At 39.7% G+C, this 72,089-nt stretch overlaps 3 protein-coding genes and 1 long non-coding RNA gene across 5 annotated transcripts in view; 2 read left to right on the top strand and 2 right to left on the bottom strand.

Moving 5' to 3' along the window:
• The window catches only part of ric8a (RIC8 guanine nucleotide exchange factor A), an 18,693-nt gene extending 7,544 nt beyond the window's left edge, over nt 1-11,149 (bottom strand). Inside the window, exons 1-7 of one of the 2 annotated variants that reach the window (XM_039809297.1) lie at nt 10,890-11,149; nt 5,848-5,895; nt 5,131-5,148; nt 2,686-2,899; nt 1,683-1,837; nt 1,059-1,139; nt 64-163 (exon numbers count right to left, since the gene is read on the bottom strand). In XM_039809297.1, coding sequence (XP_039665231.1) covers nt 64-163; nt 1,059-1,139; nt 1,683-1,837; nt 2,686-2,899; nt 5,131-5,148; nt 5,848-5,895; nt 10,890-10,985 — 712 coding nt within the window. In that variant the 5' untranslated portion in view covers nt 10,986-11,149. The remainder of the gene's footprint in view (nt 1-63; nt 164-1,058; nt 1,140-1,682; nt 1,838-2,685; nt 2,900-5,130; nt 5,149-5,847; nt 5,896-10,889) is intronic. The other variant, XM_039809298.1, reaches the window with a different exon arrangement.
• Nucleotides 11,150-14,884: 3,735 nt separating this feature from the next.
• Nucleotides 14,885-43,414, top strand: ppp6r3 (protein phosphatase 6, regulatory subunit 3). Its single transcript, XM_039809164.1, has 26 exons — nt 14,885-15,098; nt 20,246-20,415; nt 20,698-20,931; nt 21,213-21,399; nt 21,622-21,759; nt 24,089-24,154; nt 24,381-24,493; nt 24,782-24,895; nt 25,754-25,880; nt 26,196-26,348; nt 27,011-27,160; nt 27,699-27,717; nt 27,988-28,098; nt 28,390-28,475; nt 29,452-29,538; nt 29,915-30,012; nt 32,681-32,735; nt 33,273-33,403; nt 34,711-34,826; nt 35,131-35,341; nt 35,463-35,560; nt 35,878-36,076; nt 37,267-37,284; nt 39,569-39,676; nt 41,831-41,887; nt 42,471-43,414. Exons 3-26 carry the CDS (start codon nt 20,705-20,707, stop codon nt 42,520-42,522), a joined length of 2,721 nt encoding a protein of 906 aa, XP_039665098.1. The 5' UTR covers nt 14,885-15,098; nt 20,246-20,415; nt 20,698-20,704; the 3' UTR covers nt 42,523-43,414.
• A 7,903-nt stretch (nt 43,415-51,317) lies between these two features.
• Nucleotides 51,318-56,893, top strand: tmem170a (transmembrane protein 170A). Its single transcript, XM_039807710.1, has 3 exons — nt 51,318-51,559; nt 52,418-52,588; nt 55,073-56,893. Exons 1-3 carry the CDS (start codon nt 51,448-51,450, stop codon nt 55,201-55,203), a joined length of 414 nt encoding a protein of 137 aa, XP_039663644.1. The 5' UTR covers nt 51,318-51,447; the 3' UTR covers nt 55,204-56,893.
• A 15,146-nt stretch (nt 56,894-72,039) lies between these two features.
• The window catches only part of LOC120564773, a 3,963-nt gene continuing 3,913 nt past the window's right edge, over nt 72,040-72,089 (bottom strand). The window contains exon 3 of the long non-coding RNA XR_005640143.1: nt 72,040-72,089. This exon is cut by the window's right edge and continues 86 nt beyond it. This is a non-coding gene — a long non-coding RNA (uncharacterized LOC120564773).

Genomic DNA, 72,089 nt, shown 5'->3' with positions numbered 1-72,089 from the left:
GAAAGCTGACGTTGGTTTCCCAGCTCAGTAGTTACACTGATGGTCACACAGGAAACCAGTTACCTAGCAGACTGATGCCGTGAAGCTCCTGAGCCAGCTGTGCCCTGACGTCCACTCTCAGGGCGGTCAGCAGGAAGGTGAGGCGCAGGTCGAAGAATCGCACCTGCACAGGAAGCAGACGCATGGACATTTATTTACGCTCTATCTGCTTTTTCCTCTTCAGAGTACAGCTGGATATCCAAGAGGGGTGTGAATCTTTAGGCACCTCACCATTCGATTCAGATTGAGAAGGCTACGATGCGATTATAAAACAATCATCGATGCATCAAAATGTTGATTTCTATACATGATTTATTTTTACTCACTATGTGACTACTTGCTGCCACGTTTTAAACAGTGTATTTGTAATGATGATCCATAATTAAAATAAACAGATGAGTTTACTTCCATTATCTTATATTACTGCAAGAGTAGTAACAAATGGAAGAGATGTGTCAACTAGAAGGTTACATTTGCCAAAATATTTCCAGAACCAAAATATATATATATATATATATATATATATATATAAAAAATATATATATATATATATATATATATATATATATATACATAGATAGAGGTATTTCCTGTCTGACAGTAGGTCATAATGATAACTTTATTTTTAGGCAAATTGTAGTTCAACTGCTTTGAGTTGACACAGCATTAAACACAAATATATTTCAGATGTTTTGAATGAAAAAAGGTTGTAAAAAAAATAACCAACATGATTACGTCCTTCCACAGCCGAAAGTTATAAAAAAAAATATCTTTTATGTTTTATGTTATGTTTTATGTTTTTTGTACCAAAGCTAACTGAGCTTTGGTAAAAGTATTACCCAATCTTCTTAAACTTATGTTCATATTTAAAACATTTGCATTAACAAAGCTACATGCTGTTTTATGGTTATGTGGTTAAGTGGAACACATGAGACAGAATGTGTTGGCTTAATGAATATGTACACAAAGGTTACCTCTCACACAAGAAATAGAATCCTCTTTCTAACTGATGTCCATACCTCATGGTTCCAGATGGGATCATGACACTGCTTCAGCCTCTCTGCCACGCCCTTTATCAGCTGTAGATCTGCTGCTATCACCTGCCATCCATCCATCCATCCATCCATCCATCCATCCAAACCATACATTTTATTGATTTTTAATTAGAGATGGTCTGATACCATTTTTGCTTCCCGATACCGATCCGATACCAGTGTGTTATTACACATATATTTTACTATGTTTTAACAGCTGTATACTACTATCCCTGTATGGATGTGATATGATTTCTATCTTTGTTGTTAAACTTTTTGTGAAATATGAACAAACACAAACAATGAAATGCCACAGAACTTTCTTTTATTCTCCAGTTTGACAGTCAGTCATAACGGAAAAAGAACTTAAATAAACTACTTTAAAGTAGATTTTCTTCAGGGCTAAATTACGTGGTATCGGATCGGTAGCATAAACTCCAGTACTTTCCTATATACCGAGAACAGCATTTTAGGCAGTAATGGAGGCTTTTTCGATACTTGTTTCGGTATCAGAACATCTCTAATTTAAATTAGCATCAACCAAATGACATGTTATAATCTGAGGACTTCTGTTAAATGTAGGTCTGAGGAGACCCGCAGCAGACTGACCTGTCCCGTCTGGTTGTGTAGCAGGATGTTACAGATGGACTTGAGAGCCTCAGCAATCACTTCCTGGTCAGCGTTTTCTGAAGAAGGGGAGGCTTCCTCCATCTCCTCGCTGGATGCTTCTGCTGCCTCATCCCCCTCTCCTCCCTCACCCTCCACTGGGAAGAGAAAGAATGGCAAGGTCAAGAAGCACATTCAACCTTCATTTAGACCACTTTTAGGATAAACCGAGCTGCTTCTATCTCTATGTCATCTCTTTAGATTTTGCCCTGCGCTGTCATGCACTTAAATGACGCCTTAAATCTTGTCTTGACCAACACACACAGCTCATTAGACATGGTTGAACTTTAGCCCTGTTTACATTTAATATGTGTGTTTCAAATAGTGTTTTCAGATAGTGACATTTCTTCCAATCAATACCTACTTAGTCAAGACTGTAGAATAGAAAAAAATCTATAGATGGACAATCGACACAGAAAAAAGACAAAAGATACTAAATGATAATTCTGGTTTAATGCCACTTAGGTCTTATTTCTGTAGTTTTGTCCATAATTTATCAGCGATAATAAGCAGTATAAGCATAAGCAGTATACTTATCACTACTAATCCCTCACATCTGGCAATAGTATGGTCAACAGGTCAACAAACACAAACCAACAGTTTATTAATATTATAAACACTTTATTTGGAGGTCAAACTGAGGGTGAGCGTGCCTGAATGTTGCTGATAATTCCTCATTGAGCAGGAAAACTGTGAACACAACTCACTGAACTATGATGGATGTTCACAGCAGATGATTTTAGGTATTAGTTTAAAAGAAAAAGAGGCTGAAACTAGTGATTAAGACCATAAACTCATTATGAAAATGTTTATAGAGGTAATAAATCAAGTGAGAAGTAGGGTCATTTTCTTATAGACTAAAGAAAAGGATTAAAGAGGCTGAATGGGTTGAGTGCAATATGTGCAAATAATATATAGTATGTGCATGGGCAGATGTATGATTTACCTTGGCCCTCCCCCGGCTGGCTGTGTGCAGGTGTGGCAGTACTGAACACGGCGATGCCGGCGTAGCGGGCGAGAGTGGACATGGCCGAGCGGCTGAGGAAGGGATCCAGACAATCTTTGTCTCTGGTCAGGATTCGGACCGTTTCTAGACAGGCCAGCTGACAGGACGGCTGCAACTCCCTGTTCAGGAAGCCGAGCACCAGCTCCCCCAGCAGCTACATCACACAACACATCAGACAGGTCAGACCTATGCTCATTCAGATCTGCAAACTGAAGCACCACTAAATACTTAATGTTTAAATTTAAATACCACTGTTCTGAAATGTTTTACTCTAAAAAAAACATTTCTGAATGTATGTGGTCCCTTTGAAATTTTAAATTGTCAGTTTATTTCAGTTGTGAAATTTAAAGTTTTTGTTATATATATATTCACATGTTGACTGTGCCAACAGCAGATGGATTTTACAGATCTAAATTCAGCTAATTGAATTTGAGCCACTTTAATATACATTTTAAATATTGGGTGCTAACATTTTCTGAATTGGTGAATCATAAAATATATTTACTGTAAGTGTTTGAAATTTCAAAACTTAAAACTAAACATTTCAAATAGGGGAATTGAGACCACATACGTATTTATTTCACATAGGTTCATAATAATAGAAATGCAAGGTAATATGAAACATTCAGCAAGATACTGATTGACATATTAACCCTGTCACAACGTACTTTCTATAGTAAATTCTACAGCACAATATTACTACTACACTGCCACAAGTAAGAGAAAGGGAACAGCAACATTTCACACATTTGCGTCAATGTATGAACTGACAACTCCCACTAATAATCATGTTCAGTCTACTCTCCATAAGTACATTATGTTTAGTGTATTTTAATTAACCAGAAGAATAAAACACTCCCGCAAACTCTCCTCTTCACTTTCGGTCATTTAATTATGTTGGTAAAACGTATGTGTGTCTTTGTTCTGCAGTGTCCATCCAATGCTTCTCCTACGCACCTGTCCATCTACAGACCTGTAGGAAAAGGTTCTGTGATGATTAATGTATTTACGTTAAATAGCCCATATGGAAGCAAACATAATGCATGATTCTCACTGTTGGTGCATCTGGCTGACAGTTTCATTGCAACAATATAACGAAAGCTAGATTGAAGCTGCTGGATGCCTATGTCACTGTTTTACATATATTAAGTATTTTACATTGCAAAGATGTTCTTCTTTGAGAGGACACGGGGAAGTTTCACCAAGAACTATGTGTTCTTTCTTTGTGTTTTTGTAAATGGAGTAGCGACCCTAACAGCCAAGAGAGAATTCAAACATTTTCAAAGTCTCCTATGTCTTCTGGCCGATGATGTGACCTGATGCAGGCAGCTAAAACTGGCACTGATAAATACGTCCGCTAAGCTGTCTTGCATAATAATTTCCTACAGTCAGTGCAGGTGTGTGCTCTATGTCTATTGGATAAAGAAGGCACGCAATGGCACATAAGCTGCACCTGAACTCAATGTAACACCATTTCTATCCCACACTGTAAACCTTTGATGTAAATTTACAACTATAACCTCACAGTATCTTACTGTTTTAATGTTATTCAGGATCATACTGTAAATTGCAATGCATTCTGGGAGAAAATCATAATATTACAGCACTATCTGCAAATGTTACAGACTACAGGTTTTTACTGTTAATACCAATGCATCTTGGAAAGAAATAAAGGAAAAGGCAGGAATTACACTACAGCCAGTATATTACTGTAAATTAAAATAATGCAGTATGAAACTGTAGGTCTATTTACAGTAAAATACCTTAACATTTTAAAACAGTATGCTTACTGTAAATAAAGTAGTTTACTGGTGAAGCTGCTGCCAGTATATAACTAATTTACTGTGAAAAGTTTTACAGTGTATGCTGTCTCCCGTACTTCCTCTAGAACTCTTCTTCCACAACAACTATATCGCATTAATTTTTTTTTTTTTAAGATTATGTTTTTGGTAATTTTCTGCCTTTATTTGGATAGGACATCAGAAGACATGAAAGGGGGGAATGACATGCAGCAAAGGGCCAAAGGTCGGAGTCGAACCCTGGCCCGCTGCGTCAAGGAGTAAACCTCCTCTATATATGGGGACCCGCTCTACCAACTGAGCTATCCAGGCACCCAACTATATTGCATTCATGTCAGCTGCTGAGTTCACTGTACACCACGAGTTCACTAATGCTGCACAAGATATTCATCTTTGGACATATAGAAGGGTTGTGAACTTTACAATAGAAGACCAGCTGGGTCATCTACTGACATCTTAATGTTGCTGAGGGATTCCTTATAGGATGCTGGGAATACGCCAAAATATTGAAGATACAAAAATATTTCGGGAAATTGTAGACAAACTGTGGAAGAAGCATAAGACACTGCTCATTGCTTATTCATACCTTCCGTAACTTCTCTTCCTAAAACACGGGGGGCATGCACACACAGGGAGAGACAGATGACACAGAGGAGGTGAGATAGTGTTCTTTCACTGCTGACTTAGAAGTACAGATCTAAATCTACACATCTCAAGATTTATGAATAAGTACAGTATGCGCTTTAAAATATGTCCTAAAACGTTCTTTAAAACCCTCTGAGGATGAAAGACGCAGCGATGTTTGACAAAACTCTTACTCCAAAAGCGATATTACAACATTTCATTTCAGACATTTATTTACTATTTTAATCATATATAACCTAAAGACTTTGGTAAACTAATTTCAAACACCAAAACAATTCTCACAACACATCATAAGTTAAGGTTTGTTTTCAAAAAGAGATTTAAGGAATTTCAAAAAGCCAACATCAATATTTCAGCTTTAGCGCCAAATTATCTCTTTACACATTGCTCTAGAAAAAATGTGGGCATCCCTATACAGCTGAGTTTGTTCTGAGCATTTTGATATGAAACACACAGGGATCAGTTATATGCAAATACCTTAAAAAGGTAAATTTAAGAAGATATGTGAAAATGCCCTTAGACTTCAGAGGGTTGCTGTAGCAAAGAAGTTAAAAATGAGGAATATACTTGAGGAACCTTAAAGAGAAATGCATCCTGACTAAACAGATAGGAGGACTCTGAGCAGGACTCAGTGTAATGATGGGAATGCCAGGAATACCTCTCTGTACTGCTCGTCTTCCTTGCTGAACGTAAAGCAGTGGTTCATCTGAAGGAAGGAGAAGCAGAAGGCACAAATAAAGGTGTGAAAGAAAGAGAAAACATACAGTAAATCTTGAAGATGTGAGAAAAAAAAGAGAGCAAAGTAATCATAAAAGTGATTCAGAAAGTTGGTATGTTAGGCACAACCAGTGAAGCCACAGCATTTATCAGGAAGCAGCAGGATTTTGTTGTCGTGCTGCAGACCTCTAACGTAGGAAATGGAAACGGAAATGATGTGTGTAACTACAGTTAGAATACAGAGCATTCGAAAAAAGTGTGACAAAGTTAGACAAAATGACAAAAACGTCGGAAAAATTGCCAATATGTAGAAAAAAGTGACAAGAAATTTGAGAAAAAAAAACTTCAAAATGGTCGTAAAAATCAGCAAATTTCAAAAAAATAAATAAAGTGAAAATCAATCTCTGTGGTCGACAAAAGTTGTTGGGTGCAAATTATGCAATTCAAAATGTAGAAAAAACTGTGAATCACATTTTATATGGACAATTTCTGTTTAAATATACAATCATACTACTGCTAATACACAGATATTGCTTAGAGTGTACTGCATATTTTGTATACAATTGAGTTGCATATTAAACTGGGCCAAATGGATGAAAATAAATGGTCAATATTTATACATCACGTTTTAACGTTAAACATACGTACATGTGGAAGGCGCAGTTAATCTACAATAGCAGCTACCTTCAACTATGTTGGATTTATACTCATGTATATTCCCCCACGGACCCCCTGTTGAAGACCTCTGCTCTAACGAAGTAGGAGGAGGGGGGATGGTTGGCTGATCTCCTATCAACTGTCAACGTTAGTTTCTTTGAACTATGTTCACCATGTTTCCCAGACAGTGAAAGACAACTCTGACACAGCCAGTAAAGACAACTGGACACAGTAACAATTTGTCTCAATGGATTTCCCCCGGAATATTTACATGAGAATACTGTAAACAAAATATACATACCAGAGGCATTAAACCAGCTTTAAAGCTGCATGCATTCAGAGCTATAAAACATCCACATAAAGATAATTAGTAATAGTGTTTGATTTCAATTCAAACCTGATTTCTTTAGTTTACAGGGTATGATTTAAATGTTGTTTCATGTTTATTCCCATTATCTGCCCAAGATCTTCCTCATTGTCAGTGTTGTGGTTCATTTGTAAAAAGAAAAAAAAAGTTTGATGAAATCCTAAGATCAGAGGTCAAAATGACCATGGTATGGTTCACTTTCCTTTATGGTTCCTTTATCATTTCAAGTGTTAACTCTAATAGTAAATCTAATGTTATGTGGATTTTGTGTTTCCAGCTCTGAATTATATAAAGTTGTATGGTGAATGTGGCAAATACATCCAGCAAAACCAGAGCAACATCAGCATTCATTTGGTGTCTTTGTGTTTTTGTGATGTGATGAATGGCAGTTAGCAGGTAGAGTACAGTGGCTTGATCAGAGCTTTCTCCCTGGAAACAGCTGGTCATGTGACATCGGCTACAGAGCTCCATGACATTGAGCAGCTGATGCTAGCTGTTTCAGCCGCTACGGAGCTTTGTGACGCCAGCTACATACCTCCGTCACAGCTCCTCGCATCAGCGGCAGTTAGTAGATGTGTTTAGCCGCTACAGAGCTCTGCAACACGGCTACGGTGCTCCGTTCAGTTAGCCAAGAATAGGTGACTGTGAGCCGGGTACAGAGCATCGCCAGCCACCGGTCGTTCGGCGGAGATTAGGGTTAAGTTTAGGCAACAAAACAAATAGTTAAGTTTAGGAAAAAGATGGTGGTTTGGATTAAAACACTACTAAGGAACATGCATTTCCTGGGTGAAAGTCTTTTGTTTTCCCCAGGAAGCAAACTCCACTCCCTGGCTTAAAATTCCTGTGTTTTAATCCCCACCCATCACCCCGAACTCCTCCCTACACGGCCAGCCCCATTCTTATACAGCAGCAGTCGATGTGGTGCACATAGCAAAAAAGAAACGTGGAAATCATACAAATTACAGTGCTTACATTTTTCTGAGCTTTTTAAACGTATGGTTCATGAGAACAGGCTGAAGCATAGGCTACCGAGAAAGGTACACACCAGAGACCTTTACCACAGAGTTTACACTAAGCTCTCATCTCTTAAAGGGTTTAGCAGAGTAGGATTTGACTGGGTTGTAGGTGACTGTATTTGTGTATCAGAGAATCTAATCCAATTGCATTCCAGATCAACGCCTACACGGCTAACGAGGCTGAGGGAACCATGCGGCAGTGCTCACCACCTGGGGTTAGCAGACAGCATGTGGTCCAGCTCAGGTGGCATTTAGACAAATGAAGACTGAGTGCTCTATTTCCGCAGTGCAACTAAACACACATGGTCATTTTGTGGCCAAGGCTGTCTGGTGCACCTGTGGTACACTTGCATACAGGGTGGTAAGAGAACACATAGTCCTGTTTTCATCAGAGGAAACTTACTGTTGTCAGGGATGTGCACATGTGAACACAGCAGCTCAAATATACTGCCAACAGCAGAATTTAGTTTGTCTCCATTCGGATATTTCTGAGAGTGCCTATTGTAGAAATATTTTATTAATCAAAATGTGTGTATGTGCTTGTTGCAAAAGTGCTGTGTTAGGCATTGATGAAGTCGTTAAAAGTACTCTGGGTGACCTCTGATGCACAGAAAGTTAAGCTTAAGTCATAAAAATAGTTTAGGCTTTTATGGCATAGAGGTGCATTGTTTGAAGGTTGCGAGAACGGAAGAGGAAGTTGCACCACACGAGGCCCAGACCTTGGCATGTGTGTCTGTGAAGATACCAGAGAGAGAAACAAGAAGCCCTCCACCCCCCATTAGGAATGGATAAAAGCTTGAGGGAGAGAACAGATCAGAACTCATAATTCAGAGGACAACTTGGTGGACCAGCTCTGACTTGATGTCTGATTGCTAGGGAAACTTAGTCTCTGTCTATGAACCCACAGCTGTGTTGTAACCTCTTATGCTGGACTTTGTTTTCTCACTAACTTATGAGTGGTATGTATAAAAAAACTAAATATTACATTTGTACACTTTGTGATTCACCATTTCAATAATAACCGCTGCAGCTTCCTTGCCTGCCACTTTCAGAAGAGCTTCCGCTCTGTAGCAAAGATGGCAGCCGTTGAGTGCGAGTAGCATCCAGCGATCCACATTCAACATTTTGACTGCTTTGAGTGCAGCATTCAGGTACTTGCATGTTGCAACACTATATCAGTGTAAAAGCACTATGTACTCAAAAGAGGAAGTGTAAGTACAGAAGTGTGCGTGATATTGCACGATTTTAAGTTATCCTCACAATGATCCATACAATACCCATCTGCAGATTACTACCACCCTATCGCCATGTAAAATGAAAGTATAATAAATAAAAATATTCTGAGGTTCAGCTAGATTTGACATTTTTACGTGGAAAGATAATTACTCACAATCTGAGAACGAAACTGTTGCCTCTTTTAATCTTCAAACTGCGACATAAACATGATCCTGGTAACGATCCCCCAAAAAATAACAATTAACATTATTACACAAACTATCTCTATCCCATCTCGTTTCAGGAGTTTTTGGAAAATGTCTAGGGATGTAGCGTTTTGGATAGCTGCAGGGAGGGTGTTCCAGAGGGATGGGGCTGCAGCACTAAAGGCTCTGTCTCCAAATGTACAGAATCTGGTGTGGGGAATGAAGGCCAGTAGGGGGTCCCTACTCCTTCTCTCTCTCAGCTAAGGGGTCCCTGGCCTAAAAAACGTTGAAGACCCCTGATTTAAACTGTAAGGCTGTTTGTAGCTGACCTAAAGCTATGTATGTTAGTTTAGTTAGTTTGATTTTATTTCTGTATCATGCCAAACATTTGGCCCATCCCATATGGGATTACAAGACACCACCAGCCTATTTAACAGACATCTTCCAGTCTCGCATATACAAATCATGTGGAGAAATACATAAATAACAGAACACAGAAACAAGAAACAAAAACAAACAATATGTTTATATATATATTAATATATATAATATATATATATATCCATATTATGGCATGCCGTTTAGTAAATTATATATATATATATATATATATATATATATAATTTACTAAACGGCATGCCATAATATTCAAAATATTCTGATTTTCATTCAAAATATTCTGATTTTCATTCAGTATATTCAGACTTTCATTCAATTTATTCAAATTTTACACACACACACACACACACACAAAAATATATATATATATATATATATATATATATATATATATGTGTGTGTGTGTGTGTGTGTATGAAAATACTGAATGAAAATCAGAATATTTTGAATGAAAATCAGAATATTTTGAATGAAAGTCTGAATATATTGAATGAATGTCTGAATATACTGAATAAATGTCTGAATATATTGAATGAAAGTTGAAATGACACACTGGCGAATTCATGTACGGGCCAAAACACTAGTAACGGTAACCGTATCCAGTAGGCTACCGTTCTCCCAATGAAGACGTTTATTCACTTCTACATTGTGGAAGACCGAATGAAAGGAACCTGGCCAGGCAGGTCCCTTTCATCATGCCTTTCATTCAATATATTCAGACTTTCATTCAATATATTCAAACATTCATTCAATATATTCAAACTTCACATATGTATAATAATTTTTATATATATATATATATATATATAAATTAAAACAAAAAAAACAATTATAAAATAAAAAAGACAAATAGTACAAACAAATCATCTCGGTAAAGAGCTTTTTTTTCCTCTTCTCCTAGGCTTTCTCAAGATAACTGGCTATACAGTATGTTTCACATGTAAACAGCCATTTCGGTCTGTGAACATCATCCATACATGATTACAAAATCAGTGTTTTATCTTACTAAACAAAGCATAACGCTGTGGGTATGTATAATAGGCAGCATTTCCAGATAGCTACATGATGTGTATGATAAACGTCATGTTTCAGTGCACAGGCTGCTGCTGCTGCTGCTGTTTACCTCCGTGTTGTAGCTCTGCAGAGCCGTCAGAGCAGCATCTTGCTCTCCCGTCTCCATTTGCTCTATGATGCCTTTTAAATCCATTTTCATCGCCATTGCAGCTTCCTCCTGAATGCACCGCCAGAGAGACACAGACTGTGTGTGTGTGTGTGTGTGTGTGTGTGTGTGTCGCTCAGATTGTATATTGACGCTATAGTTTGTCACCACCCTCGGATGACAGCATGATGTTCGAATCCCTGCGAGCCGGCGAGGACAGATTACTTGACAGGATTTGTGTAAACCAAGTGCTGCGTTCAGGTGTCTCAAGGAAAGACGAAAGGAACTAACTTCTCATGCATGTTGTTGTAGGGTAATGTAACTACATTTGTTGAAATGTAGTTAATCTAAGCTTTACATTTACGAATCTTGATTTATTATTAATAATATTAATATGTTGTAACACATGTTATGTTTTATAATTATTTTTTATTTTTTTATAATGTCATTCTGAGATACATATGCGCTAAACACACTTCATCTTCGGGCTATTTCACAAAACCAGATGGCGGATTAATCTGAAATTTCCCAGTTATCCTGGCTCAATTTAGTCTTGACTCGGTTTCACAAAAGCAGAGGCACCTAAATTACCATGGAGATTTATTCTGTGCAGCTAGCCTGCTCCTGACCAGGCTAACAGCCAGGCTAACAGCTAGCCTGCTCCTGACCAGGCTAACAGCAGGATGTATTAATCCTGGAGCCTTTTCTGTTCACTCAGCAGCGGTTTCACCTTATTGTTATCAGCCCGTATTAAAATAACACATGTACATGTTGCTGTTCAGTTAAATACTGTTATTATTTAAGGTTGTGACCATTCTTTTTCATAGCCTAATTAGTCATTGTTACTGTTATATTGCTGTTCATATTGTTGTTAGAAGTTTGATTAATATATTCTGGCAGTTGTTGAGATAATTAGAGAAGGCTGATAAAGTTGCAAATGTGTTTTAAATGAAGTCACTGATGAAGGGCAGTATATAAAGTGCTACACTACATGTGTGTTTCTATAGTGGTTCTATGGGCAGACTGCTCAGAGACAAATACACTTTTATTTATTTTAGTTGATTTATTTCTTTTTGTATTCTTTAACAATAAAGGATCATGTAAATACTCTAACATGTGCTTTTTATTGGCTTTCTTAACACACAATTTGTGTTCTGTCCAGTAAACTGGGACTATTGTTTCATGAAGACTAAGACTATAATTAGGGAGGATTGTACAATTAGGATACATTTTTATAATTGTACAATCCTCCCAAATTATAGTCTTAGGGCGTTTTCACACATGAAAGTCCGAACCAAGGTCCGGACCAAGGTTCATGTTTTTGTTACATTGTATACATTTGATCTGGTAAGTTTTGGTTTCACACTGCAGTTTTGCAAGCGCATCTAAAGATCTATACGTGACAAAACTACGTCCTGCCGTCATCACATACGTGAGCTGCGTCTCCAGATAATTATAATTGATTGGTTTGTAGGCGGGCATCCCCGTCCCTCTCTCTGTGTCGGAGTTTTTTCAACTGACCGCTGCTCTCCCCTTTTGTTGTGATGTTGAGATGCAAGATACGGGAACTTTCTTTCTGGAGCATTTATTCAGAGACAAACTGAAACCTACACTGTACATTTACTACCACTTAACAAATAAACTGCTGATGTATTCTCTGCTCTGATAGCCGACAGCTGTCTTCTTTGAGCGCATTCACCGTCACTCTCTCTCTCTCACTAAGCACCTGTTCCTTAAGGGAGCTTCCCGGTCTTGTAACACAAGGGGAGCCTGCCAGCTGACAAGAGCTTCTTGTATTTGGTCCGAAAGTCCGAACCATCCAAAAAATGCTTTCACACTACAAACGAACCGGACCATGGTTCAGTTTGGTCCGGACCGAGACCACCTCTTTTTATCGGACCAAAATTTGGTCTTTTGATCCGGACCGTGGTCCGGGGGAGGTTTCACACCTGTAATTTTGGTTCGGATCAAACTAAAAAGTCTGAAAGTCCGGACCAAACGAGGTATGTGTGAAAACGCCCTTAGTCTTCATGAAACACCCCAGAGAGCTACCGAGCTTCTTATTGTGAATTAAAGCAGCAATATTGAGGAATTCGGTTTTGGTGCGCTTTGGCGCCATCTAAAGGCACCAAAAGTACAGCTGCACTGTCGTGAAACATACCGGGTATGGAACTCCATTCAGAAATCTTTCTGTTTTATGTTTACGTACTAATTTATCCATATACGTAATTTTGGAAACCTAGATTAATATTCATCATTAAACGTATGGACTCTGTATTAATTCGGCATATAATTAAGGCATCTAAAGCACGTAATCATAATAAACTTGTAATGTTTTGAAGTTATTAACGCCGCTCGCTCCCGCAGATACACAGCACAGGGAGGTCTTATATTCAGTAATTTCCAAATGGAGGGTTGTATTACGGAACGGACGCGGAAATAAACTGCGACACAATCTGTAGGCCTATTACATGTCTCACTTGAAACACGCTTATAATCAGGGGTGGAAGGAGCAACCACATGTACAAATACTCCAAAACAAGTAAAATGTGCATGGTCTGTCCTCTGCGGGCTGCACGTGCCTTTTTGTGGCATCAGTAAATAAATTGAGACAGTTTCATAACCGGTTAAAAAAGTCTTGTATTCGCGTTAAATAGCAGTCTACTTTCGTGTTTGCTACAGTTGGTTTTCACTGATGTGACCAGTATGGGTGTGGAACTAGTGCACACATCAGGCCCGTAGACAGGGAGGATTCGGGTGGTTCAAAAGACCTCATAATTAAAACTCATAATTAAGGATTTCAACCTCATAATTAAATACAAAATGAGGGAAAACTGCCCCCCCCCCCCCCCACCACATTCCACTAGGCTGGCTACCAGCCTGCAGATGTTGTTCACACTTATCAAACAAACTGTACTTTGGGGTGAAGTGTACTCCAATCAGGACCCAGGACCCTGATGTAAACCCTTACTGCCTTATATTCCATTATATGTTTTGATATTTTAAATTATCACATGTATTTTCCTGTACATAAATAAAGATGTTCCCACCATAAATTGGTAAATAAAAATGTCTCCATTTTCAGTCAGCAAAAAACATGAATTAACACTAGTTCTTTCTGCCCCTCCAGTGAAAGCACTCTAGAACTGCGCCTGCCATAGTAATTCCTTGTCTAAAAAATGGAAACTGTTGTAAACAGGAGTAAAGGCGTAGACAAATGTCACAGTGCACCCAACAAAAAATTGTGATTAAAAAAAAAATGCAGATTTTTAAGTGCTTCAAAAATTCAAATAAGTAGAATCTAAATCAAACAAATATAACTTAAACCAAAGTGTGTGCTATTTCTTGTGTGCTGTTCCTTGATTCTTATTATCAGCTGGGTTCATTGGAATGATCCACCTCTGTGTTAAAATGTTAGCAGGTTCCCATTAAATTATGATTTTGAGTTAACATCAGGACAAGAGATTAAATATTGTTAGGTGTGTTTACTTGGTTACACCTATGTCATTTGTAATTGCTTTCGAGATGAGGCCATAGGTGAAAATCATCTAAAGATATGTCTATTTGTAACCTTCAGTTAATAGGGCGTTTCTCGGCGAGCCAAGGGCGTGTTCGTACTGTTAGGGTATGTTCATTTTGTAATGCAAAGCAAACGTGCGAGCGGGGTTACTGTTTAAACATAACAGAATTCCATGCAAAATTATTTCATAACTCATAACTTGAACTACATTTTTGTTCTTTACTTTTCTGTGACTACATGCGTTTTACTAAACATATAGAGTTAACAAAACTGAATAAACTCCGCTCTTCTTGGCCACAGTGTATATATACTTCGACTGAACGACGCAGTCAAGTGACACGCTCTGTAGCCAATCAAACCTCAAGGCCTGGTTTGAGAGATGGGATAACAACCAATAAGGTTGCTGTGACAGTGTGAGTGACAGACGCTGTAGCTGTAGTGGGGGAAGGGGTCGCCGGCTGAAGTTGACGGAACCGCCATCTTGAAAAGTGCCCTCCGATGATCTACCTTTTCGCGCCTGTCAGAATCAGTTTTAAAAGCTTTATTTTCCTTTACGGAATTTCATGTTTTTTCAGTGTTCGTTTTGTTAAGGCCTGGGGCTAATGGCAAGATAAGCTACATGCTGGAGACTCGCCGTTTACCGCTGTCTATCGGTAGGTACACTTGGCAGCTCGTATGCACTTGGTTGGTGCTGAAGAGACGATTAACGTTAGCCAGCAGTCTTTACATAGCCGGCTAACGTTAGCTGGCTAGCAAGAGGCATACTTGGCCATCTTAACACTATGCTGTCAGACACTCTTGCTGTACCTCTAGATAGGAAAGGTGTAACGTTAACATTCAACCGTGAAACCATAGCGTCAGCCATTTAGCATTAGCAGTTAGTCCCTGATAGCCGCCTAAGATGATAACTGATAAAACCGGTCGACTCGAGGTAACGTTAACGTCAGTTTGTTCCTGATTTTAGGTGGCCAGGTTAGCTAACAATAGCTAACGGTAGCTAGTGACGTTAGCCAGTTTGCCTGAGCCGGTGCGACTCTGTTGCGTCTGTTTTGGGCCCTGGTATGTAAATGCACTGACGTTACTGCAAACGTAGTGTTTCGACAGCAAAACGCAAATAACGTTAATCCGTGGTACTTTAACGTGTTAGCTATATAGTCAGGTAACACCTTGAATGATCAGATTTAGTTTCCCTTGCGTTCAAACCATATTTAGCCGGAATTAAAGCCTTTTCTGACGTTGATCGGTTAAATCACTGTATACAACAGGACCATCCTGTTTTCTGTTTTTTTCAGGAATACAGACTTGGTTTGCGATTGGTGGAAAGCTGGAAAATAGTGTAACTAATGTCATAATTTGCGGTTACTACTGCATTCTGAGTCAAAAACTGCGTCTTCAACTGGTTTAGTCTCTGTTGGTTAATTAGAGACTCTATAACAAGGCTGTAGCAACTCTGTCGATTCAAGTAAGGACAGCGCTGTTGTCTTTCTATTTGGGCATGCGAACATGGCAACTAAACAGTCAAATGTATCTAGCTATACTGTCAGTAACGTTAATTAGCTAGTCAGTGTCTAGGATCGATTTTGTTTGGCTCTGGTGCACAGGGTCATCCCATCAGGCACTGTGTTAAAACTGTAAACGTATGTTTTCCGGACGTTGCCTAGAGTATTTTATTGCTTTTGACCTTTGGTATACGTCTGTTATTTTGTTGTATTCAGGGACTAATGGTAAATGGATACATTTTATTCATTGATTTAACGTTAGAGAGCCCAGAGTTTGTACGATTATGGATGTATTTTACAGTCGCACTACTTTTGCCAGTGGTGGACAGTTGTTGCTAAAGTAATTGACACAGAAAAGAGGCAGAAAATCAGAGACAGCTGGCCAATAATATGATTTTCCTAGTCTCAACCCCAAATTTTTAAACTAAAACTTATTTGATATATGAGGCTGCAGACTGAGTAGATTACTTTTTTCATTTCTTAGTGCATTTGGACTGCTGGCACACTGGGATCAAGTAGTGAGTAGTAGTAGTAGTGAGACCCCAAAAGTTTTTCTTGCAGGGTGAATGTGGGAATTTAATAAAGGCCAGAGTTGGGATTGTAATAATTTTGGAAGAAGCTATGAAGAATAATACATTTTTCATCCTACAGCTTTACATTCCATGTCCTCTTATTTACAAGATTTTACAATTTTAAAAGATCCCCTAAGAAACCTGATAAATATTGCCAAAAAAACAGGTTTTTCTAGTAGAAATCTAGCTGTGTTAACTGGAATTCACTTAATCCCTAGCTCTAATTAAGGAATCTGCTTAGTGTATTGTCTGGAGAAGCTTAAAGGAACCCTATTATGCTTGTTTTCAGGCTCAAACTTGTATTTTGTGTTTCTACTAGAACATGTTTTAAATGTTCAAAAAACGCTTCTGTATATCACCAATAAAGGCTACTTAACCAAAAACTACACAACCGGACAATTTTCCAGCAAGAATGTGAGACGACATTTTGGAGAAATTAACATCTGCAACCAAGATTACAGGTTTCTAGGCCTGTCACGATAGTCAATAAATCAATTAATCGCACGATTAAAAAAAAAAATGAGCTCGATAATTTCCATTTGCATGCTTGTTTGTTTTTCTCGTCTCTCTCTACCAAAGAGACTGGAAGCCCACTCTCGGTTCCTTAGCGTAACGAGGAGTGAACCCTCTTGTCAGTCGCATGGTCTTTGTGGGGGCGGGACTAGAAAACGCTAGTTGAGAGTTGGGGCAGGGTTTGCCGCAGCACTTTGCAGTTAAGGCGCCGTCAAAAAACTAAAAAGTATATGAGCGATATCAACCTGCAGGTGGAGGCGGTGGAGACAGGCTCGGACATACAAGCGGTTTTGTGTGTGTGTGTGTGTGTGTGTGTGTGTGTGTGTGTGTGTGTGTGTGTGTGTGCGTGTGTGCGTGTGCGTGTGTGTGTGTGCGTCCGTCCGAGCTCCGACCTGCAGAAGCCGCACCTTCGCCAAAATGAAGACTGAAAAAACAGAACTATTTTGGTACAAACATTTACTCGCCGTGTGGCAGATAGCCATATAGATAGATTAAATTAATTATATATTATTTAATATTTAGTGTTAAATAATTGTAAAATGTAGTACGGAGTCTGTAGTATATCGCACAAACACTCGAGGAATGCAGCAAACTTTTGACAGCCAGTAGGCTATGAATTGCCTGGGAGAACATGCGTGTCACAAACGGCAATTCCACAACTGTACATCAGCATGAAAGACGACATACTAAAGGAGGTCAAAGACATATTGTGGATATTTAAAATGTTTTCCAGTTCCAGTGTTAAATATTCTTTAGAAATAAAAGTGTATTGATCTTTGAAAAAGTGTACCTGCATTATTATGCCATTATCATTAGATGCAAATTGGTCTCTCAACGACAATATTATCGTTTATCGCAATAATTTCTGGGACAATTTATCGTCCAGCAAAATTTGTTATCGTGACAGGCCTACAGGTTTCCCTGACGTTAGCGTGTAGCTACTGTACATGTAGCGGTCTATGTAATGTAAACACTGCAGTTGCATGCCTGTAGCAGATGACCAGATATAGAAAACCGGGCGCAGTATGACGGTGCTCCGGGCTGAGAGTAGAAAAAACAGTTGAAACCAGAGCAATCAGAACAGTGAAATCTGAAGTTTTGGGTCACAGGGATTCATTTTTAGTATATTTTCCTCATTATTTGAAGCTTTGGCCACATTTTAATATGAAGATTCAATGTTGTAACATAGATATGACAGAAAATACCAAAAAGCAAAATAGGTCTCCTTTAACTGTGATTTAGGGCTGCACAATTCATTTAATATTAATTTTGATCACGGTTTTTGCTTCCTACAATTAAATGAACATGATAGACTGCACAGCCAAAATGATAATCACGATTATTTAACACGATCATTGATTGATTTTAGCAACAACATATTTGTTTTGCACTTTTACATTTAAACAGAGCACTGCTTTCACTTCCAGGTTGTGCTACATTCCTGTTAATCTACAAATCTTTGCATTAAAATAAGAGTGATTCCTATTCTTTGAGCATCTCCAAGGAAGCAAAATGTATAAATAAATTGGGACAAAAAAGTACTAGCGCTTCGCCTTTTTCTCCAGACATTTGATCTTTGTTTTCCCCGTCTGCTCTTCGACTCTGGACTGCATTTTGCTGCTGCTGCAGGGTGGCGTGCAGAGGCATGATATCTCCATCGCCACCTGGTGGCTGGCTGCTAGTTTAGGAAGTGCTTGACTTGCTATGCAGCAGAGGTTTCTATTAACTGAGCATGCATTTTAAACATTGATATTACAGTCGATAATGTTTATTTAATTGTGGGAAGCCAAAATCGCCATCGAGATTAATATTTGATTAATTATGCATCCCTAACTGGAGTGCATTATATTGAAAGGTGTTTCTCATATTGTCCCTCTCATGGATGTAAATGTGGTGGACAAAATATTAGGAACACCTCAATATCATGCAGTCCAGTTAAACACCACTGCAAACTACAACCTCAATAATAAACGTCTAGTAAACTAATACCTCTCTTAGAGTGTCATTAAAACTGGACATTATCTTTTGTAAAGGCAGAATTTATGGCTGAGCTGTTGTACTAAATCACATTAGATTGTACAAGTGTACCTAATGAAGTGGCCAGTGAGTGTACATAGCTGATATTATTTGTCTCTGGACATCCCTAGAAAATAAATTAATAACCAATCTAAGGCACAACTAGTGGTGTGAAATCAGCCTCTCCTTACTGGAGTGTAGAATGTGAAGAAATCTTCTTTTCTGCAATGTTCAAAAAGTGCAGTTACCTCCTATATCCACATGGTGCCATCTTTAATGTTAAAGTGCTCATATTATGCTTTTTGGCTTTTCCCCTTTCCTCTATTGTGTTATGTATCTTTTTGTGCATGTAATCAGTTTACAAAGTGAAAAGCTACTTAGCTACTAGCTACTGTCAGGGCACGCCCTCCTACTCTGCTTCTGACTGGCTAGTAGTCCTTAACCTAGCTACTGTCAGGGCACACCCTCATGCTCTGCTTCTGACTGGCTAGTAGTCCTTACGTAGCTACTGTGCATGTGCGACTCCCAACAAAGATGGAACAGAAGTTGAGAGGTCTCACTCTGTAGCTAAAACAGAGAGCTCAACACACAGGGTGAAACGAGGAGCTGCAGCAATGTGCAGTACAACAAAAATATGTGGTTTTCAACCTAAAACAAGAGGAAATCGTGATATGAAATTTTCACAGCGTTTCGTCTCTAGAAGTTCTTCTTACCCAGTATTTCCATTATAAAAATTAGGAACATTTCTGTATTACACTGTACGAACACTAAACAAAACCTTTCCCAAAAGGTATCAGGTCACAACAGTCTGTAAGACTGAACAGCATCTCTTATGCAATGAAATCAGGTTTTTTCCCCATGCAGGATTCAAGTGGGTTTGAACTCGGCCTTAAGAAGGGATTTTCATTTCCCAGTGCCGTTATTTAAGTCATAAATTGGTCATTGTGTATTGTAACAGTACTAGAAGTTTAGTGTACCTGCATATAAAGGAGCTGCATCTCCTAATGTTCAGTTGATAAGGAGTACTGGTCATTGTTCAACTGTAGAAACAGAAAACTGAACTTAACTACCACTACGGGTGTATGTGAAATTTGTGCCTTTTGAAACTACAAGTAATAATTAAAATACCTATAATATCCACATGGAAAGCAGTGGAAAATTCCTATGACAACACGTCTCCATCTGTTTCTTGCCTCACAGGTGTGTGCTGTTGAACTGCTGTATGTGTGCTGTTTGTCAGTCTGTCCATCACCGCTGTCTGCCTGCCTGTCTGTCCAGCTGGCTAACCTGGAATGGGCCACAACTCCCAAAGACTAGAACACACCTCTTTTTAACCTGAGCTCCGCTGTCTGGACTCGTAACACTCACAGGTAGGCAGAAGAAAGAGCTGTCAAATGATCCCTCAATTAAATATTACTGAAGAAACGGATGCACTGTGGTGCTACCCCTAACTGACTGGTTAGTAGTGAATATGGGTCCACTGAAGAGTGTCCGATAAGAACCAAACAAGTGTAACTTTCTCTTGCTCAAAGTGATGGTCTTTTTCACAATTACAGACATCTGTTATATTCTGATAACCTCTGATGTAAAGCCTCATTTTGTATTGATTTTAATGAAGCGTGTTGTTGGTGACGTTTGCACAAATCTTTTAGAGCCAACATGTTTTGGAAATTCGACCTCCACACCACATCCCACATTGACACGCTGTTAGAGAAGGAGGATGTGACGCTGACAGAGGTGATGGATGAGGATGATGTCCTGCAGGAGTGCAAGGCCCAGAACCACAAACTGGTTGACTTCCTGCTGAGACCACAGTGCATGGAGGACCTGGTCACCTTCATCACACTAGAACCCAGTACTGATGTTGAGGAGAAGGTTAAATACAAGTAAGAGAAAAGGGTGCAAAGGATAAGGGGGATCAAAATGAAGAATGTTTACTTTACACCTGTGTTTACACCTGTCTAGTCTAAGTCTCTCTCTCTCTGCTGTGTTACAGAAGACAGGGGGACAGCTAATTTAAATTATACAATATAAAACTTTTCATCAGTTGGCTTCTAATGGATCACTGCGGTGCACAATAAAAGCATTTTGGCATCACAGAATGTTTGTCACAGTGTTGTAACCATTGTGTTGGAAGAATCTGACGTAGCAGCTTTTGTTCGTATAGGTATCCCAATATATCATGTGAGCTGCTTACATCAGATGTGGGCCAGATCAATGACAGACTGGGAGAAGATGAAAAACTGCTGATGAAGCTGTATGGCTTCCTCCAGAATGAGCCGCCTCTCAACCCGCTCCTGGCCAGCTTCTTCTCCAAGGTCCTGTCCATTCTTATAGGACGCAAGCCTGAACAGGTAATTTGGCGAGAAAAGGGTGTTGTATCTGAGAACGCGATGCAAGTTGTCATCTGATATGATTTGTCCAGAAATCATACCAAAATGCAATATTCACCCTTATTCAGGTCACATGCTCTTGAGGTTTTTAAAATCTTTTCCACTCTACCCGGATAGTGTAGACCTAAACAAGGCTGTTTATCCTATTTAAAGTGTGTATGGTTTGCTTGTCTGTGTTTATAGATAGTGGAGTTTCTGCGGAAGCAGGAGGACTTTGTAGACTTGATGATCAAACACATCGGGACATCTGCCATCATGGACCTGCTGCTCAGAATGCTCACTTGCATCGAACCACAACAGCTACGACAGGACGTACTCAACGTGGGTAGCGCATAACACTTTCTCAGCTGTGCTAAAAATGATATCTCACATCTGTTCACTTATCACACACAGTTTAAATTGGACCATTAAAAAGTAGCTAAAAGGTGATTCATTAACTAAAGTAGCTAATAGAACTGACTAACATGTAAACAACTGGGATTAGCAACAAAGTCGCTAAAAGAAGGAAAGAGCTATGAGTGCTTGAGTGAACTAGTGTAGGTTTAAATGTAATGCGGATGATTAGCTGCTGTAATCAAGAATATGACAAAAATAACTAGGGATGCACGATGATATCGGCACGACATCGGTATCGGCCGATAAAAGCTTAAAATGGTCAGCATCGGCAGATATGAATATTTCTGCCGATGAGCCATGCCGATAGGGTGTCTTGTTTACTATGCGCACATGACGACCATGAACGTAGCATGAGCGCCAGCAACTTAAACTTCCAACATGTCGGCTGTGTGGAGGTATTTTGAATGTAAAACAGATAACAAACTTGCTTGTAAAGCACAAGTGATGCGAGGAGGCGTGTTCCACACTACAAATATGATTACGCATCTCAAGAGCCGTCATCCTGAGCAGCACCGAGAAAAGTAAGAAGAAAAAACGCTGGCAAAAACCCATCAGCAGCCTCTACTTCAGTCCTTTGACAAAGCTAGAAAATACAGCAGCGACCACCCAAAGGTAAAAGTTGAATTTTGAATGTATTGCTCTTGATAACCAGCCGTTGAGCGTGGTGGAGCCGCGGTATGCTATGCCTAGCCGGCGCTACTTTTCTGATGTGCCGTTATCTGAACTCCAGAGTGTTGTCGCCAGTCACATTGAAAAGCTCCTCGCGGCGCTAGTCACATTAGCTTTACCACGGACAGCGGACATTTGGACATCAAGCGTGCTTCCTGTTAGCATGTTGAGCCTCACTGCCCAGTGGATAGACAAAGACTTCACCCTTAAAAAAGCTGTCCGACCTACACTCACAGGAATGATCCGCTTCTCACACAGCAGCTGCAATTGCATCTGCATTTGATAATACGTTTGTGAAATGGAAAATAGAAAGAGAACGAGTGCATGTCGTGCTACGTGTTGACAGTGAACGGCTGTTTAGCGTTGCCTCTGATGTAAGGCCTTTGGCAGACCTGTTCAAGTAGGAGATGAGTTACATTTTTTATTTGAAAATATATTTTTATTTTACTCCTAAGGACAGAAGTTTGAAGTCTGAACTTAAAAATGTGGCACTGGCATATCATTTATTCTCCTCAAAGTTAAATAATTTAACTTTTTCAGGGGTGAATGTCTGTCTACATCTGTAAAATGATACATTTATGGTAGAATCAAATGTTGGTCTTGTGTATTGCCTTATCTACAACACATGACTTTAATAAGGTAAAGGTAGTACAGGAGAGATACTTGGATTTTTCTTCAGTAGAATTAAAGTGAACAGTATATCAGGGGAAAAATGTGTGTGTGTCTCTCTCTCTCTCTCTCTCTCTCTCTCTCTCTCTCCCTCTCTGTGTGTGTGTGTGTGTGTGTATCTCTCTGTATCGGCCAAAATGAGTTTGAAAATATCGGCCAATATCGTGCATCCCTAAAAATAACTGAGCTACAGAGGCAAGACGCTATCAGCAGCACAGAAGTGATGTCACCCGGAAATGAGGCAATACACTTACCACTGCACCCCAGCCAAGCCAGTGTTTAATGTAGCCAGCCTGTCAGACCGGAGATCAGACTGTTTGAAAATATAAGTGATCACCCAAGCCTAGTTGCTACTGGTTTTCAAACTGTTTAAGGTGTTTTCTAAACCATCAACCTTAAAGTGTTTCTAAAAACAATTTTAGGGAGAGAGACACTTCATGGTTACAAAGTAATGCTTTATTTGTATCGAACTATCTAGTCTGGCTGGGTTAGTCAGGTCTCAATAGATGTATAACATACATAAAAACATAAAATCTCGTTACAACAGCTGAGGTTGCATTATTTAGGCTGGTTTTGCAAGGCTAGCATCACGGTACAATGTAACATGGGTATCTACTCAGATAGTTTGACTATTTGCATGCAAGTTTGCAATATGCATTTGTTGGGTAATTCAAAACGAAGTTCTTGTTTGCTGCTTTCTGAAGATGTATTGGCATCATGGATTTTGGGCCACAGAGCCAAAATTTGGATTTGTAAAAATGTATTCCTTCTCATTTCCTTCTTTATATAAGCCAGACAAGTCAAATAAACGTTGTTTTGTAGGCGATTTTGAATTGGTAAACTCCTTTACTCCAAGTTAGAGGTCTTGTTCTCTTGGTATTCCTCCTTATATTGTGTGCTTTCTGTCCTCTTTCAGTGGCTGAATGAGGAGAAGGTGATTCAGAGACTGGTGGACATGGTACAACCATCTCAAGATGAGGATGTGAGTTTCACACATGCGTCACTGTTTCTGCCATCAAGCATCACAATATGTATAGAGTCCATTTTATATTATTAGACATCAAGATGAATACTAATGTTTATTTGTTCAGGAATATTAGGACTTCGATTGGATGATTGAAATATGCTAAGTTTCAAGAGAATCCGATTTTAAAAACCACAGATTTATGGTTTCTTTTTTTTTTTTTTCTCCAACTTTCTTGACTCAGAGGCACTCCAATGCCTCCCAGTCACTGTGTGAGATCATCAGACTGAGCAGAGACCAGATGTTCCAGGTCCAGGGCTCCTCAGAGCCTGACCCACTTCTGGCCACACTTGAAAAGTATGCATGCATTTATTTTACAGTCATTTCACTTTATTAAATATTCCTTAGGTTCTAATTACTGCACCCATTTTCATGTATATCAGTTATTTAGCCTTTATTTGCTCAACATTATTTTTGCTTTTGGTCAATTTATTTTGCACAGTGTGTAATAATACATTTATTCTAACAATTGTTAACTATTGTAATTTTTGCCTAGTAGGCTATAGAAAGCAAACTCTGACCTACAAACCTGACAAGTGACTATGCAGTCTGCTTTCCCTTCATCTTCATGTCTGTCCTCCTCAGGCAGGAGACGGTGGAGCAGCTGCTGTCAAATATCTTCGACAAGGAGAAGAATGAATCGGCAATTGTCAGTGTTATCCAGATCCTCCTCACATTGTTTGAGACAAGGAGACCAGCGTACGTCCTCTGGCCTCTGCCACTCTTGATATTTTGATTTTACATTGGGAGTATATATAGTAAATGAAGAGGGTGTTGGAGAATGTGAAATAAGGAAAAACCATAAAAGTGACTAATGTTGAGAAATCAAAGTTATAGTTTTCAAAGTAATTGCTGAGATCTGGGAACACAGCAACAACGCTTCAACAAAGTCTGATCGAAACATGAACAGTCAGATGGTGAAAACGGGTTGTAAACAAGCCTAAGGCGATGCAGGTTGCAAAACGCCAGTCCTCCTATTCATTTGAATGTGGGTAATGTGTTTAGGCTGCATCGCTAGGGTCTGCAGGGGATGCCAGAAAAAAAGTTGCGGCCCTGGGTATTGTTTTTATTTTATTTATTTTTTTATATATATATACCGGTGCTAAAAAAAAAGGAGCACAAAACAGTCGGCAACATTTAAGAACGGCTTGTTTATTGCTAAGGCCATATGGTCAAAATTAGATGATTTATGAAAAATGTAAAAATAACTTATAACAATAACTTATTTCACCAGTAAAAAACCCGAATAGGCAATTCTGTGGCATGTGTTCATATCACCACCAAATAGTTAGTAAATACAAGTTCACGTTTTAAATAAAACTAAATTTTTATGTCTACCCACCTCCATTATTGCCGTAAATGTTCCTACTACTTTGATGGCAGTTTAGGAAAACACTATGCATGTAGACTCTGTGTGTAGATATATGCTTCATTATCAGATCCCTAACTCATAATTATTCTCCAAATCTGTAACTTTAGACACAGCCCAAAATACTTCGCACTACTCCATTGTGTTTGGGGAGACAGTTGATCAGGTTATGACTTTCTATGTTGTAGGTTTGAGGGTCATATGGACTGCCCCCCTGGAATGTCCCACCCTTCATTCTCAGTCAACCACAGCATCCTGGAGGCTGTGAGACCCCGACTCAAAGACTTTCACCAGCTGCTACTGGAACCCCCAAAGGTAGAAACCGCACAGACAGCAGTAAGCAGTTTTAAAATAACAACTTGTTAAAGATTAAAGTTACAAGGTTCCAGTCTGCATGGGACAATTTAATCCTATTAGGCCAACCCATGATCAGCTGTTTTCAGTTTAGTTTGAATTGGTATGTTTAAAACCTTTCTTAGAAAGCAGCTGAAGATGACAGATGGTCCAGTCACAGAATCAGTATGTGACAAATAGTCTTCTACCACATACTATAAGTATTCAGTAATTAGTATGGATGTGTCCCAGTCGGTTGTGTATATATTGAGCAGTGTTTTTATTTTCCACCAACAGGCGAATGTGATGAAGACAACGTGGGGGGTGCTGGACCCTCCTGTGGGCAACACCAGGCTCAATGTGGTCAGACTGGTTGCCAGCCTGTTGCAGAGCAACACACACAGCATCAACACAGAACTCATTAACCTCAACACACTGGGAGTCATACTAGTGAGTAGTGTCTGTTTTTGGTATTTGGGGTGGGAGGGGGGTTATTGGACGTCAGTGTACGGCCTTATCTGCTAATGTTAGCTGCCGACCGCTGCCTTGAAACCATCCAGCAAATAGACGGTACCGTAGGGTGATTTAACGTCACCGCTCATTTTACACACAGTTTAACAACAAAACTAAACGCTGAGTGAACATTACTAGCTACATTTTTCATGTTGATTTTGAGCAGTATGCACCCCCACTAACCTGGAAAACGGTTTTAAAACAGTAAAGTTAATACAGCGTGTTGGAGGAATACAGCGTTATCTTGCAGCGGGGTGGCAGAGGGACCGTCACCGCAGTGTTAGCTAACATTAGCTTCTTGTCTCATCTGGGGTCTGATAAACAGTAAATTCATCAAAGTCAGTGTGTCCTACACTGAGTGCGGATTTCATGTCGCGGCTTTCGTCGCTATTTATCACTTATTGAGTGAAGTAGTATTCGTTTTTGACAGCTCTGTGTAAAATGTTACTTTAACTGATGGGAAGAGATAAATAACTGAATTGTTTCTTTAGTAAGCTGTTAAAGCAAAGTATCAGTATTAGACTATCCAAACCATTCACTAATGTCGCTCTTTTTTTTTTTTTTTTTTTTTTTTTTTATAATTTTGTTTTGCTCCACAGGATATGTATTTCAAATACATCTGGAACAACTTCCTTCACATTCAAGTGGAGATCTGCACAGCCATGATTTTGGCTATGCCCCCGGCCCCCACAGACATCCAGCCAGACACAGAGCAGGAAAATGCGAGGGAGAGCATCCTCATCAAACATGTAAGATTAGAGAGTTACTAAAGAGTAAGAGATACGTACATCAGTTCTTAAATATTGCTTTATGTGATATGATTTGTTTAGGTCTGCACAAGCTTTTACCTCTTGGACTGTAGCAAAAGCTGTCTTTACATAGGTAAAATACGAGCATGAAGCTTAATGTGTTCGAGCTTAACATTTGGTGTAAACACAATAATGTTGGGAATGCTGTTATTTCCTGACTGAAGCCAATAGATTACGGAGTTGTTTTTATTGTAAACCCTTATGTGACCAGGTAAATACTGCATCACATTTCCACAAGTAATCTCTGGCATAATCTGTTTATTTCCGTGTCTGGAACTGGATATTGTACTGTAAGTACACAGACTCCCTGAGAAAGACACAAGTCACTATGGACCAAATACAGCAATAAGTGAAGGCTTATCAATAATGTAGTTTATTAGTTTTTGCGTGTGTGAGCGCAGATGCAGCAGCAGTATGCACTACATTGTGAGCATGCTGAATTGGTTGCATTTAATTTAATTGTGTTTTCCTCCACCAGCTGTTTCAAAGGGGTGTGGGTAGAAAAAAAAAAAAAAAAAAAAAAAAAAAAAAAAAAAAAAAAAAAAAAAAAAAAAAAAAATATGAAAATAGGGAAAAAAGATAAAAAAAAAAAAAAAAAATATAAATTAAAAAAAAAAAAAAAAAAAAAAAAAAAAAAAAAAAAATTTTTTTTATTTTTTTAATAAAAAATATTAGGTTTTTTGGGAATATAAAAAAAAGAGAGGGGGGGTTTTTGTGGTCAAAGTAATGTCCTTATAATTGATGTGTTTGTGTGTGTTTTAGGGCAGAAGGTGGTCGGCGACGAGGCTACATGGGTCACCTCACCAGAATAGCCAACTCTATAGTTCACAACTGTGACAAAGGCCCTAATGGACCACAGATACAACAGCTCATCTCTGGTAAGGACTCAATCTGTCTGGGGGCTCATAAATCTCTGCCGTCATAAATATCTTGCAAATAAGCTTTATCTTTGACTTACTGTTTGAGACCATTGACTCTATATTGTGGCATACTCATGTTGGAAGTGGTAACTGGGAGGAAATTTTCCTGTGCCATCACTTAGCTGTGTGTGTGTGTGTGTGTGTGTGTGTGTGTGTGTGTGTGTGTGTGTGTGTGTGTGTGTGTGTGTGTGTGTGTGTGTGTGTGTGTGTGTGTGTGTGTGTGTGTGTGTGTGTGTGTGTGTGTGACAGAGCTCCCAGCAGAGGACAGAGAGAAATGGGAGACCTTTATTTCTGGGCAGCTGTCTGACACAAACAAGAGAAACACTATTGACCTGGTGAGTGAACATAAACACTGACGTCAAGCTTTAAAGGGGCTGTACTCTAAATCCGGAGAAAAAAAAACAGCGGGTAGAGTATTGAATATACAGGTCAATGGTACTTCTAGCAAAGTTATGACACGCATAAATAACAAAACAAATAAAAGAATTGCTTGCTTTCACCCCCAAGACATGCCTCAGTCCTTTCCCCTTCTGGGGTTCACCACTAAATTGATTTTTAGGTGTCCTTTCCCGCTTTTTCCTTCTGTAGAAGCTCCCCTACGTCTTCTTTATCAATTGGTTAAATGGCTTCCAGATTTTCTCTCCATGGACATATATTGCGCCATGTTCTGCACAAATTGTAGGTGCCTCCATTTTCTTCCAGGACTATGAGCTATACTCCTTTTTGCCTGTAAAGCAAAATCAATACATTTTTTATTCTTGGGGTTTCAGATTTAGATTTTTTTTGCTACAGGTGCAGCAATATCTAGGAATCGTGGAATGTCCACAGACAAGATGAACATAGTTTATTGATCACCTCACTCCAGAATCTATTAATTTTGTCACACTCCCAGACACGGTGCATAAATGTTCCTTTAGCCCCATTGCATTTAAAACCTAAGGTCAGGTACTGTAAATCACTGTATTTCTTCAATTTAACAGGAGTTGTGTATGTCTGCATCAGCCAATTAAATTGGAGTAGCCTTAAGTTAGAGTTTGCTGTTTGTTTCTGAGACGTGTCGCAGATCATTTTCCTATTTCTTGTTGAAATATCCTTTTAAGTCCGTTATCCATATCTCAGGTTTGACTTTATACTGATTAAGACCAGGGTGCACAGCACAACCAAATATCAATTCAAGACAGATTTATTTTATTACACAATGTAAGACAGCCATGCCTGCTCAGTAGTGTGGTGTGGATGCACACTAATGCAGTTATGAGACTTTTCTTCTCTAAGGCCAACCCTTTTTTGTTCAAATTAATTTTGCTTTAGGTGAACACACACCACATCCATTCCTCCAGCGATGATGAGGTGGATTTTAAAGACAGTGGCTTTCACCAGGACTCCTCTCTACAACAAGTAAGACCTAAACACAACAGGCCCTAACCTAAAATAATTTTGTGACCATGGGTCGTACAAAGTAACAATCTACAGGAACATCTCTCGACCACGCTTTGAATTAATTGACTTAACTACTAATGTTATTTAGGAAACTTCACAGCTACTTTAAATAGACTGTCTATTTTCTTAAACTAATGTTAAAGCATTTTGGCATCTGACTGTAAATGCATGTTTGTGCTTTTTTATAGCTATTAACCTGTCTAGCCTTCATGTTATACATTCTTGTGTTTTTACAACTTAGTATATGCGTTTGCAATTTTCTGTACTGCAAGTAATGACCAGCTTTGTGTAGAGCCAAGACTATATCATTATCGTTGGTCCTGGGTTTTGCCAGGCCTTTTCTGATTATCAGATGCAACAAATGACGTCCAATTTTATTGAGCAGTTCGGCTTCAATGACGAAGAGTTTGCTGATCAGGACGATGTTGTGGAGTGAGTACTCATCCTGCATGACTGGACTTGCTGTCTACATATTACTGTGTAACACTGAAGGGACAGGGCACTTAAGACATTACAAAGTTGGTGGGGCGGGTTAAATCATTAATTGAAATAACCGCAATTTGCATATCACTTTTGAAAGAAAATTATTTTTAAGTGCTTTATTCTCTGCCCCATTGTAATGACATTTCATAACACAAGAATATTGTTTGATTCCTTTTCCAAGCTTTCTTGTTAAATGCTGTTCAGCATAATTTTGATAGCTGAAGTTATGATTGCAGTTTGTTACAGAAAACCGATCAATGACAGTGATGGCTATTGCCCAAGCAAACATTTTGCATGTTGCAAAAACATTTTGCTCGGGCATTTAAACCAATGCCATTACCTCCAAGATGTGGCTTATTTCCTTTTTGAAATGGCTGCCATAATAAATTCAAAATGTGGCTTAAAGAGATGAAACCATAGTATCCAGCTTTGGTGTTGTCGTGTGCTGTCCCTTTCTATATTCCTTAGAGCAAACTGGTTTTGGGGGTATAATTTTCTGCAACGGTTGTGGGCAGTGGGAGATGGCTATTAGTTGATCAGTGACTTAAAATGTCTGCTTTACTTTAAGCAGATTGTGGCTTGAAGTAGAGCCTTTTTTCTTTTACATAGATCTTGGGTTTAGCATTATCAGACTTTGCAAAATGAGACATTGGGCTGGGTAAAATAAGCAATACACCAATGCAAACGTTCAGCATCTATTCCTCAAGTCCTGACATTAATTATTGTAACTTTAGTTGGCTTCACAAAAATAGTTACAGTAGATCTGCAATAGATTAAGATGCATGTATGAATTTCTAAAGATGGGAAGACTGGAGGTTCTATCCTACTAAAAGACTTCCACTTGATAGTAACTACTAGTAATAAGTAGTAAACGGCACAAGGCAGAAATGGTAAATTGAACACGGCAACATTTTGTGCTGTCTTGAATTCTCTGTCAGTTCTACATGATGCTATATCATGTAAGGGTGACATGAAGGGCAACTATTGTGAGGTTGGGGTGTGTAATTTACCGAACTGTTGTACTGGTGTACCTGATAATGCTCCCATTCTAGTTAAGGCTAAAGTCTGTCTGGTGGTCTTCCCATCTGTGCAATCAAGATACCTGGAATATCTGCCTGGCCTTTTTAAGGGTCAACAAGGACAGGACTAGACTTATCCAAGGGCTGAAAAAATTTACTCTGGACATCACTGCACCCTGTTGTGCTTTAAAAACACATTGTATACAGGTCAGATACTTGCCAGTTGTCATGAATGCACAAGTTGGAAGGTAAAGTGTGATTAAGTAAAAGGAAATTGGGATTCCTTCCTGTAGTAAATATGTGCCATTTCCCAAACTCTTGAGAAGTGGGGTATAGTAATGGAGTGGTTCGATGGTGAAATTCCAGTGTGTGGGATTTGTAGGCTGGTATAAGCTGATGCATGGACATTGTTGGCTTCATATGTGGATAGGACTTAAAGTTTACTCTTAATCTGACTTGGTGTTGATCACCTATTGTAGTGTTGTTAATTGTAGTCCCATTCACTTGTTTCCCACTGGAAAAATTTAAGCTACTGTTGCTGCCCTGAACTTCTGACAGTGCTTGTTAAAAGCAATAGTCTGACTGGATTTAAAACAAAACCAAGCATTTTTACCAGAGTCGGATAATAAGTTCCAAATTAGTTTTAATTAAAAGCTTTCCAGCACTGAGTTGCCAGTGTCAGATGAGGCTTTCCTGCACTGACTTCAGGATATTTTAAGCATAGCTTAGCACAAAACTAGAAGCATAGAAAAACTGCTAGCGCAGCTCAGTCAAATGTGAGAAGAAGAAAACAAAAAAACACCTTCCCACCTTGTTCACAAAACACACAGGTCTACAGCAATGGCATTTTTAGAAATAATGACCAGGTACTTTTTAATCTCTACGGGTACTGAATTCCATAGCTTGCTTATCTATCTTTATATTTCTATCTAGATCAATCTAGTAATTGAGAAAATCCTCAACACATTAATTGCTAATGAATACAATTGTTAGTTGCTGCCCTAATCTATATACTGTACAGCTTTAGTATGTATGACAGGAGTTGTTGGAAGGGTTAGTGCTAGTAATAGCAGTTTCCCCGTGCTTCCAGTCTTTGTGCTAAGCTAGGCTAAGCCTTGAGCTGATATTATTTGTATCTGACTTTGGGTAAGATCAGTTAATCAGTCAATCAAACTTGATTTACAGAGCACTTTAAAATAACCAATGTTGATGGCAAACAATCCCCCAAATGTTGGACTTATGTTGAATTATTTTAAATGTTTGGTACAGAATAATATTTTGGGGAACTTTGCCATCCACTAAGCAATGTTGAAATTGGCTGTACAGTTTTTTTCTACCAGGATTCTTTTCTTTTCTTTGACCAGTTCACAACACAAAACATTAATGTAAAGAACAAAAGTGGCTATCAAAAACCTTGTTTCTTCAGCAGTATGTTTTGTGTTTTAAGCTTTATATTTAGGTGAGAATAAGTTTTTGTTATCACATCTAACGTGAAGTGTTAGAGCTCTGTGTTCAAGCCTGTCTGCCTGTGTGTTGCTATATTTGTGGATGCCTAACGACCCTAACTTAACTAAACTCTGTTCTCTTTAACATTGCAGTATTCCCTTTGATAGAATATCAGACATCAATTTTTCACTGAATACAAATGAAAGTGTAAGTACTTTATTATTAATCTTGAATTTATACATAGTCAATCAATGAGAGGTCATGGAACAAATTAAAATGGGTTTTTATCAATATGGCATGTCTTGTTTTTTCCAATATAACTGATAAAATTCATTTAGAAGCAGATGCCACAAAGTCTGATGGTACGAAATTGAAATGCTTATGCGGCATATTTGAATGAGGGTTTCTCTTGATAAGAAAAACGTAGCTACATTTGAACCAAAAGCTTATAACAAATATAAAAGCACAACCTGATTATATCAAATACTGTTCCACTGGTTTTAAAAATGTAGCGGAACAGGGGCACTTGTGTAAACCGTAAGCATACATGGATATGCTGCGAGTTATCTGCATTGAGATGGCTCTCTTTTGAGGCCTGCTGTGAAGCTGTTGTGCTAGGATAGTTTACATGTATATGTCTGCTTCTCGGCTGAGTGACTTTTGTGGCCCTAGTTTGTTTGTGGATGTACTGTAGATTTAAAAAGTGTTTTTCTAAGTGTGCGGCCCGTGTGTGTGTTTCCCCAGGCAAATATAGCTTTGTTTGAGGCACGCTGTAAGGAGAAAATCCAGCAGTTTGAAGATGCTGGTTCAGACGAGGAAGATATCTGGGATGAAAAAGATGTCACCTTCGCACCAGAGGCCCAGAGACGCCCCAGGTCAGCTAAAGAAACTCCTCAAATTAATTCTAATCTTAACTTCAAAACCAAGCTTTAACAATCCTTTAAAGTAGTATGGACCAGCCAAAATTACCTCACAATTCAGAAGTATTCTCACCAAGGTAGTTTGAAACTGACATGGTCCTCGTAAACATAGCAAAACAAATACACGCACACATAATTATGATAATTGATGATAATTATCCTTGTTAATGTCATGTTTACCTTCAAGTCATCATCGTTCCACTTTACAAACTACATTTAAATTGTCTGCAACCGAACACACAGGGTTCGTTACAAAATGTGAAAGCTGCAAGGTCAAATGTGAAGTTAGTACACATGAGCAAGTTTTGAAATTCAGACTTTTTTGTGTTGGATTTGTATGTAGAATATAGTGTAATGTTCTAGTGGAAGAAATAGAGAGAACTCATAATCTATTTATACACTTAATAATAATAATAATCTCTCTCATAATCAAATTTGATACTAGAATATTGACCTAAACATTTTAAGGCCAAACTAATTCCAAGGCAAATTTAATTTATGTAGCACATTTCACAGTAAGTAAAAAAAAATAAAAAAAAAAACACCAACTGCACAGGGAATTAAAAAACAGAAAATGAATTAAAGGAATGGTTAAAAAAAAAAAAAAAAAAAAAAAAGGTAGGTATTTAGCTTAGATTTGACAGTAATTAGCATTGTCTCAAGTCTAGGCTCTTCTGGAAATGTTTTCCACATTTGAGCTGCATAGAAGTTAAAGGCAGCTTTGGCGTTTTTAGTTTTGACACTGGGAACAGCCAGTAATCCAGAACCAAACGGCCTGAGAGGTCTGCAAGGTTCCTACGGGGTCAGAATATCTGATAAATTATCTTGATTGATTTCTTAGACAGACCTGTGAACAGTTCATTGCAGTAGTCCAGTTCTGCTGATTAATAAACCAGCCAGCAACACTGTACACTATTTTGCACCTGGCCTCTGTAGCTTTATATGTATTGCCCTCCCCAGTATATAAAGAGGATAAACTCAGATAGAGCTGCAATTATAAATCAGTTAGTTGTCAACTGTTAAATTAATTGCCAACTATTTTGATATTGGTTTGAGTCATTTTTTATAATTTTAAAAAGTCAGAATTCTCTGATTCCAGCTTCTCGAGTGTGAATATTTTCTAGTTTATTCACTTGTCTATGACCGTTAACTAAATATCTTTTGAGTTGTGGACGTCATCTTGAGCTTTGGGGGAAAAACTTTTTCTGCCCTAAACTCAGATGCTGATTAGAAATAACCCTTGATCTGTGTGTCTATCTCAGGAGTTCAGGCAGCACGGACAGTGAGGAAAGCACAGACTCAGAGGAGGAGGATGTGAAGAGAGATCCATTTGAAGCTTCCAACCCCAGCACCGATGACAGAATGGAGGTCGACACAGGTTGGTGTACCCAAGACCTACTGCATGTCAACACTAAGAAAATAAGAATAACCAATGAACCCAAGTAAGGAAACCTTTGCCTGGACGGAGTTTAGGATTTTAATTAGATCAAGATTCAGCCCTCTTATTATAAGAACTATGATTAAATCTCTTTTCAGTTTAGGTTTTTGCATACAGTGCTGATGATGTGGGTTATGGAATGACTATATGTTATCTGTCCATGCAAGAAGAAGGAGTGGTGGTGGGTTCAATACCTTACTTTTTCTGACTGATTTCATGTATTTTTTTTTAAATACTTTTTTAGGGCCTGTGTGGACGGCCAATTTTGATGACATCCCCATGGACACGGGTACGTCCACAGCTCCAGCCTCCAGCCCCAACAACCCTGCTGCCTCCTCTCCTTTGTCTCCCTCTTCCACAGAAGACCTCCCGGAGGCAGGCTGGAGCTCCACTCCCCCTGCCCCCTCCAACTCTGAAACAGGCTGGGCTGATTTCTCCAACTTCACCCCTGTCAGGTAGGACGTCCTAACATGCTTTGGTTCAGTTTCTGTCTGTGGGCCTGCAGTGCTTCAGCTACAGAAGAACATCGCTTGAATCTGAACGCGTGCTTCATAAATACAAATTGCTCTCTTTCAGACCCAAAGACCCTCTGAGGTGCAACTCTCCTGTTGCTATGGAAACCAGCATAGAGACGATGGACCCTCTGGGGGTCAATGCGCCCATGCAGCCTGAAGGTGAGATGTGTGCACATGCATGTCCATATTGACAGAGTAGGAATTCTGTACATCCTTGTGAACTCTCCTCTGCTGTCCCACTGTGACAAGCTAAACCTGGACACTCTTTGATATGGAATTTGACATAGGCTAATGTGTATGATTTCACTTTGCTTGTCTTTCAGTAGCACAATTTTAAATAACCCAAAAATCTCATTAGGGAGGAGTGAAAATAGCTCCTGTCAGGGTAGCTATGACTTAAGTGTTGATACAGCTTAAATAATCTTGAACATGGTCAGTACTGACACATATTGACACATTTCTTAACACCTCCCCAGATTGTGATGGCTGGTTGGGTACCAGTGTGGCTTCTCCCTCCTCCACCACCACACCAAAAGATTGTGGGAGACCTAAAGCGGAGGAGGAGACGGCTTCTAGTGAGCAGCGCAGCATCACAGAGACAGTCATCAATGGCTCCATGAAAGAAACGGTCAGCCTCACCGTTGACGCCAAGACTGAGACTGCCGTCTTCAAGAGGTTTGCCAAACACATCCGCACAAAAAACACTCCGCAGCTCTCTATGCTAAATGACGCGCAACATTAAGAGCAGTTTCAATGCTAAAGTTGTCGTCCTGGTGTTCGAAAAACCCAAGATTTGAACACTGGAATACTCTCTTATTGAGGCGTCTTTACCAGAATGTGACTCATTAGTGTTGTCACATCTGTTTTCTTACAAGTGCCCTCACACTATCACTCGGTCACAGTTCCTGGAGAGGCGCTGTTAAATTTAACACCAAGATCCAAGACGGGCCCCAGGCCTTTCAAACTCATCTACTGGTTGGAGAGTGTTTCATTAAAATAGTTTACTTGCATTTGAATCACCATTCCTCAATTGCTGTGCATTTGCTGCCAGTTTTTACTTTGCTCATGTGGACAAAATTAAAGTGGCAGCAGCCGGAAATACACATGGTGCTGAGACAGTTATTCTCAACACAACATCGAAAGGCCCAATATCCACCACAATACCAACGGCTCGCTTTGTTCTTCCTCATTTGAAAGAAGTTTCTGCCAGTTTGTTCCTCTCCTTCCGTCTGTATAGGAAACACCAAAATGCGTACATCATACGCATACGCATTGCGTACATCAATCAACATACCTTGTATTCTGCATTGGACAGTGACCCCTGTATCATGATGGTTCGGCGCGGACACATGAACCGTTAGAGCCCTACGACTACTACTAAATGCACTGCTTCTGTGTCATTTTGCATGCACAACCCTGTCACAAACCAGTGCGCACACTTAGACATAATGAGATGGGCAGTGGAAAAGAGGGTTCTTTTGCAGGTTCTCTTTCAGGAGTATGAACATTTCAATACTTTTTCCACCATGAAACCTTTTCACTGTTAAAATCCATAGTAACAGACATGAAATCAAGCTGACTATAGCCCCCCATTCTTCACAAATTACTGAACTAAAAACCTTTTACAGGCACCTTCCAGTCTTGTTTCATGCTCTCGTTTTAACATTTCTTCCATGGTGAAACACTTGTTCTTAATCCACAGGTTTTACAGTTGGTTGTCCTCTGTCCCCTTGTTGATTCTGCATTATATTGTCTGTCTGTCTGTCTGAGTTAATAACAACTGTCTGATGAATTGAGCGACACTTACAACCTGAGCTTCCCCTCCTCTCTCTCTTGCTGTGCGTTGTGGGTGTGGTCTTCTACAGAGTTTTGAAATCTTATCGGTATGTACAGCCAATCAGAGATCAGCCTGCAGCCGTGATGTAGTCTTGTTGTCACGTCAACCACCAACTTTTCTTTCCCAATTTTGATCTTCTTCTTTGGTTTCAGCTCCTTGTTTGTTTATTTCATTATCTCCATTCTGCATGTGTTTCTACCAAAGGTGTTGTCCAAGTGCAGTTTTTTTTAGTTTATTTAAATTGCTTTTATCTTAACATTTTAAACCAAACTATTATTTGATATGAAACAAGTGAAAGTGCAGGCTAGTTTTCTGCAGTGGCCTCAGCCTCTTCTCAATTTGATAGTGTTGGTTAAAACCCGCTTTATAAGTATTTCTATTTGTTTATTTAACTTGTATGGTCTATTGGCGTTGGCCCTGAGCCATTCATTAAATTGTGAGTTATTAAGATTAAAATGCACAATTTGAATGTGTACCTGCTTAATAGATTCTGTGCAAACAGTCACAACGTTGGACATGGGCGGGTGCCTAGACAGTACAAGCACAGCTGATTAAATCATGCATTTACACATTAAGGCACAGTAAATGCAGGTGAGTGACGATCGCCTGCCAAAGAAATACCAGCTGGTTAGACAAGGCAACAATCAACGTCTCCTCCGTCTTAGCTCATTCAAAAAGATGCAGCCAAGCAGGGTCAACCCCACACACTGCTTTGCTGTTGCTGGAGGCTGCAATTTCACTAGTCAAAGTTGAATTCCACGCAATGCAAAGATGCAAATTTGCTTTGCCACAGGAAGTAAATGTTTTATCCGTCCCTTCCCTTGCATAAAATTGGGAGTAAACGGGAGGTGGATAATCGTCAATGTTAATTTACCGCACTTGTGATCTTGCCTTCAGTTAACCCTGCCTGAGAGTTCCAGTTGAAAATAAATCTGGTCATCAGGTTCTGACTGAACACACTTCTTGTGGCCACAGCATTAATTTAAATGGTAATGGCACAGTATGTTTGTCACTTTTGCATAGTATTTCATATGAATGGAAAACATTGTCCTTCTTTCCTGTCATTTATGATAACAATCCCCTTATTACAGTTCTTCACAGCAAGGCAGCTTTATTTGTATAGCACATTTCAGCAACCGGGCAATTGAAAGTGCTTTACATAAAACATTAAAGCGCAGTTAAGAACAGCAACAGTAGAACAGCTAATACTGTATATACAGCATGGCCTCTTGTGCATTTGCACTTGCAAACAATACTTGCTTTGTAAATGTTAATACAACTTCTGTTTTTTTTTTTTTTTTTTTTTAAATGAACGCATTAGAATATGCACAACCTTCCTCGTTTCATTTTGGTTGTGAAAATTAATTTTTGTGAAAATAAACTTGTCAATCCTCTCTGGTGCACAAACTGATGGAGACATTTTCATAATGACCTCAAACATACATTTGGCTTTTAAGTACTGTCATTTCTTGTACTTATTGGTTGACTTGTGTGCCAACACTGATCTGTGAAAAGCTAAATCCACCTCTACAGGGACCAGGGTTTTACAATTGATTTAATGTCAGAGAAAACACAAAAGCTTTGTGACAAAAACCTAAAACCTCGAAAGTCTCATGGTCGAAGGACTAACAGCCAAGTTAAATATCCTTCTAGTTTTGTAAAGTTTAATTAAGTAAATTAAGTATTAAACATCTATGTTTTTTGTTAGTACTCAATAAGACAAGCAAGAAAATACTGGTATGAATGGTATTGTTTTGGTGGAAAAATGAGAGTGCTCCACAAAAACTGGTAACAATAACCAGATATGTTGATACAGGCACATATTCTTCTTATAGCATGGCAGCTTATTTTCTTAACAATTAACAAGTGCTGGATAACCATGCAGCACCTCAAATATTAGATTCTATTTGGATGTTTGTGGGTGTTTTGCTTTGATTGAGGCCTCATCAAGATTATTGGTGGTTCTCTGAGACAAAGCGAGACTGACGGCTGGCAATTTTGGTCTAATCAGTGTCCAAATCAGGTGGTAGGCTTGCCTACGATTGGCTGGCTCTGTAACTACAAATGGTATCGTAGCAAAACAATCAAAACAGTTGACTTTCTCCATTTGCTGTACATTTTGATGCTTCTCCCACGTACTGTTCACAGTTGCCCATTTAAACACCTTCATCCTTTGTTTTACTGTGTGCTCCGTCAGTCAGTTCAGCATGCATCACTGTTCACATCTCCCTGTGTTCTGTGTTTCTGTGGGGAAAGCCGTTGGTATGAATCACTTCATATGGTATTGATGTACATTTTCGTCTTTGTGTGTGTGTACCCGTGTGTTCCAGTGATGAAGAGAAGAGTGCTTCTTCAGAGAAATACTCCGTAGTGGAGTGTGGGGATACAGACAGAACGAGCATCAACAGCTCAGCCGCAGCCTGCTGTCCCAAAACAGGGTCAGATACAACGCACGCACGCACGCACACACCCACATACACGCACACACACACACACAGACACTCAGAAATGTTCAGTTACATCATATCTTTAAGCCCTGAAATGCGTGGGATTTTTCAGTGGCTAAAGCAATTGGATACAATTATAGTTTACACTCCTCAATTTAGAGCATCAACAACCCATCCACTGCATCATAGCAGCATCTTAAAGCAGGTAGTAGTAGTGGCTTCATTACACAGTGCCATAGTGTGGAGCTTGAAATGTACCTCCAGATTAACTACAGTTTTCAGTTTTAAATGATTGGAAATTGTTCCAGGAAATCAGATTTTCCAGGAAATGATGCATTGCAATGCTCCAAATAAAAATATAATCAAATAATAACTTTTTTCCATTGTTTGTTTGTCTTTGCTCTTTCATTTAAAGACATGTAAGCAACGTGTAACCTAAAAAGTTTTGTGTGGGCAGACATCTGGCTATTCAGAGCTCCATCTTTTGATCTGTGGGATTTATTCGTTTTTTAGGTTTCACACGGCAAACCTGTCTTTAAATCAAAGCAATCACAAAATGAAAACTGTTTAATGTACATAAATGTCAAATAAGGAAGCAAATGAAGGTGCAATTTAGTCGGAAGGCACATAAGTTAATAGAAAAGCAAATCAAAAAGCCTTTATTAAATAAATTTAACAATTTAATTGATCTTTTGATTGTTTTGTTTTTTTCATTTAAAAACTGAAACATCTAAATCTGTACCATTTACTAAACCAAATTTGTAATTGGTATCGGATCTATAGATCCACCAAAAATTATTTTACCGTAACATATTAGGAATATCCTTTCTTTTTTTTTTTTTTGATACATTTTTTTTTATTGAAAAATGTACAAAATATATACATCCCATCATATACAGTTTTTCTTTTCTTTTCCTACCCAGCAATGTAACAGAAATAAAGTCCTTTGTACATCTTTAGGAAAGCAACTCCACACCCCCACATATTAGGAATAGCCTAATATTAGGGGCGGTACGGTTCACAAAACCCACGGTTCGGTTCGTATCACGGTTTTAGGGTCACGGTTTTCGGTTCTGTACGGTTCTTGTTGTTTTTTCTTTAATCTTTAACACTCCAGAAATGTATACTTCAGCATATGATATATAGCTTAATTATCCACAATGTAGGATACAGTATTAAAACATAGTTCTATCTTGTAATAATGCACAAACGCAATTTGACTTTAAGCCCATTATTGGGACCATCTAAAGGAAAGCTAGGTGAGATTTTGATACAGCAAGAGGGAAGACATTGATGATTTCAACAAGCTTTTCATTTATTTGGCAAAAAAAATGTGTGTATCGCCATTTACAGGAACTATGTGCCCTTTTTAGCACATGAAGATTGAAATATTACAGAAAACAATTGAAATAACTTACATTTATCAAACTAACAACTTCAGTGTAGCTCTTACAAAAATACAGGTGACATGACCTGCAGCCCTCCACACACCACCGTTGAGGAGCGGTCGGCTCGCCGCCTCTCTAAATCTGACGAAAATCTTTCAAACTGACCTTTGTCGATCTGAAATGAAGACAGATTCAGCAACTGCATGACCTATTTCTCGCTTAAAATGTTTTCAGAAACACGTTACGGTGAACTATTTTCATAAAATATGAGATCGTATTCACAACGAGACGACACCATTAGAGTCTGTTTTGAAATTCGGGAGCAGCCAGCCCCACGTGACTCGTTCGTCCAATCATCTGCCATGTGTTGCGTTTGTCACTCATCCTGCTCGTCATTTCCGGTAAGTGTTTTAACACAGGTGTTGAAAGAGGGCTCAATGGCAGTAAGTGGTTTGTGCACATTAGAAGTGTATTGACGAACCGCGCTACACACACGTTCCGAACCGAGACAAGCGAACCATACAGTTCGGATGTTTTTTCATGAACCGTACCACCCCTACCGAATATCCAACTACTGCAGCTTGTCTTTCTTAATTAAAATGTTTTATGTCTAATAATATTGTAAACGACGAAAAATGTGAACACAATAGCCTGCATCTTGCATTGTACCATGATATGTACTAAACGAATGTCATGTTAATGATTCGAGGCTAGCTCCTTGGTGAACCTTTCTCTCCTCTCATGTGTCTCCTGTAAGCAGTGAGAAGCTTCCCAATGGTCCTCTGGAGGAAATGTCAGCCATAGAGGAGGCCAAGTAAGTCTGACTGCCCGTGCGTGTACCATGTGTGAGAGTTGGATCTCAAGGTTCTCTATTAGCGACCTACACTCCTCCCCGAACACTTTGTTCCTCCACAGCTGCACTTTTACCTGTCCCAACATTCAGACTCGGCACCATGGGTGCCAGGGCCTTTGTCTGCTCTGCCCCACTCTCTCACCACACATCTGTCAACTGGACGCTCTTCATCAATTCAAATCACAACTCAAAACACATCTGTTTAGATTGGCATACCCAACATAGTGTTCACCTTATATCCACCTTGATATCACTGACATAGTTGTTTTAACAAGTTGAATTTTTGTTGTGCTTGTGTTATTGTTTTTATTAATGTTAGGTGGCCTTTGGGTGTCTTGAAAGGCGACAACAAATGAAATGTATTATTATTTAGTAGCTGTGTAACATACTACTTACACTGAGCGGTCAGTCCAGCACATGTTAAAGTTTCTATAGTTTACAGCTACTATTTAATTATTTTATTGCCCAAAAATAGACATGTTTCTTTTTTTTCTACTTCCGTCTTCAAATGAATCCATATCCCTCTCTTTGCATTTCCTCCCAGACTGGACCAGAGTGCCGTGTCCCCGGAGCCAGCTGTAAACGGGCCGGCGTGAGGGTCGCCTATGCCAGTCAATGTCCAGCCTGTTCTGCCATGCAGGGCCCTCCTCCTGGCCAGCCAGCGGAGGCCACTGCTCAGAGCTGTACCAATCACACGCCCCCACCAGGACCAGCAATACTCCCATTGGCTCATCACTGACAGACAGACAGGTGTACAGACACAGGATGAACTGAAAAGCAAAATGAGAGACATACTCAAATGGATACAGAATAATTTTTTTTTCTGCATTTGTTTATATACTATTGTTCTTATGAGGTGATGTGCGAATGATATCTTGCCACTCAAAATTAAATAGTAATGTTGCTATAGTTAAAGAAATGATTGTATGAATAAAATATTTTATAAAAAGAAAAATGTATACAGAAACATAAGATGAATTACCACAGAAACAGGAATAGCTGATTGGTGTCTCAACCAACCACTAAGCTGTTGTCACTGGCTGGATCTGTTATCCTGCATTCTTAATACAACAGTTGCTATATCCAAAATTCTCGCCCACCATTGGTCTGTGTCTCCAATCTACAAATTGAAACACATTTAAAAGAAAACACACTTAGTTTTATTTTTGCTGCAGGTATCATTTGTAAATGTTTTTCTCTTGTATTCTTCTGCATTGAGTAAGATTTGACATGCTTTTTTGGTATCTATTTTTTTTTTTTTTATTTATTATGGAAGTAAGATGATGGTTATGTTTTTGTTCCGAAAGAGCCATACCAACACACCTTGTCCCCTTTTAGCAGGCTGCATTCATGCTAACTGGTTTTCTACCTCGCAGCTAGAAGGCCCAACAGGAGAGAGAGTTTGTCGTCAGTGCAGCCTAAACTGGGAGCTGTAAATGCATTCTGAGCTTGTGTTTTTAGACCCAACTAAACTTCTTTAGAACCACACTCCTTGTCTTTGGCCCAAAAATTATTTTTATATCTTAAGTTCTTTTAAGACCAGTGGTTCTCAACTTGGGGGTCTCCCTTTAGATCACAATCACACTTTGCGAATTCCATTGCAAGTTGAAGATTCATTTATGCAGTGTGCAGCACTGTGATTTTTGGTAGCTACAGCATTATAGAGAACTTGGTAGGGAAGTGAAAGTTGGCTGGAGGACAAACTACACACAGGAACGTGAAATTAAATGATGAGTTACCCTCTGAAAGATAAGCCAGTGCCCATCATGGAGCTACGTGTGATTCAGTCACTTTATTTAAGACTTTCTACCTGAAGAGAACTAAGTTACAGTTGTGGTATGGGCTGCTGATCAAGTTCCAGCCACAGGTGTTTATTTTTAGACTGTGTTTAGGCTGACAACAGCACAGCACCTTTCTTATAACGGTGGTGTTAGCAAATGTGGGGTGCCGACAGAAGGCTCGGGCCAGGAAGTAGGGTTGGGCATCGTTTGGATATTAACGATTCTGATTCCGATTCTGACTTTCGATTCTGGTTCTTATCGATTCAGATTCTTTGAGGGGTGGAGTTGAAACGGGTCACATTCTTATTTCACAAATAAGAGGAAAGTTTTATTTTGATTAAAAGGTGGGTTGCAGTTTGACGAGGCTGGTTTTGACTAGAGCACCGCTTACTGTGCTCCACGGCTGCAACACAACAAGCGCTTGGACGCTACGGAAACCAAAACTCGCGCATATTAATTTTGGAACCCATGATCAGATTTGAAACCAAATCCTCCAAACGATTCCAATAAAGAAACGGTTCCGATGGAATCGTAATTTTTGAAACTATTCCAATTAGGAATCTGTTCTCGATGCCCAACCCTACCAGGAAGTGGCTCAGTGTTTGCTGTAAGCATTGACATCTGACAATGCACCTGTTGGCCAATCAAAATGTACACATTCCTGGTAGATTACTTTATAAGGTGGGTGGCTTAAGTCACTTGTTTACCTGCTAATTGGTAAAGGATAGAATGATTGCCACTGTGATGACTAAGAGTTGGAAAAGCCTTCCTGATAATATGCTGTGCAGTGTTAAGGCGTTTGGTGAGCTTTCGCTTAAACTTCCTGCATTGTATTTTGTCTTGTCCCACCCCACCAGACCGGAGTGTTTAAATCCAGGAAGTCCAGTTTGAGTCTGAAGCTTTTTTTAGGGCTTTTGTCAGTCTGAACGCATCCTTGTTCCAATTTCTTTCTTTGAATCACTCTATTTACAAGTCTGTCTTCATGAGGCGATGGATTGACTTGGACATTTGACCTCGAAATTCTCGAAGAAACTTAAAACCTGTAATGGTTGTGTTGGGACCTATTTTAGTTACGGTGTGTGTGTGTGTGTGTGTGTGGGTGTGTGTGTGTGTGTGTGTGTTTCTATCTGGTCTTTTAGCTATGGTTTGGTCTTCTCCATATCTTGAGATAAATGTCTGGCTTTTGAGCAGCCAGATGCTTAACTTTCTTTTCTTAACATAAATAAAGGACCAACTTTCACGATAGGCCAATTGTTAGTCTACTGACTAAAACAATGAACATAATCTGGACTGGCACCAGATCTGTTTCAGCATTACTGCTAAATATCCGTCCACATTAGGTTTACTTTACCGATGAGTCTACCTGCAGCTGTGCTTTACATAGAGTATACATTTTTAGAAATCCCACTCCCCCGTAGCCTTACTTCTTTCCATGGAACCGCTTCCTTTCCCCTCACCAAATGTCTTTTTTTTCTCCCCCCATCTTTTCAATAAATGCTTCAGTGGTTGGGATTTGGTTCCAAAAGAAAATGTAACTCTAATGGAAGGGAAACAAAGCTATTTACAGATGATGGTACAACCCACTTTTTTTTGTCAGATTAATTAAATTTCATCTTAATTTCTAAAGCTAAGTGGTCTTTGCAGATGGTTTTCTTGGGCTTGTTTATCATAACTAAGGTTTTACTAGGCCAGTTACACAATCCCACTAGAGGTTTATTCAGTACTCATTAAAGAACTTTGAAAGCTAATTTCCAGACAGTGGAAATCAGGAAATCTCTTACGTTTACCCATATTTATGAGCGGTTAGTCTGAATTTATTGCGATACACTGTTTTAGATGGTAATTATGAGTGAGGATGTCACATTCTTCCTCTTCTTTCCTACATTAAAAACCAACGTAGATGATAAAAATTTAGGAAGGAGTTATGGATTTTGATGGAGGCCACCGTTGAAGAGCACTGATGTCTGCAGCGCTCTACAGTCAAGCAGAAACTGGTAAAGGTCAGTCATTTCTTACTTTTTTCCCCCCCCATTTTCAACGATGGTAATGAAAGGTGTAAGTGGGAAAATCCAAATTTGGAGCATACACTCATGTTAATATTAATTTCTAAATGTTAAGATAATTTTAGAAAGTGTATTACTATCAAGGCAAAGTTTCATAAGTTATAAAAAAAAAAACATTGTAAGAGTGACAAACTGCTAATACTAAATTGCAATTTTTTGCCCTAATTAGAAAAGATATTAGCATTTAATTATTAATCTTCAGTACCGCTTACGGTACCTTTTCCTATGTCAAGTGGTACTAAGTTAAACGAGAAGTTAGTTAATGGAAAACATTATTGGCTTTTAGGGATAATTTGTGAGAACTGGGAAAGTTTTCAATTGTGACAGGGCAGTTTAGTTTTATGACAAACCGCAAATGAAAGGAGACCTTATTCTCCTTTCTTAGCTTAAAATGTGTATTTTGGGATTCTATTGGAACATGTTCACATGCTTTAATGTTCAAAAAACAGACTGCAGGTGTTACAGCCAGACACTGTGGTTGCTTTTCCACCGGCTTCGAGACTCAAGGCATGATCTACTACACTAATGACACACATCAGACTGCTCCGTTATAACTAGATATTCTGCTTTTCATGAAGAAGACGTCCGCTTACCAAGGCTCATCATAGCCTCGTTTCCAACTTTGTTTTTTTATCAAAAGTATCAGTTTTATACTGTTAAGAATCTCTAAAAGTACGTGTTCGTTTGATTTCTGAGGAGGAAGGAGAGGCTGGGGTCGAATTGAAAGTTAAGCAAAAGTTTTAATGAACAACACGATGAAAACGACATGACAAAAACAAATGTTAAAGCGGACTGAATCCATGCTTCTCCTTGTGGAGTCACATAAAAACAGCCCTGAATCATTCTCAGGATCAGACATTTATTCCCTACACCTGGGTGGTTCCTCAAATGAAATCTTCCCCTATTGGTCAGATGTCTCAAAAGAAAAAGTGTACATTCCCAATCAATCCAAACTATAGGAATACACATTCTTTGTTCTAATCACGTCTGGCCTAGCAGGGAGTGGCTCCCCAAAAGCAGAAACAATAGATCTCCATGTGTGGAGACAAGGAGTTTTTCTGTGAGGACAAGGAGTCTTCTACAGCATCTACTTTCATGCTAAATAACAGACATGACCTAATTAATGAATTAATTCTTTAGAAGCTAGAGTTTGGGGTGAGGCAGACAAATGCTGATTAGGCTTAATCAGTATTGAAACATTCCTTCACTCAGTCACACAACAGTTTACATTTTTAAGTTAAATTTTTTTACCTAAAAGTATATTGTACTAAAACATAAGCATCTGCTGGGCTGTTGTTGGAATGTGAACCTGGATCTTTGTGATGCATCCTTCTCACTCCACTGCAGTGTTGGTGTCCAGCAGCACTTTGTATGAATCTGTCCTGGATTCCTTGATCTCTTTGATCAGATGTAGTCATCAGGCTGGACGACAATCTCCATCAGAGTCTGGGCTGTTTTCACCTGCGAATAAATGGCTTTGACACACTGACTTTTTGCAAAAGTCATTAGTGTTTTCATTTCAGGCAATGTCTAGGTGTGAAAACAAGGAAGAAAAATTGTGATAGGAGTTTGTCCTTGATTTGTCCATTAATTTCTCATGGAGGAGAAATGTTTCCTTTGTCATCTGTGTTTTCCAAAGTCCTTAAGACAATGGGCAAAAAGCTTCAGTCCGAAAACAAAATAAATGATCCCAAAAATCATCCGTCCATTGAAATTAGACATATAGGTCATCAATTACAAAAGCATATTAGAAATAAAAACATCACAATTTTCTTTTCTCAAATATTTAGAGTAGGCCTTTCTTTACAATTTTCCTAAGTGTTTCACACAATTTGATTATACCTATATTAAATTGATTTTCCTATTTCCATGCTATGGTCACGAGAAAAAACTGAATCTTTCCTCAGTGCCTCACAGAGACTAATTCTCTGTCGCCGGCCAACTCGGCCGGCTGTTACAGACTTTTGAAAATTGAAATGGCATAACACGGTCTGCTTTTTCAAGAACTCATAAATTTAAAATGTATAGCCTACAGGTTTTACTAGGTCGACTTTTTCACGAACTCATAAATTCAACATTTATACAAGTAAAACCAGGTCGACTTTTTTCACGAAGTCATACATTTTAAAATCTATACATGTACCCTGGTCGACGTTTTCACGAACTTTCAAATGCACGCGACTCAAACTGTGCAGTTAATACCATGGAACCTCTTTCAGGCTTTTAAGCTTAACACATACAACTCACACACAAATCACATTGCTTTTGCCTTATCGTTCTCAACGTAGTCCTCAATTGGGCATTACTTTTATCAATTACTTTTACAGATTACATACAAGTTTGACGCTGCTGATACTCTCAAACCTAAATCTCCTAAATAACTATGCAGTTTTTGATCAAACAGGAAATCTGCTCACCTTTCAATTTCGGACCCTGTGTGAGAGAGGTCAGCAGTCATCAGCCTCCAGTTTTTCAATTCGCCTTTTTTCCTTTCATCCTCAAAAAATCCACGTCGGGGTCACCAATACTGTTCAAAATAAAAAAGTTAAAACCATGCTTATGTTTTAGTACAATATACTTTTAGGTAAAAAATGTAACTTAAAAATGTAAACTGTTGTGTGACTGAGTGAAGGAATGTCTCAATACTGATTAAGCCTAATCAGCATTTGTCTGCCTCACCCCAAACTCAAGCTTCTAAAGAATTAATTAGGTCATGTCTGTTATTTAGCATGAAAGTAGATGCTGTAGAAGACTCATTGTCCTCACAGAAAAGCTCCTTGTCTCCACACATGGAGATCTATTGTTTCTGCTTTTGGGGAGCCACTCCCTGCTAGGCCAGATGTGATTAGAACAAAGAATGTGTATTCCTATAGTTTGGATTGATTGGGAATGTACACTTTTTCTTTTGAGAGACATCTGACCAATAGGGGAAGATTTCATTTGAGGAACCACCCAGGTGTAGGGAATAAATGTGTGATCCTGAGAATGATTCAGGGCTGTTTTTATGTGACTCCACAAGGAGAAGCATGGATTCAGTCCGCTGTCAGCTGCAGCTTAACATTTGTTTTTGTCATGTCGTTTTCATCGTGTTGTTCATTAAACCTTTTGCTTAACTTTCAATTCGACCCCAGCCTCTCCTTCCTCCTCAGAAATCAAACGAACATGTACTTTTAGAGATTCTTAACAATACTTGAAACACATTGCAGTGCAAATGCTAAAGTACTTTTACACCATTTACAGGTGAGAGACATTAGAATTATTGCTAATAAAAAGCGTTCGTCCCATAAAATGATTGTAGTGCGGTTTGCACGTGTTCAGAACTTTGGGTATTCAGCCCTGCACTGTCTGCTCTTGAACACACCTCCCTAGTATCCAATTAGCTCGGTTTGCTTGTATTTTATATATGACCAGCTGTTTTTATATCTTTTGTTAGATCCTTTTCAGTGGTGCTAGTAGCCAGCTTGCGGTGGAGGCTAGGCATGCTAGTGTGGGTCCCTGCACAGTTTGTAGTGATAATAGCACTGGGACACGATTTGCGTTGACTATCGATTGCAGTGAGCACATGTGGTGGGTAAGTTAATGCACCCCTGGAACACACCCTGAGTTAGATTGTCTATCCACAGCTGGCCTCTGCCCACTTCCCCTTTTCATTTGGTATTAAAGGTGCTCTAAGTGATGTCACGCGTTTTTTAGGCTACAACATTTTTTGTCACATACAGCAAACCTCTCATCACTATGCGCTAGCTGCCTGTCCCCTGTCCTGGTTCAGGGGACAGGCAGCTAGCGGATAGTGAGAGGTTTGCTGTATGTGATGAAAAATGTTGTAGCCTAAAAAACGCATGACATCACTTGGAGCACTTTCTAAGTAACTGGGAGTGTAATTGTTTTAAAAAAGAATTTACTTTTTTTTTTTTAATTGTCAGTGTTGTAATAAACATTTCTATCTCTTCTACTTAAATTTGATTGTCCTATATCTATATTTCTAACCACCCTCTTTTCAGGCACTTCCAGTCTAACCATTTAATTTTCAATAAATAGGTATTTTATTTTTGGAACCACGTCTCTGTCTTGCTTCAGTTAACGAACCTGTATAGCCTTTGTATAACTGGGTATTAGTTAAGGTAGAAGTAAAGCATATCTGTGATTCTGGTGGTGGTTACTGCTGTGGACCCACCGCACCAAAATGGGCTTCCATAGCTCTTTTCAACAAACCTTTTAATATTCCACATCTTTTATACATTATGGATACTAGTGCAGCCGATTGTTTGGCCTGTGGTATTGCTGTGGCAGCTTTATTGAGAACTGCTCATTCAAACGACTACAAACTCGACACTGCACTTCTTTGGGTCCTGACCTATACACCTGCCAAGGCTACTCATGGTAGCTAACAGCTATAGATTTATGGTGATGTTTAGATATGAAAAATATTGAATATGAATGTTACTTATTCTAACTCATTGTACCCTGAAATATAATGTACAGAAGGCCCCAAAAGCACTTAAAATGGATACTACTGACTTGTACTAGGAAAACATTGTACTACTACATTTACCTGACGGAAATGTTATGGATTAGTTAGATTTTGCCTCACTTTGACTCCCACTTTTCAAACTATTCTTTTTCCATTTCACCTTCTTCTTACACGTATGCCAGCAATGCTGTGAGCGTCAACATTCACACTGCAATTTCTTCAGAAATTAGAGCTGTCCTGGACTAAAGAAATTCTAACTTATGTCGACTAGTCGGTTTAATCGACCTATCAGTGCGCTTTCACTGATTGTTTGGACTAGAAAAGGCGCTATATAACTGCATCCATTTACTGTCTGTTAAACTGGGTTTCTCCACAAAGAATCTTGCAAAAGCACCACTTTAAATCTTGTTTAGTCATTCAGCATGAAAAAGCATAACAAATGACTTATCGACTAAAGAAAGCTTAGCCAACTAAAACAACAAATTGGTAGACTAATCAACTAAGAGGGGGCAGCTCTCTCAGAAATTGCTTTCTCTAGTTACAATTAGCCTAATGTTACTCTTCTATTTTTACCACAAAGTCCTTACAATCTAAAACGGATGAGAAAAATACAAATTATGTTAATATGTGAATTCTAATATCCATAGAAACCTTTCTCTAGAACATATTTATGGTTATGAGTGACGGAGTGAAACAAACATTTGAAAGAGGGGAGACTTGCATTTGGGTTAATTACTAATTAATAATGACCTATTAATAATGGCCGTTTGTCCCACTTAGTTCATCGTCTCAAATGCACCTTTACTCTGAGCTAAATGTTCCCGGGATTTAGCCTCTCAGGCAGGCTAATTCCTAGCGATGTACAAATCCAGCAAACCCAATTAACCTCATTCAGGAGGATTCGTACTAACCACTAGCAATTATATTAACTCTGCATAATCTGCAGTTTTATGATCTGCTTAAGTTTAGTTCCGTACAGAGGGCTTGTTTTGAGTTCGCGCTACTACCTGACAGACCAAACTTGGGTTTAAATACATCCGTAAGATAGGGTCGGACGTCGAGCTTGGTGACGTCGAAACAAGTTATGTTGACAGCTAGCTTGATGCTAGCTAGTCTTGCGTCAAGACCAGACCCCGAGTCTTAGCTAATCCCTCACCGACTCTCGTCTTCGATTCATAGATGCGGTGTGTAGTTTCAGTGTGAGTAATGCAGGATAGGTACAGCGAGATAGGCTTCGTCAAGCAAATACTCGGTTTGAATTTAGTGCCGAGAAAGAATGGCACACACCGAGGCAACGACACTCTCAACGACTTCTCAGGTGGGCTGATGTTTGGTAGCTTGTTAGCTATAACACACACACACAGACTGTGTATCGGTGCTGAAAACCTCTACGTTACTGTCGGGGGATGAATATCGCATGAAGTCGCGTCTAGTGTTTCCCTTTTAACGAACATGGCAACGTTCAAATGTATCCCTATAATAGGTAAACGTTAAGTGTTGTTGGACGCTGGGTTGTTAGCGTTAGCATTGTCCAGGTGCTGTGTTTATTCGTGAAGCTAGCTAACTTACAGCTTCATCCCAACGGTTGTCCTAATAGTCGGACCTTGTCCAAAGCGATGTGTAACAAATGTGTGAACATGTTTAAACGCGGCGTGTATATTCGATTATTATAAGATTGCGATGTTCTTAGCTATTTTAGGTGTGTAACGTTACTTTACTGTTTACTGTAGGAACATTTTTAGTAAAGACTAGTTTCTTACAGCTCCTCTATTTGTATTTTCGTGTGTGTGAATAGCCATGTGAGATGTGGAACTTACTGTGTTTCTGTTGCTCTGAACTGTTATTACATTTAACCATGACACTTTTTGTGGTGTTTCTCCCTCTCATTCCCCCTGCTCTGGCGTTTCTGAGCCCGTAAACCAGAGACATTTGGAAACTCTTCTGACCCGTTTTGGTTTGGAATCTGCGGGGTTGTGTTTCAGTCTCAACAGCCGCAAACGGAGACATTTGGCAACGCCGACACTGACGCCAGCGTTTCTCTAGGAGCCAGGAAGCCACATTAATGAATAATTGAATGCCCTAATTGAATTGCCCTAGTGCACGGTGGACCTGTAAACAACGTGCACTTTGATGGGCATGCAGTGATGTGTGTCTGCGTGCTTGTGTGTTTTTCTAGAGATGTGGTACGGAGTGTTTCTGTGGGCAGCGGTCTCCTCTCTGGTCTTCCACCTGCCGGCAGCGCTGCTCGCCCTCGCCACACTGCGCCAGCACAAGATGGCCCGATTTATTCCCATCGCCATCCTCCTCATGGGCGTCGTGGGACCAGTTTGTGGGGGAGTCCTCACCAGTAAGTCTTCTGATCTATCTATCTATCTATCTATCTATCTATCTATCTATCTATCAAGTTCATTTATTTATGTAGCACATTTAAACAGCCACTAGACAGACCAAAGTGCTTTACAGAGCAAGCATATAAGAAAATTAAAACCAGCAAGACAACGCAAAATAAAAACAGCAAAGCTAAGAGCAACCTTAAAACACAGACTCAAGTATAAAAAAGAAGAACCAACCTAAAAAGGAGATCAATATGCTAATGAGAATAAATAGGTTTTTACCAACGACTTGAAGATGGCAAGGTTGGGAGCCGTTCTGATCTCTATAGGCAGGGTGTTCCACAGACGAGGCCCTGCCACCGCAAAAGCGCGCTCCCCTCTACGCTTTAGTCTGACACGAGTGACTACCAGTCGTATACACACGTGTGTGTGTGTGTGTGTGTGTGTGTTAATTCCCTAAAAAATAACCCTTGTAGTAGGGCTGTGACAAACTATTAACTTCATATCGAATAATCTGCAGATTATTTTCTCGATTCATGGTTTAGTGCCTGTTCTTTTTGACATACGATGATCTATGAACGATATCTCGCTTCCATGTATGCCGAGTGTGTATTATGCTAGTGACAATTAAACTGATTCTGATTCTATAAAATGTCACAAAATAGTGAAACATGTCCATCTCAAAGTCCAAACTGATGACTTTACATTTCTTTTCCCCAAGATATTCAGTTTAATATGATATAAAGCAGGAAATATAGAGGAGGGAATCTCCATATTTGAGAGCCGGAAAAAACACATTTTCTTTTTTTTTTTTTAACCCTTCCCAGGCAAATGTATTCAAAACTTTTAATCTTATTCTTTCATCTTATCGACTAGAGGGGGATGGAGCTCTGGAACCTTGAAAAGCCCATTGTTCCTTTCCACCCGCCACTCGTTGTCGACAGTAACTTGCCCTTGTAGGCTGGGGGGGGGGGGGGGGGGGGGGGGGGGGGGGGGGGGGGGGGGGGGGGGGGGTTAAAAGGTGAAAAAAGATCTTTGGGGTCGGGGCGGCTAAGTCTCCTGCATGTGCTGTAAACTGGCTCCGGGGAGCCTGAAGACTGGTCTCCCACTAGGCACTCGGGGTTTGCGGTACACACACGTCCTTGTTAATGAAGGCCCTCCTAGGGCCTAGGGATCGGTGGGCGGGGGACAACACACACACACACACACCCCCCCACCTCCAAAAAAAAAAACCACACACACCATACAACAAACAACACACACTATCAAACTCGCCCTTCAACAAAAAACAAACACAACATCTTAAAATTACGGTGTCAGGTTAACCCTAGAACGGTGTCCTCGGTGTCAGAGGTAAAAACGGGGGGAAACATGAAAAATTACTTTCACTTAACGATTTTCAAAATAGTTGGAGATTATTTTTCTATATCGCTGGACTAATCTTTGCAGCTCTAACAAGTACTACGGTCATTTTAACTCTCATATTCAGATAAAATGCTTCCGCTGTAGTGCCCAGCTGTCATAAAGGACCGCAGATTTGCAACACTAGCAGGCTGAGGTGGACAAAACGCAGGACAGAGAAGATCGGCATTCAGGTTTAATTTAGACAATACTAATCCAGTAAAATGTGCTCGTGTCAGGACAGATTATATATTAGTGAACTGTGATTTTGTAACAGTAAAAGGGTTTGTCAAAGAGTGATTATTTAACTTAACTATTCATTACTCAATTCAGTTTTCCTGACTTTTGGAAGATAATGTGGCGTAAAAAGATTTCTGTCTCATCAGAGATTAGTAGGGCTGTCCTTGATTAGTCGACTAACACTAATACCATTTTATTGACTAATTGATTAGTTGATTTAATGGTCATATCTGTAAAACTGAGTTTCTCCATAATGAATCGTGCAAAAAGCACCACTTTAAATATAAATATTGTGTTTACCAGAGATGTGCTCAGGAGTTTCTTGGAAATAAATCATTAAGCATGAAAAAGCATAAAAAATGACTTATCGACTAAAGAAATCTTACTCGACTAATGGCTAATTTATGCTTCAGCGTTAAATCTACAACGTGGCTACCGACGCAGGTATGCAGAGATACCGACCCTACGCCGTAGTCTGACGTCACCTCTCAAAAAATGTAACTACACGTTGCGGTGATGCAGAATGCAACAACTGTGATTGGTCCGCTCGGCCGTGGTTTGGTAGCGATTCATTTCCCCCGACTCATTTCCTGGTTCTCCTTCTGCATAACGAACATGGAATCAAGGAGAGGGTTAACTTCTCCTGCTCCAGATTTCCCAACGTGGTCAGAATGAACAGGGGAGACACTTTGGTTCTCTCACTAGGAGTCTAGAGTCGCACTGGAGGCAAAAGAGACAGATTAGAAGAAAAAAAACCTACAGATTAGTCGACTAACCAGGGACAGCCTTAGCGATTAGGTCAAACTAAACCTTAAATCTGTTGAATAATGTGTTTGCCGGTTTTTTTTTTTTTAAAGGTGCAGCCATAGCAGGTGTGTACAAGGCTGCAGGAAAGAGGATGATGTCTTTGGAGGCTCTATTTTTCGGTGTGGGACAATCTTTCTGTGTCCTCATCATCTCCTTCTTCAGGGTGCTTGCCACCCTTTAGCAGCACCGAAGCCTGCCTGGCTGGCCTGCTGGCTGGCCTGCTGGCTGGCCTGCTGGCTGGTTCGCTGGCTGGTTCGCTGGCTAGCCTGCTGGTTGGCTCGCTGGCTGGTTCGCTGGCTGGCCCCGATGCTGCCGGCTGAGTCGGACGGTCGCACCTTCTCTTGGCGGGACCCGAGTTTAACACGGTACAAGACTAGCTCCCTGGCAAATCCCGGTACCCATGTAAACCAGTAGGGCCCGGGACATGACGTAATTTTCCTCCTGACGGACCAAGACCAGAGCGGATTTGATTGAACTATGAAAGAAAGAGAGCATTGTGTAAACTGGAGGTGTGTGTTTGCAGCACTAAGCCTTCTGAAAGATGTCCACTGCAGGACAGCACAATGCTGCTTTCACATCACAGGCTAACCACACTACATACACTTTTCTCTGATCTTTAAAATATATTGAAGATGCGCTCGCAGGGTTAGCAGCATTTTTAAATAATATTATTAAATAATTATTAATAGTTCTTCCTGTGTGGTGTGAAGGCAGTAGGATGCTGTTCTCCCCTATCGCCGGGGTTGCAATTTAGCAGCAGGATGACACTAACCTTTCTCAGGGGGTGTGTGTGTGTGTGTGTGTGTCTGTGTGTCTGTGTGTCTGTGTCTCTTTTTCACTATCGGTCTGACAACAGTTTGACTCATGCAATGACTGCCGAGAGACCGAATAACAGGCAGGAAGATGATGGTTATATGCAAGATTCTGGCTTTTTTTCCCTCGAGGCCTTAACTTCTTTTTTTTGACTTCCAAAGTGGTGTTTATCTTCAGGGCTGTCTTTCTTTAACACGGTCTCCTGCTCCTTTCATTCTGGTCTGACTGCCTGTGTGTTACTGTTCATTCTTAATAAGTTAGAAGCACCTGCAACATGTTCCCTTCTAGCTTTCTCAGCCAATTTATTTCAGACAAGCCTACAAGTGAAGAGGTTTTTATGGGTAATGTTTTTATGGGACACATTTTTATTTTTTTTATTCTGCCCTGCAAATGCAGCCTATAGAATGTCTTCAGTTGCTCATCATCTTGGTTGGTTTGGTTGTGAGTGATGTTTGAACACCAGTCCGCTCAGATTACCAAACAACCCCCTAAAAGAGTTTGTGATCGTTTCTTTTCTCTCTTTGAATGATAGTATGTTTTTACAGGTGTGTCATTTTGGGACACTGAACTGATTTGTATATATTCTAAATTATTTCCAGGTCTTTGTAGCTTTTTAATCTTTATGACCAAATATGTTTTGCTATTTTTATTTCTCTGCACTACATGTATTACAATGTAATACGATGATTGAACAGAAGTGCAGTTGTTAGTTGTCGGGCTCATCATATTCCCCCAGTCCTCCGTGGCTGCTTTTAGTTGCTTTGGTAGCCGACAGGTGCTTCTGAATCACTATCCCGTGCAGCATACAGACAAATGTGAACTCTACACGTCCAACTTTGACCTGTATGAGAAAAAAGATGGAGCTTACAAATGATGCTGTTTCTGTTTTAACAACTACTTACTCTAGTAGTGATTTACACTAGCTGCTGACGCCACTACCAGAAATGTATTTACTGTTGGCCAGTTGTGACAGGAGTCACTTTTCCATTGGTTTTGATTTTATTTTTGTATCTTTGTCTTGATGAAAAGCTGCTTCTGTAAAAACTGCATCAAGAAATGATTTGGCATGAGCCATACACATTTGGTTTCATTGAATTTTGATGTCTTCTCTGGACTAGAAACGGGGCTAGGTGAATCCGCTGGAGCAGGGGTGTCTAAATCAACTTGACTAAAAATGGGAAATGAGTCACATCCAGGGCCAGAAATGTAGAGTCTATTGACATGCTTTTATTTAAGTGAAACGGTCAAATATTTTGACTGTATTATTGCATGTCTCATATAGTCTTCTCACATACAATTTGGTCTGCGTAAAGCCCTGAAAAAGTCAGCAAAAAAGTTCCTTAGCCATCTCAGACTTCAGCAAATCTCGCTTTAATGGTGCAGAACTCCAGACAAATATGCAAGTTATCAAAAATAACCACGCAGAAATAACCACGCAGTGGCCCTGGAGCTTTTGAGGGTCTGGGGCTGTTGCTGGCTTCCCCCAGTTAAGAATTGAATCTAGCTATGAATGGAACAGAGACGAGACGCGGGGCAAAGATCCAGGGGGCCAGACGCATAATCTAAAGATTCACAACTAAAACGGTGTACGCACAAAGACAGACGTGCAGACATGTTTTTGGCGCACGTACGCCTCATTCTGTTTTTATAAATCTGTGGTTGTGGAGCAGACTTTACAAAGTGCTTCCCAATGCAGGATTACATGAAAAGATCACCAACAGGGAGATGATGCTCAAATGTAAATTTATAGAGTGATAAAACTCATCACTTGTAAATCTTATAAATGCACCTTTGACATTTAACACAACGCTGATAACAATCCGGTATATTGTCCTACCTGTAACAGCCTGAACAGTGTTTTACCATAAGGTTACATCCTAATCACATCCTTACCATATCGCCCACAGCTATCTCTAGAAAACGGTAGTCTGCGTGAGGTGCTTCTTTTAGAAATATATGTGATGTGTGGGAAATGGCGTATGCATGTTTTTATGCTTTAACATCCTTTAAAGGTGCCCTGCCACATGTATTTCATGACTTTGTGGTGGTGTCTGAAGTTCTACCATGGACTCTAACATTTTTTGTGGAAAAAATGCCTTGGTTACCTTGTTTCAAGCCATTATAGCGTGGTATAGAAAGCCTGCAGGAAGACTCTGCTCGATTTGTGCCAGTTCTCATTAATATTCAACAAGCTAAGCTGCTTGACTCTGATTAGCTAACAGCTAGCCAATGAGAGCCTGGCTATCAGCATGCTTTACCCAGCACCACTGGGCGAGCTTATGAATAGTAATGAGCTCAGGCAACATGTCAGACTGACCAGCTGTTGTAATTGGTCTGATTTCTCCGCTTATTTCTGTTCAGTGGCTAGAGCTGACAGAGGAGGCAGCAGTTCATTTTCACATTCACCACATAACACAAACACATATGGACCTTACATATTTCAAAAAATACCAGGTAAAACGGTTTTGTGTGGCAGGGCACCTTTAAACATCTGGCCCCATCTGTGGAGTGGAGTTTGAGTCGTATATTTTCTGTCAGTTTCCTACTTTGTGGTTTATTTTAATTCTGGTGCAGATCGTTTTGCGCATTCCAATTGGAAATATTGTTTTCCTATATTTTGCTGCGTGTGCCATTTTAATCTTCATGATCCCAGGATTGGGAGTAAAGAGAGAGCAAACTGCAGATTTTCGTATAACCCCAAAAATTATTTCTTTAACCCTTCAAACCAAAGATGGCTTGAATTTTCTTTTCCATGTACTTCACTAGCTACACTTGAGTTCTGTTACATCTGAAGGAGTAGTCTCACAGTGCATGTAGATGTGCAACAAATCAAGAATGTTTGACTCATGTTTAGTTCTGGGAAGTACAATCTATAAAACCATGAAAGGAAATAATGTTGACTTTAACACCAACATGCTCAGATTGTAAGGACAAGACTACAGACGTTCAGCACCCATGGGACCGACAACGGGACAGGAATTGTTTCAAACTGCTAGTTAGCTGAAATTTTAGAGACCAGCAGCAAAGGCTATTTTTTGCCTTGGTCTTCTTGTAGAAACATTTTAATGGTGGGTCTTTTAGAGCCTCAAGAGATTTCCTGCTACACCACGCCACTAACTTCTTCAGATTTGTAATTTCAGTGTGGAAAAACTCACTGTGTGGCATCGCACTGAACATATTTTTGGAAGTGCACGGCCATTAGAGGAGAGTGAAATTAAAGTTATATTATTGTTCCTACAAAGACTTGGTGACGCCGTGAAAAAGTCCGAGCACCTTACTGAAACTCGTGGCTGATGCAGAAACAAATGAGCCTTGTTTGAAACGAACCCTTGGCCTTGCTTTTACGCTGTACGTTTTGGAGAATGTTTATTTTTTTATGGTTGTGTAATTTAGCTCTTTGAGAATATGTGTGTGTCCTCTGTGGTTCTGTTACAGCAGCACATGTTGGCATGGATAAAACCTTGACATTGACAACTTTAGTCTGGAAATGTTCAACAATAAGGGTTGCCCGATGGCCCGGGGCAAGTAAATCTAACAATGCACTCGCCCTGTTTGGGCGTCATCGTATCATAATCATTTGATTCAAATGTCCCGTTGGCCAATCAAGGATTGAGTTGGTGCTTGATGCTTTTGACTGTTTTCCCGACATCTTTTCACACTTTTGATTTTTTTTAATTTTATTTTTGTTTAATTTGGTGAAATTTTTTGACGTTTTTTTTTTTAATGGGTTTTTCTCCCCATTTTGTCCAATCTTGTTTTCGATGGGTTTTTTGTGAAAGAAAAATCTTAGTGTTGACCCCAGAGCTGGTAGTCAACATTTTTTGTGTGTCCTGTTGGGCATCTTCATCAGCTGGGTTGACTACTCTATGTGCGTATGATTTCAGAGCTTTTTAGTAAGGTCTATTTCGTTACGAGTTCCGTTGATCTTCTCATCCGACCCATGTTAAGACCATAAACATGAATTCCACATGTTGTACTCTTGTATCGAGAGAGAGAGAAAAAGGTCAGAGGTCAAAGTAGTAAATGTCCATGGAGCTTACAATGTCCAGGAGCATAAAGCAGGCAAGAGAATGTTAATTCACAGTGTTAAGCCAACACTAAAGGAACATTAAGTAACACTAATGAAGTAGCTGCCCTCTGATTGGTACATATGCCAGGCTTATTTCTCCTAAGGAAGGGGAAGGAAACAGTGGAATAATAAAATTATTAATGCTAAATTAAACTAATGAGATCTTAAATTCTAATAATTTGACTAATCTGACTCCGTGACCCCCGTAACAAAAACATTGTGTAGTCTGAACCCTGCATTAGTTTGGGCTAGCTGGACCTTATAAATTGTCTAAACTGGCATGTCAACGTTGAGAGATCATAATTGTGATGAAATCCTAATTTTGACTATACCAAGAATTTATTTCATCATTTTTTTATCATTCCCTACATTTTTTTTTTTTAATTTCTACTTGGTGTTTATTTTTCTGGCAGAGATGGGCTTCCGTACTTGAGTTGTCCCATACAATCATTTTGAAAATTGTCATCAAGCTCCCTGACTCCTGTGATGTTCTTTTAATTACAATTAATTTTTTTTTTGCCGGGTGTATTGATGCAAATGATTTTTGATCCATAGCCAAGTTATGTAAGTAAATTACAAATGTCAAAGTAATGCTCAGTATCTGCTGTAATGGAACCATTTATCTCCACATTCCTGGACTGATTTTGTTCCGTTTTAGGTAAATGGGAAATTGTTTTAAATATTGAGTAAATTAAGTGCCAATGGTTAATATTTTCATGGAATAAAAATGTTTCAACTATCATGTTGTGGTGCATCTTCATGTCCTTTATCCCCCTCTAGTGGTGAGAGCTGCTTTCTTCATTTAAAACTGGGCTCTCCATCTCCAAGGACCCCACAGCTGACAAAGAGACGGAGCAGGGACCCCGATAGATAGATAGATAGATAGATAGATAGATAGATAGAGCTGCATATTAAACCGGCCTACAATGATGTGTGGGGAGGTCCTAGAACCTTTTAAATATACCTTCTTTTTTTTATGGGAGTGTAAGGGTGTAACTTTGCTTTGAGAAGTCAGGGGGGGCGCACAAAACAGGGGGTCTGGGGGTCCTCTGCCAGAAAAATATTTTCCCAATCTGCTCAGTTACTGGGATTTTCACGCACAACCGTTTCTAGGGTTTACAAAGAATGGTCTGAAAAAGGAAAAACATCCAGGATGCTGCAGTCCTGGGGGGCCAAAATGCCTTGTTGATGCTAGAGGTCAGAGGAGAATGGGCCAACTGATTCCAGCTGATAGAAGATCAACTTTGACTCAAATAACCTCTCGTTACAACCGAGGTATGCAGCAAAGCATTTGTGAAGCCACAACATGAACAACCTTGAGGGGGATGGTCTACACCAGCAGAAGACCCCCCCGGGTACCACTCATCTCCACTAAAAATAGGAAAATGAGGCTACAATTTGCACGAGCTCACCAAAATTGGACAGTTGAAGACTGTAAAAATGTTGCCTGGTCTGATGAGTCTCGATTTCTGTTGAGACATTCAGATGGTAGAGTCAGAATTTGGCGTGAACAGAATGAGAACATGGATCCATCATGCCTTGTTACCTCTGGGCAGGCTGCTGCTAGTGGTGGTGTAATGGTGTGGGGGATGTTTTCTTGGCACACTTTAGCCCCCTTAGTACCAACTGGGCATTGTTTAAATGCCACAGCCTACCTGAGCATTGTTTCTGACCATGTCCATCCCTTTATGACCACCATGTACCCATCCTCTGATGGCTACTTCCAGCAGGATAATGCACCATGTCACAAAGCTCCAATCATTTCAAATTGGTTTCTTGAACATGACAATGAGTTGTAGGTATAAAGTTAGAAATGAAGGGGGGGGGGCTATCTATTACAAGCTGATCAAATAGGGTATGTACATGCTTACATTGTTGGCTGACACCCTGATCTTAAAGATGTTCATAACAGCAGTCACCTTGAGATATCACCCTGCATGTCGTGGGGTGGTACAGATGGAACCTAATTTTTGTGCGTAGGTTTTTCTTATTTTTTTTGGTCTTTTTCTGTTCTTTTTTTTTTTTCTTTTTTATGTGTAATTTGAATGACGGTTTCATGGTCATCACACAAACACGTTTTCAAACCTCAAAATACATATAGGTGCGTAAATGTAGGCACATATACACACACACATACACTTGCACACCCCTATATCTGCCTATACTATGATGTAGAAGTAAACCAGTTTTATATACTTAGATTAAAACAAAGAATAATTTTCTTACAGGTTTATAGAATGTTTATCTTAAGGATTTGTAGTAAACAAAATGCAACAGAGAAAATCTTTGGTAGTCAGCCCATAGACCTATCCGATGTTTCATGTGCACTTTAAAGATAATATCTTTGAATGTTAATGGGATAAATAATGTCATAAAAAGAAAAAAAATGATGTTAGAGATGGAGAAAGATAAAGCGGATATAATCTATTTGCAAGAAACTCACTTGGAAAAACAGGAACATGAGAAATTAAAGAAAATAACAAAAAGCCAGGTTTATTATACAGTTAATTATTTGACTGTAAATTTACAATAAATTACAGGTTACTAGTTGCATGACTTTCACAGTAAGTTACTGTATCATTTTTACAGTAAATAATTGTGAAATGACAGCTGTATACTGTGACTTCACAGTAATTATGCCGTCACATTACTGTGATTTAGCAGTAAGCTGCTGTAGAATTACTGTAAAACCGTTACATATTTACTGTAATAAAGCAGCATTTTGCTGTGAAATTACATTATCTTGCTGTATATAATCACAATAATATCCTGTATATTTTAATTTTTACTGTAAAATTAATGCAACTCAGTAGCCAGTAATTTGCTGTGAATTTACAGTGAACAAGACTGTAAATTTGACATGTGATTTTACCAGACCTATACCAACATGTTTTGCATCTGGTCAATAAAAACAACAAAGCAAATACCATTTTAACCTTTTAATGAATACAATCAAACATGTACAGTTAAATAAGTAGTAAAATTCAACATCTTTTTCTTTTGGCAGTTGTAATTCATTGATACATTAGAACAGGGGTGTCAAACTCAGTTTCCCAGAGGGCCACACTGGAAAATGAGAACCACATCAAGGGCCAGACATGGAGAGATTATTGATATGCTTTTATTTAAGAGAAAAAGTCAAATATTTTGACTGTATTATTGCATGACTCAAAATGTAAGTCTTCTCACTTACAATTTGGGCCTCATAATGCCCCAAAAACGTTCCTCAGCCAGCGAAAAATACGTTGAATAAAGCACCAAGAAAGTTGGAAAAAGGCCGGGGAAAAAAAGAGTTTAAATTGTCTGAGATAGTGCCAAAAACATCGTAAAAGTGCCAAAAAACTTCCGAAAAAGTGGCAAAACATTTAGTAAAGCATCAAAAACGTTAAAACAAAGTGCCTAAAGCATTGAAAAAAAAAGCATAAACCGCGGGAAAAGGCGTCAGAAAAAATAAAGCACAAAAAAAAATATATATATATATATATATTTATACTTTTTGTGCTTTATTTATTTATTTTTTTTCTTATATATATATATATATATATATATATATATATATATATATATATATATATATATATATATATATATATATATATATAAAGAAGCACCAAAGACTTAGGTGGGCCTAAATTTATTGTGAATCTAAATGGAAATGTGGGCCGGATCAAAACCTGCGAGGGGCCGGATTTGGCCCTCGGGCCTTGAGTTTGACACGTGCATTAGAACATTATTACCAATGTGATAATGACATAAATCACCTCACAGGAATGCATTGGTACATTTAAACATTAGAACATTATCTTAAACAACAACAATACTACGACCATCTTCCAACCTGGGTGTATTCAGAGTAGGCCTACATGGTGTCCCTGTACTTTAATCCATTCCATCTACATCAACATCCATTCAAAGTCCACAAGTTTTCTCACGAGTCTGCTCACATGTGGGTTGATGCCTCCAAGCTGTTTCTTCTTCGATTTGGAGCCCATCTCAGGGTTAATACCCAAGAAGCACCTGTAAACAATATGCCAAGACAACAACTTTCAGTACTGCATATTATATTGCTCATTATATTTTACATTTAAAGGAATGCTCCAGAGTAAAAAACAACCTGGGGTCTATTTATGTTGATAATGGGTTAAAACTTTCATTTGGGAGTAAAATTACATTAATCGGAGCAGTTTTGAGCAAGACCATTATTTACATTAAAAATACTTTATAGCGTATTGCAGTGGGAATACGTCCATGTCAAAATAAATTGCTATTTGCAAAGCAAATCGGGTGGTAGTGTCCATGGGTATCCTACAGATAAACCGTATTGCAAACTTTTAAAGTGAACAGAGAGGCTATCACAAGGGAGTGCAAAGGAAACACAAAAAAACTTGTGAAAAAAAGGTGCTTGAGTTTCTTGTTGCCGACAACGGCAGACGCTAACGCGATTTTAAGTCCTCCACAACGAAATACAGTCACTATTTACACCGTTTTAGCTGTATTTTAACCGGACCTGTCTGGCCGCAGTTTTTCCGTTGTTTGCAAAACCTTCCTCCGCTCCGTTAGCTAACGTCTAGGTATTTGTTGTGCTAACGGCTAGTTAGACTGCCTGCTAGCGGGAGTTAAAGCGAACCACTCAGGATTTTGCCTCCTTGGAAAACTATTCTATATTTTGGTAGCAGTAACGGGCTATCCACAGCTTGCTAATACAAGCAGGAGCACCTGCATTGTATTTCGACTTGTGAAGGTTTTTAGGTTTTAGGAGAAGGCCTCCATCAACGTTGCTACTAGCTAAACTAGCAAGCTACACGATGCCCCCCCTCAGCTGTTCACCTGGCTGTGACTCGTGCCTCCTGTTCAGCCAGAAGATAGTGGAACTTGAAGCCAGAATATCGACTCTCCACCAGATCAAGGCAAGTGAAGAGTTCCTCGACTCCATTATCATTGGAAGTTCCCCTCACACACACTAATGTCGGATGTCTTGATTCCACTGTGCCCTGCAATACTCTCACCCCACCACGCACTAATACAACCTCTGTCCCTGTTGTCTCTCCTCGGCTTCTGCCGAGGACCCAGCCAGCTCTGCTGACCAGCTCCACTCCACACCAGCCTGAGCCATGGCGTGTAAGCAAGCACCAGAGCAGGCGGTCAGGACAACGCTCAGCCCCAGCCCAACCCCTACAACTAGAAAACCGCTACAGCATTCTGACGAACGACGAGGAGTTCCCTTCTCTGCCACGTCCCCACGCAGCTCATCCTGGTCCATCCACACAGTCGACGCGCCCATTGAGGGCGGACTCATCAACCTCCACGCTGGTCATCGGAAGCTCCATGGTAAGGGACCTCCACATTCCCCCTTTACCTAGCGGTCCCTCCAAGGTCTACTGCTTCCCCGGTGCCAAGGTCCGTGACATCCAGCACAAACTTCCCGGCATCCTCGCCCGCCACGCCAAGGTCGACAACATCATCGTGCATGTGGGCACAAACGACATCAGAGAGGGACGGTCGACAGCACTCGGAGAGACTTCACCACTCTCCTCTCCACCCTGATGGGCACAGGTAAGCGGATTGTCATCTCTGGGCCTCTACCTACCTACAGGAAGGGTGCGGAGAGATGGTCCAGACTGTTCTGGCTCCACACCTGGCTGGAACCACTCTGCACTTCCCTGAGCATTCCCTATGTCGACAACTTCAACTTGTTCTGGGAGATGCCCAACCTGCTGAAGTGTGATGGTCTCCACCCAAACCGACACGGAGCCAGGATGCTATCTGACAACATAACGACCACACTGAAAGGCAAGTATTGACATTATGTTGAAAATATCACAGATTCATGTCCCCCAGGTATTGATCCTGATAGCATTATACAAGTGGATGAATCTGAAAATGTTTTCTGCAGGATAACATGTAGTACTAGTATTATTCCAGTAACATGTAGTACTGGTACTATTCCAATTACAGGGCTCCACACTAACTTTTTGCCTTGGTTGCACTGGTGCGCCTAACTTTTTTTATTTACGTGCACCAGCACAAAATTTAGGTGCACCCAAATTTTTCCTCGCATCGCCGTAACGCTGAATGGCGATACACGATATATAGCTCTGTATTTTTTTACAAAGTGGGCTAAATGTTCAGTTTTAAGTCAAAGCCACTTTTCACAAGCTCTTTTATTAAAACAGATTGTGATTAAAATAAAATGCAAAGACAGGGTTTTCTTTACCAGTTTGAAAATATACAGCTGCAACACATGTAAATGAAAGTTATCTGAAATAAATAGCCTGAGAAAGCTCCTTCATAAGCTTTTAACAACAATAACAGACTGATTAAAAGAGAGAGAGGACGCCCGGATAGCTCAGTTGGTAAATATAGAGGTTTGACTCCGACCAGGCCGGGGGAACTCATATTAATGTTAAAAAACCTCATAAAGTGAAATTTTCATGCCATGGGACCTTTAAATAAAGAGTCAATGTGGATTTACATATTGCAATAATATCATAATCACAATCTACAATGAATCATTGTGAAAACTAAAATTTACGACTTTGGCCAGGTCATCATCAAAAAAGCAAATTAGTACATTCATGATTTTGTCCATGATGATATTAGCTGCTTTATTTACATTTATTAAAAACATGGCATTGTTTATCTTTTCATAGAGTCTAGACTCTGGGACAAGGCCGTTATGTTTAAATACCTGCCATGCTGATTCCAAACAGACAGCTTTATCAAGGCAGTTTGGGCTTCAGATAGCTTTTACAAATCATGATCCGCTATGAACGTGTACACACGTATTGTTTGTATCACGGTCGGTCAGTAAAGGAACCGTCGCAGTCTTAACGGTAGCGGTCGTTGCCGGTAACGTACTCGTATTACAGAGTGCACGGTCCGAAGCTTTGTGACTAGCATCTAATGACTAGCAAGCCCTGTCTTACCGCTGCCGGCGTCTTCCTTGAACATGCGCTGCAGAAGGTTGGGGGAAGTTCGATGATTGGTCAAATCCATAGACAGTATGGTTAAATCCAGCGCATTAAAACAAATCCCATGTGGACTATTTAATTTATTTATTTTTCTAAAATAGTCATACGGCACCAGGCCCGAGTACTTACACCCCCCCTCTCCCCCCTTAAACATTTTCTCATTAAATCTACACGATTCACGTAGGTCACCTATTTTGGTTTCAAAACGGCGAATTTCCCCGAAAGGCGAGTGATTTTCATGTCTGTACATGTCACCCCCCCCCACTCTCTCTCCCTTTCATGTCTTCAGCTTTCCTATCAAAATAAAGGCCGAAATATAAAAAAAAGAACGACCGAAAGACAGGGGGAGTGCGATGGACTGAAGCTATGCTAGGCTACTCAGAGAGTGACGGCTGACTCATTAGCGGCGTTACACCAGTCTTGTGTAGGCTATGAAATGTCTGTATCGTCACTGCGCTGCATTTTAATTTACTATGATCCAGCATGCTCCGTCTTACACGCTATTACTCAACGAACTGAAGTTAGTTTAATAATGTGTTTTTCACCGTGGCGGCTGCAGTAACAGAGTTACCAGCGGAAACACTGGTACCAATACAGGTTTCCCTCTCATACTTAACAATATACAGCTGTGTTAATAACAATTAAAACTGTAGACAAATGTCGGGAGTTTGGACCAGCGGCGCTGTGTCTCTCCATGTTGCAGGTGAAGGGGCCGGTGTGTGAGTGAATGGGGGCGCCGCGGAGGAGAGATCCAAATCCAAACACAGGCACGGCTTTCCAGAAGGAATGGGTCATGTAACGCAACATTAAACCATATCGATATAAACAACATCGCTTCGTTCGTGGAGAGGCAGCGGATGCGAGGACGTTAGGTGCACCGGTGCGACCTAGGAAAAATCTTAGTCGCACCCTTACAAATTTTGGTCGCACTCTCGAGCCCTGAATTATAATCAACAACAGACCACACAAAGTGGTGAATAGAGGGGCAATACTTAACAACCTAATTGGAATTAAAACTACCACTGCAATGATAGAAAAGGATAGGAAAATTAGATGTGGATTACTAAATATCAGATCTCTGTCTTCTAAAGCAGTACTAGTAAATTAATTGATATCTGATAATCAAATTGATCTATTCTGTCTTACCGAAACCTGGCTGGGCCATGAAGAATATGTTAGTCTAAATGAAGCACGCCTCCCAGTCATATTAATACTCAAATTCCTAGAGGCTCAGGCCGAGGAGGGGAGTTGCGGCCATATTTGATTCAAGCCTGTTAATTAACCCTAAACCCAAACTAAATTATAACTCTTTTGAAAGTCTCATTCTTAATCTTCAACATCCAACACGGAAATCAGTAAAGTCAATTCACTATATTTGTTGTTGTCTACCAAGCTCCAGGTCCGTATTCTGAATTTTTATCTGAATTCTCAGAGTTTTTATCATGTGTAGTACTTAAATCAGACAAAGTACTTATTGTAGGTGATTTTAATATCCATGTCGGCGTTGACAATGATAGCCTTACTACTGCTTTCAACTCATTACTGGATTCAATCGGTTTCAGTCAGAGTGTGCAAAGGCGCAAGGGGCACTGTTTTAACCACACCCTCGACCTTGTGCTGGCATATGGTATTGAAATTGAGGATTTAATAATATTTCCGCAGAATTTGGTATTATCAGATCATTTTTTAATTACTTTTGAATTCTTGCTACCTGACCATACTAAACTAGATAATAGCTTCTACACCAGATGCCTATCTGACAGTGCTATAGCTAAATTTAAGGAAGATATTCCAACAGCATTACACTCTATGTCGTGCCTTAACATAACAGAGGACCTTTATGTTAACCTCTGTCCCTCTCAAATTGATACATTTGTAGACGGGCTGTTACTACTTTGCTTAACGGACGACCTTAGACTCTGTCGCTCCTCTCAAAAAGAAGACGATAAAGCCAAGGAAAATAGCTCCTTGGTATAACTCCCAAACTCGCAAATTAAAACAAATCTCGAGCAACCCTCGAAAGCAAGTGGCGCTCCACCAAAGTGGAAGAATCCCGTTTGGATTGGCAAGAAAGTCTCAAAACCTATAGGAAGGCCTTAAGAAAAGCCAGATCAGACTATTACTCATCACTAATAGAAGAAAATAAGAACAACCCAAGGTTTCTTTTCAGCACTGTAGCCAGGCTGACAAATAGTCACAGCTCTACTGAGCCATCTATTCCTCTAGCTCTGAGTAGTGATGACTTCATGAGCTTCTTTAATGATAAAATTATAACAATTAGAGATAAAATTCATCACCTTTTGCACTTAACTTCTAACAGTTCATCTTTAAATCCAGGACCGCTAGAACGAACGACTAGTCCCGACAAATACTTAGACTGTTTTTATCCTATAGACCTTCAACAATTAATGTTAAAGATATCCTTAGCTAAGCCATCTACCTGTCTCTTGGACCCCATCCCAACGAGGCAACTCAAAGAAGCGTTACCCGTGGTTAACACTTCATTACTAAATATGATCAATCTGTCCTTATTAACAGATTATGTACCACAGTCATTTAAAGTAGCAGTGATAAAACCTCTTCTGAAAAAACCCACCCTCGATCCTGAGGTCTTAGCAAACTATAGACCTATATCTAACCTTCCCTTTCTATCCAAGATCCTTGAGAAGGTGGTTGCTAATCAGTTATATGATTTTCTACATAGCAACAGTTTATTTGATGATTTTCAAATCAGGATTTAGAAAGCATCATAGCACAGAGACGGCACTGGTGAAAATTACTAACGACCTTCTAACAGCTGCAGACAAAGGACTTGTCTCCATTCTTGTTTTACTAGATCTTAGTGCTGCATTTGACACTATTGACCATACCATCCTGTTACAGAGATTAGAACACTTAGTTGGCATTAAAGGAATCGCACTAAGCTGGTTTAAGTCCTATTTCTCTGAGCGATCCCAATTTGTTAATGTTAATGATAAATCCTCCAAGTACGCTAAAGTTAGCCATGGGGTTCCTCAAGGCTCAGTGCTTGGACCAATTCTATTCTCCTTATATATGCTTCCTCTAGGTAATATTATTAGGAAACACTCAATTAACTATCACTGTTACGCAGACGATACCCAATTATATCTGTCAATTAAGCCAGATGAAAGTGGTCAGTTAGCAAGACTTCAAACGTGTATTGAGGATATAAAATCCTGGATGACCCACAATTTCCTGATGTTAAACTCAGACAAAACTGAAGTTATTGTGATAGGACCAACGCACCGCAGAACTTCATTATCTAAGGATATAGCTACTCTGGATGGTATTGCCCTGGCCTCCAGCACTGCTGTCAGAAATTTGGGAGTTATTTTTGATCAGGATATATCCTTCAACGCCCACTTAAAACAAACCTCAAGAATAGCCTTTTTCCATCTTCGTAACATTGCAAAAATTAGGAATATCCTGTCTCAAAACGATGCTGAAAAACTAGTCCATGCATTCGTTACTTCTAGACTAGATTACTGCAATTCCTTATTATCAGGTTGCCCAAATAAGTCCCTTAAGACTCTCCAGCTGATCCAGAATGCTGCAGCACGTGTTCTGACGAGAACTAAGAGAAGAGATCATATTTCTCCTGTATTAGCTTCTCTGCATTGGCTTCCTGTGAAATCTAGGATCGAATTTAAAATCCTCCTCCTGACTTACAAAGCTCTAAATGGTCAAGCACCATCATACCTAGAAGAGCTCTTAGTACCTTTGCAGCGTCCACCTAACCCGGCCCACCTGCTTCTCCTCGTAGTCATCAGTTTTATATACTGTATAATTAATAATATAGCGAGAGTAGAGGGAGGCAGGCCAGTACAGCCTAATCCGGTTGAGGAGAGTTCTAGCCCGACCAGGCACCTCTCTTTAACCTGCCTCTCTCTTACTTAGGCTATTATAATTCTAGACTGCCGGGGAGGCTGTTTCCTTCCTATGACACACTGAGCTGCTCTCTCATCTCTACTTGTTACTTTTGTATGCATCCTGTCCCAGAATTGCTTGTTACTAATCTAGCACTGGGGAGTTTACTCCCCGGAGTCCTTATGTTTCTTCTTGCGGCCGGGAATTGCAGAGAATCACGGCCGCATCCTGCTGCGTCCTGCTGCATCCGCCGCATCCACCCATGCTCTGCAGCGCCACATCACATCCCGCAACACCCTGCTGTGATGTTCCTATGCACAGAGTAGTCTGGATCCGGTATAGGGGACTGCAGTACTCAGTATGACACGACGTGCCCTGCTATGACATGAACTTCCACGATAACCTTCGAAGTCACTATGACCTTTAATGTGACTATTATCACCACTGTTCATCACACCCCCAACCGGCCCGTCAGACACCGCCTACCAAGAGTCTGGGTCTGCCGAGGTTTCTTCCTAAAAGGGAGTTTTTCCTAGCCACTGCTAATGCTTGCACTTGAGGGAATTACTGTAATTGTTGGGGTTTTGGAAATTATAGAGTGTGGTCTAGACCTCCTCTATCTGTAAAGTGTCTCGAGATAACTTTTGTTATGATTTGATACTATAAATAAAATTGAATTGAATTGTCTTACTTCTGTTCCGGTAGCGTCAAATCAGTGGGCGCGTTCAACATCTTGCAGCTGCACGGATCTGGCTAATTCTTACAATAAAAAAAAGCATCACATTTAGCCAGATCTGCACAACGCTGGAATAAGTTGAACGTGCACACTGATTTGAAGCTACTTAGAACAGAAGTAAGACGACGTATGTTGCCTTCAGAAAACCTCCTCGTTATAGCCCGGACATATGCCCACTGCAACGTTCTATAAAAGTATTTTATTTGTATAACAGTATTGCTCAAAACTCTGATTAACGTCATTTTTCTCCCATGTTGTTTTTACTCTGGATTATTCCTTTAATCTAAAAGGCACAGGAAATGGTGTCCCTTTCCAAAAAAACGTGTTAGAAAAGTAAATGAACTGACCACACCCCTACAACCCTTACCTTTCTATGGAGACAGCTGCATCCTTTGACCCCTAGTGTATGTGTATGTGTGCGCATGTGCACGTCCAGACCCTTACCGTGTGTGTTTGTAGGTGTGTGTATGGAAGTGTGTGTGTGTAATGTAAATTTGAATGTTTCAATACCTTTGAATAAACTCCAGAATACATGAGCCGTCGTCAGGATACTACAGATTAAAGTTGTAATAGCTTGCAAAAACAGCTGC

Source organism: Perca fluviatilis, chromosome 8 (genome assembly GCF_010015445.1).
Source record: "Perca fluviatilis chromosome 8, GENO_Pfluv_1.0, whole genome shotgun sequence".
NCBI classification, from domain to species: Eukaryota; Metazoa; Chordata; class Actinopteri; order Perciformes; family Percidae; genus Perca; species Perca fluviatilis.
The sequence above is the reverse complement of the archived record's forward strand: the minus strand, read 5'-3'. Positions and strand labels throughout refer to the sequence as shown.

Coding starts and splice junctions, on each gene's coding strand:
- ppp6r3 (XM_039809164.1), top strand. CDS start 20,705: ATGTTTTGGAAATTCGACCTCCACACCACATCCCACATTGACACGCTG. Junction 20,932..21,212: donor GAGGAGAAGGTTAAATACAA/GTAAGAGAAAAG, acceptor TTGTTCGTATAG/GTATCCCAATATATCATGTG. Junction 32,736..33,272: donor CACTGAATACAAATGAAAGT/GTAAGTACTTTA, acceptor GTGTTTCCCCAG/GCAAATATAGCTTTGTTTGA.
- tmem170a (XM_039807710.1), top strand. CDS start 51,448: ATGCAGGATAGGTACAGCGAGATAGGCTTCGTCAAGCAAATACTCGGT. Junction 51,560..52,417: donor CACTCTCAACGACTTCTCAG/GTGGGCTGATGT, acceptor GTGTTTTTCTAG/AGATGTGGTACGGAGTGTTT. Junction 52,589..55,072: donor TTGTGGGGGAGTCCTCACCA/GTAAGTCTTCTG, acceptor TTTTTTTTAAAG/GTGCAGCCATAGCAGGTGTG.